Here is a 72,089-nt window from a genome sequence, read left to right as displayed (position 1 = left end):
CTCTGTGAGAACTCTCTCACAACGTTCACTCCACACGACTCTCGCAAACCGCTCTTTTTCCGTTCTGGTCGCTCTGGAGCCTCTTCCTCTTTCTCTGATTCTTCTTCTTCCTCCGATTCCTCTTATTCCGATTTTTCTTCTTCCTCCGTTTCTTCTTCTACCTCCTCTGATTCTTCTTCTTCCTCCAATTCTTCCTCCTCCGATTCTTCTTCCTCCTCCGATTCTTCTTCTTCTTCGGTAAGTGCTTTCTCCTCAGATGTAATTTTTTTTTAAATCTTAAAAGTTATAAACTTACTGTGGTGAATTGAAGGTCGTGACGTGTGATCACATGTTGCACGGCTCGAGCACGGAATAGATAAAGCTGAGGTTCGGCTCGGTCGGGGGGTGATTGTCCCAGGGGCATTGTCGTTTACGGCGGCGGTTCACTTGGTGCTCGTTGAATGGTGAGAATTGAGAGTATATCGGACTCCGGGCTTATACTGATTTATTTTGCGGTGATGAGTTGCACGTGTATACCTTACTGCTTATGTACTCCTTGCTGCGCCTGTATCCCCTGATGTGCCCGTAGAAGCGGCTTCAATCAAATGGAATAAAGCCTACACTCTGAAGGTTCATCTCTCGTTTTCATTTCAATTTATTCCATTTGGTTTTCTCGGCTCTCTCAACCAACGATGGACAAGATCTACAAACCAGAGAGGTTCGACGCAGACCCAAACGCGACTGACTCAGAAATGAAATGGTCGCATTGGTTCCGTTCCTTCTCACACTATCTGACCATCATCGAAGAGGGAGCCGACAAATTGGCCGCCCTCGTGAATCATGTCTCGCCCAGCGTATACAGGCTCTTCTCGGAGTGTGACACCTACGAAGCAGCGATCGACGTGCTGCAGGCGCTCTACGTGAAGCGCAAGAATGAGGTATACATACGACATCTTCTCAACACACGCAAGAAAGCAGCCGGGGAGACAATCGATCAGTTCCTGCAAGCTCTGAAACAGCTGGGAAAAGACGGCAGCTTCCGGGCCGTAAACGCCGAGGAACACCGAAATGAAGCGACCCGGGAGGCATTTATCCAAGGACTCAGATCAGCCCACATACGGCAACGCTTACTAGAGAAAGCGCAACCCACTCTTGAAAAGGTAGTCGATCAGGCTCGAGCGATGGATACGGCTCAGCAGAAATCTGAGTCATTTGGGACACCGGTGCTGCTAATGAACGGGATGGAGAAAAACCCGAGGAGTCGGATACCCAGACCTCGTCAAACTCCTCAGCAACTACTCCAGTTGGTAAATGCTTCTTTTGTGGGTACAAAAGACACCCCGCCACAAATGCCCCGCCAGAGATGCCACATGCATGAATTGTGACAAGAAAGGGCATTATGCCAGGGTATGTAAATCCACTCTAAGGAGAAATAAACCCACTTCTGCGGCTCTCTACTCACAAAAGAAACTAACTGCAGCCTCACCGGGGAATCTATCCAAGGCTATCATCAACGTACGAATTAACGGGCATATGGCTGAGGCTCTGATTGATACCGGTAGCTCTGAAAGTTTCGTCAACAGCTCGCTAGTGAAGGGCAGGAAATGGGAGATCCACCCGACAGACAATACGGTATGCATGGCCGCCACATCACTACAGTCCCGCGTACGAGGGTACTGCAATGTTGAATTGGACGTAAAAGGGTACACGCATCGGGATGTAAGGGTACTGGTGCTTCGTGATTTATGCGCAGACGTAATTCTGGGTCATAATGTCCTCAAGCAGCACACGAGCGTCGAAATACCCTTTGGAGGAAGCAAACCTCGTCTAATTTTAAATGCTTTGACCACCGCAGAGGTAACGTCCCCCCAGCTGTTTGCTAACTTGTCGCCGGTCTGTAAACCGATAGCGATCAAATCGCGGCGATATACCACTGCTGATATGAAATTCATCACTTCAGAGACCAAGCGATTACTGGAAGAAGGAATTATAGAACCGAGCGATTCGCCATGGCGAATCGCCACAGGTGTTGGTCACCGCCAATCAGAATCATAAGAAACGAATGGTTGTCCATTATTCCCAAACGGTCAATCGTTTCACCCAACTCGATGCCTACCCTTTGCCGCACATAGACGAGATGGTCGAACGCGTGGCCAATTATAAGATATTCAGCACCATCGATTTGCGAAGCGCCTATCATCAAATTCCCATCCGAGAGGAAGACAAACCTTACACCGCATTCCAGGCAGGTAGACGCCTCTACCAATTCAGGAGGATTCCGTTCGGTGTCACGAATGGAGTAGCTTGCTTCCAACGGGTTATGGACGACATCATCTCAGATGAAAACCTCAAAGACACTTGTTTACGTGGACAATGTCACAGTGTGCGGTAGGGATCAGGGGGAACATGATATGAATCTGGACAGATTCTTGAGCATTGCTAGAAAATATAATCTGACCCTCAACTACGAGAAATGCGTATTCTCAGCAAGGTCAATTGACCTTCTCGGCTACACGATAGCCGACGGCACGATTAAGCCTGATCCTGAACGATTGTGCCCACTTCGTGAGCTACCCCCACCTCAGGACCTGCAGACAATGCGCCGGGTGATCGGCATGTTCGCTTACTATGCAAGATGGATTTCCCAATACTCCGAGAAAATACATCCCCTAGTGCATTGCAAAAACTTTCCACCAGATGCCGCTGTTGTAAGAGCTTTCCACAACCTCAAAGACGATATCAGTAATTCCGTGGTATTATTGATCGATAGCTCGGTGCCCTTCGTGGTGGAAACAGATGCTTCAGATCACGCGATAGCTGCTACGCTTAATCAGTCTGGGCGGCCTGTCGCGTTCTGCTCGAGAACTCTCTCTGGAAGCGAGCAGAGACACTCGGCAATAGAGAAGGAAGCGTACGCCATCGTTGAAGCCCTGCGTAAATGGAGACATTATTTACTGGGAAACCACTTCACGCTCGTTACGGACCAACGATCCGTGGCATTCATGTTTGATGGGAAAAATAACGGGAAAATTAAGAATGAAAAAATTATGAGATGGCGGATAGACCTAGCCTGCTATAGTTACGACATAGTTTACCGGCCCGGGGAGGAAAACCCTGCTGCAGACACCTTCTCTCGGGTCTACTGTTCGGCGACAATCAGTCAGGCTTTGCAAGACCTCCATGTGTCTCTGTGCCACCCGGGGGTAACCAGAATGGCACATTTCGTGCGCAGACAAAACCTTCCCTATTCTATTGAAGATATTAAACAAATGAATGCTTCATGCCCTGTTTGTGCTGAACTAAAACCCAGATTCTATGGCGCGGCTTCTGGCAGATTGATCAAGGCCACTTCTCCCTTCGAGAGACTAAACATTGACTTCAAAGGGCCCCTGCCGACCGAGACAGACAACAGATACATATTCACCGTTGTTGATGAATATTCAAGGTTCCCTTTCGCATTTCCGTGCTCGGATATGACCTCGGGCACTGTCGTGAAATGTCTGTCTGACCTCTTCGCTATGTTTGGGAAACCTTCGTACATACATTCAGACAGAGGGCCGTGTTTCATGTCGGCCGGGCTAAAACAATTCCTATTAGAGCACGGCATAGCAACTAGTCGAACGACGGGTTACAACCCACAGGGTAATGGGCAGGTGGAACGATATAATGGAGTTATTTGGAAAGCCGTAACTCTGGCGCTGAAATCGAGAGGACTGGGGCCCGAGCGGTGGGAGGTTACCCTTCTCGACGCTCTGAATTCCATACACTCTTTGCTCTGCACGTCCACCAATGCAACTCCTCACGAACGAATGTTTACTCACCAGCGGCGTTATGTTGATGGCCAATCGGTGCCCAACTGGCTAACCCATCCCGGAACAGTGTTCATGAAACGCCCGGTACGACAAAGCAAGTATGAACCCCTGGTGGAGGGGGTCGAACTCATCGATACTAATCCAGAGTATGCTCATGTCAGGCTCCCGGATGGCAGGGAGACCACTGTGTCGGTTCGCCATTTGGCTCCCTCAGGTACTCCTCCCGCAGGTACACCACCATCTGGCACTCCTCCCTCTGACATCCCCTCCCCAGGTGTTCCCCCCCCAGGAACTCCACCCGAGAAGGGTGGCGACGGAGCTGCCGCGTTCCACCCGAGAGCGATCGGGGAGTCATCTCCGGCACGAGTCGAGGCTCACCAAGAGGATCGGAAGCCTCCCTCAAGTGAAACCGCCATCTACTCCCGGAGAGGTCGACGGATAAAACCCCCTCGCCGACTCAATCTGTAAAGGGGATTATCGGCATCCTCGATGCTCATGCTCCTATATGCTCGTTACATAATATATTGATGCTCATTACCATGCTCCTACAACTCAAAATAATCCTCACTGCTTGGCATGTGTGCTTCTGTAGTTTAGATAGTTCGCGTTGCTTGAAATGTATACTCCTGTAGCGCTGAAGTAATCATGGTGCGTTAGTTGGGCCTCGAGTTACATTTTAAAGACGGGGAAAATGTGGTGAATTGAAGGTCGTGACGTGCGATCACATGTTGCACGGCTCGAGCACGGAATAGATAAAGCTGAGGTTCGGCTCGGTCGGGGGTGATTGTCCCAGGGGCATTGTTGTTTACGGCGGCGGCTCACTTGGTGCTCGTTGAATGGTGAGAATTGAGAGTATATCGGACTCCGGCCTTATACTGATTTATTTTGCGGTGATTAGTTGCACGTGTATACATTACTGCTTATGTACTCCTTGCTGCACCTGTATTCCCTGGTGTGCCCGTAGAAGCGGCTTCAATCAAATGGAATAAAGCCTACACTCTGAAGGTTCTTCTCTCGTTTTCATTTCAGTTATAAACTTACAATATAGTAAATAAATCTTATTGTGATAATTTATAAAGTTAATTTTGTACAATTAAATTTTGAAATCACCGTAAATCTATCAGAATAATCACAGAAGAATCTTCCCCACATGAGCTGAGGAAACCCACTCTTCTTCCTCTTCGCTCGTCTGTTCTCCTCAGATCGATCTTTGATTTAATCTTGGAGTTACAAGTTATAATTATATTATAATCTACAAACTTAATTTTGTTTTCTTAAATTGTTAAATCATAGTATATCTGAATTATCAAGGAACAATCTGACGTCCTCTCGATGAGGAAACCTTTCATCAAAAGGCTCTGTTGTGCTGGTAATCTTTTAATCTTTCTTTATTATGAGGTAAATAATCTGTATATTTATACTGAAGGACCAATTTTGTGCTCCTCCTCGCGGTTGCGTCACGTTTTTCTCGGTACTGTGACCTGGACTGAAAGAAACTTCGTACCTGTAAGAGTGCATCGCACATCGTGGCAATAGTCAACCTTCAACTCTGAAGCAGAATAAACACTATTCGTTGAGACGGGGGCGAGGAGTGAAGAGGTGGGGGCGGGGGATGAAGATACGGGGGGCAAGGTAAGCAAATTTTTGGGCGGGGGTAAGCAAATAGAAAGCGGGGAATGGGGTGGGGGTTGGGGTGAATTAAGCAGGGTTGAATGTGAGGGGGTGTACAGGGGGCGGGGGCCTGGGGGCAAGTGAGGCGGGGAATCAAGAGTCCAGTGTGTGTGTGTGCGTGCGCGCGGGGAGTGAAGAGGCGGAGGCGGGGCCGGGGTAATTAAATTTTTGGGCGGGGGTAAGCAAATTGAAGGCGGGGGGGGGTGATGGGGGAAGGGGCGGGGGATGAGTAGGCGGGGGCAAGCATGCCCTGTCCAGTCCATGTCCCTCAAGTGTGGGTGGGCTGGTGAGGGTGGTTGAATGAATGGAATCCGTCTGTGATGGGGTTTCGGCTAGTAATATAATAATGTCACTTGTAACTAAAACCATCGGCATCGTTATATCGTCGAACTTGTATTTCAATTCTCCCACCCCTCAATCCCACACCCCTCACCTTTCTTCGTACGCCAATGGTTCAACCCCCTCACCCCCCCCCACCCTCCTTCGTACGCCAGTGGTTCAACCCCCCCCCCACCCTCCTTCGTATGCCAGTGGTTCAACCCCCCCACCCTCCTTCATACGCCAGTGGTTCAACCCCCCACCCTCCTTCATACGCCAGTGGTTAAACCCCCCCCCCCACCCTCCTTCGTGCGCCAGTGGTTCAACCCCCCCACCCTCCTTCATACGCCAGTGGTTAAACCCCCCCCACCCTCCTTCGTGCGCCAGTGGTTCAACCCTCTCCCCCACCCTCCTTCATACGCCAGTGGTTCAACCCCCCAACCCTCCTTCGTACGCCAGTGGTTCAACCCCCTCCACCCTCCTTCGTACACCAGTGGTTCAACTCCCCCACCCTCCTTCGTACACCTGTGGTTCAACCCCCCCTCACCCTCCTTCGTACACCAGTGGTTCAATCCCCCCCCTCACCCTCCGTCCACCAGTGGTTGAACCACACACCCCTCACCCCCCCTCACCCACCTTCGTACATCAGTGGTTGAACCACACCATCACGATCAGAGAGATTGTTCTAATCCATTACAATCCTCTGATTGAAGAACTTGTTTCTAATGTGCAGTCGTGACGTGTGTGTGTGTGTGTGTGTGTGTGTGTGTGTGTGTGTGTGTGTGTGTGTGTGTGTGTGTGTGTGTGTGTGTGTGTGTGTGTGTGTGTGTGTATGTGTGTATGTGTATGTGTGTGTGTGTGTGTGTGTATGTGTGTGTGTATGTGTGTATGTGTGTATGTGTGTATGTGTGTATGTGTGTATGTGTGTGTGTGTGTGTGTGTGTGTGTGTGTGTGTATATGTGTGTGTGTGTGTGTGTGTGTGTGTGTGTGTGTGTGTGTGTGTGTGTGTGTGTGTGTGTGTGTGTGTGTGTGTGTGCTTGGCGCCTCAGAGGGATTGAGAACTGTATATTCATTGGAATTGTCTGTGTTTTTTCCCCACGCCCGATCCCGCACCATCCCGTCGAATCGCCCCGGATCCCTCTTCTTGCCGAGTCTTGTTATTTCTGCTTAATAGTAAAAACGAATAAACATCATCAACTCAGTGAAAAGTGACTCGTGCCACCTTCCTCGTCCCGTTTGCGGTAGAGCGATTAGAACCGCCATGTTTGGGTTATAAACAAATAAACCGCCTCCATCGTTTCGGCTCATTCTTCGTTGGCGGGACTGTTCAAGTCCCGTGGACGTCACATTGGTGTCAGGGTGTTGGATGTTCGAACCCCTCTGAATTATATACCAGGATTAAAATCTCGCCACGAATTGGAATATAAAATTACTACAGAAGAGCGCGGGAAAATTTTGGCGGGATTTTTCAAATTAAAATTAATTGGCGGCAAACGGGACTTCTGCACCATGGCGGATGTGCAGATGTTTGAGGAGGAAGGCCACGTGTCTGGCAGCGAGTCGGGGGAAGAGGGGAGAGACGGGGGTAGGGTTGGAACCTCCCCCATTCCGAGCGTGGACCGTGCTTCATCGCCCGTAACGGAGCCGGCAGCGCCGGAAACCGGTGCGATGACGATCCAGACAATGTTGGAACGTTTAATAGGGGACATGACGGTACAAATGGCAAATCAATTCGTGACACAGAGGGCAGAAATGACGGCACAGAGGGCAGAAATGACGGCACAAATGGCAAATCAATTCGTGACACAGAGGGCAGAAATGACAGATCAATTGGGGGTAATGGGGGTACAGTTGGGTGCACGGATTGATTTAATGAGGGATGAATTGGGGGAAAAGATGGAGAAAATGAAAACTGAGATGCAGGAGTGTGTGGATGTTAAATTGGGAGAAATACAAAGTAAATTCGAGGATAGATTGGAGGAAACAAAGGCAGAAATTACATTGGAGGGGGAAAATATACGGAAAAAATTGGTAGATAAAATTGATGCAACGAACATTCGGGTTGATAAAGTGGATGAAAGCCTGGAACGTCATCGTGCCTGTGTGGATGCTCGTATGCAGCTGCAAGTTGAAGAGTGGGGAGAGCTGAGGAAGCAAGGGATGAATTTGGCGGAGGAGGTAAAAGGATTGGAGGCTCGTTTGGACGAACAAGATAAAATTATGAGCCAAGATGAAGTCTTGAATAAAGGCCTGGTCGAGCCGTCTTTTGTAAGTAGAGTGTGCGGGTTGGTTGAGGAGCAGCTACAAACTCGTGACAGAGCCTTGGAGGAGGTTGTGCGGGCCCAGAAGATCCTGCGGGAAGAGGTGAATCGGTCCATTCAACGTTTGGAACAGGAGGCAAAATTGACCCATGAGACCCTCACCACAAAACATCTTTGGCCACAGTGGGCTCCGAAATTGGATACGCAGCCACAAGGGTGTTTGATCCCTGGGCTGGATTCGGACAAGGGAGAAACTGAGAAGCGGGCCACCGTAAAAGTGATCCCCCTGGTAAATTTCGACGGGTCAGGGAGCGTTGAAGCTTTTCTGACGCAATTTGAGTGCATTTCCCGACTAAACGGGTGGAATGAGCAGGAACGTACAGGGAATTTGGTGGCAACGTTGCGGGGACCAGCCGCAGATGTGTTAAACGTGATCGCGGAGGGATGTTGACCAGCTCCCACATTTGCGAGGCGTTGAGCCGTCGGTTTGGGTTCGCGGCAAACTGTGATCTGGTGCGGGCCCAGTTCCAGCACCGCAGATTAAAGCCGGGTGAGACAGTGCAGGAGCTGGCACAGGACATTTACCAATCAGTCAGGATCGCGTATCGGGACCTTACAGTGGAGGCATGGGACAGACTGGCACTCGAGAAATTTTTAGCTGCTCTTCCTGACCCTGAGGTCCGAGCGCTAGTGGAGCTACAGGATCCACCCACCGTGCACCGAGCGGCCGAGTGCGCGGCCAGGCTGGCCTCGTGGAGTCGGCCGGGTCGGGTGCCCGAGAGGCCATCGGTGACGATCTGACAGGCGGAGATCCAGGATCAGGGAGGGGGGCTGGGAGAAATTGGCATTACCCAAATGTTTCAGGAAATTTGCCAGAAACTGTCAAGTTTGATAAAGGGTAATCCGGTAGTTAGTGCGCCAAAGCGGCGGGGTCCAGCCCAGCCAATAGAGCAATTCGATTATGGCCGAGGGGGTCCGGAACCGGAAGAGACATTTCACCGATACTCACAGGGGCCTTTTATGGGGAATTGTTTCCGGTGCGGGCGAAGAGGACACGTGCAACGATATTGCCGGTACCCGGCGATGGAGGGACCCTCCAATAGACTTTTAGACTCGGAGAGGGTGAATCCTCCTGCTGAACCGCCAGGTCTATCCGAGATGCCCTTTCATAGGTCGGGTCCAGAAATCACTGTCGGGGGTCGGGGAGACTAGATTGGGCTGAGCGTATAGGGCCATGCTCGGCTGGTGAGATTGTGGTGAAGTGCCCTCCTTTGGTGAAAAAAGTGAATTGTGGAAAAATTGGCATGGGTTTGTAAGTTCTGCTGGGTTTTAGAGTGACAATCGGGACAGTGGGTAATTGGAAACAAAGCGGGCACGAGTGGCTGTCCAATGGCTGGTGCGTGGATCGGGTGAGAAGTGCTGTGTGAGTTGTTTTTAAGTGAAGAAGTGAAATGTATGGTGCACACATTGTTTTTTATTGGGCATGGTGTGGTAACAGGGAAGGTCATGGTCGGTGAAGTGTTAGAAATGCAGGTGTCACATGTAAGGCCGATGGGGTGGGGGAGTCATGTGGGTTTTGTGGGTGGGGATGATGTGCTTGTCCACAGGGATTGCTGAAGTGCTCGGTGAGCGGGAATTGCGACCCCCTTCAAGGAGATTCACCACCTGGTGGCTAATGGTGACAGTGTCTGGAGGCAACTGGGAGAGGGTCTGGTTGGGCGACCAAGGCAGGTAGGACCTTGGCGACCCAGGAAGGCCAGAGGAGCCAGTGAGACCCCTTCCAGAGTGTTGTACGGGATTAGAGCTGATGGCTACCAGGGGGGAGGGAATCAAAGGGAGCGGGGCGGAGAAACGTCCGGGTTGGACTAAAGCTTACCTGTGGGCATGGTTGCACCTGAGATGCCCCCATCATCTTGTGGTAACCCACCCCACGGCCACGACGGGATTCAGCCTGCATGATTAAAATGAGGACCATGACCTAGAAATGTGATGATGACCATGGTATGAGTGTTGTGAAGATGTGTGAGTCCCACTCGATCCCGCACAACTTGACATGTGCAGCAAGGGCATGATGTCCGCATAATTTTGGGGCAAGCAAATTTGAAAATTGGCTCCCCAGGTAACGCTGGGTCTATTAGCATCCACTGGGGGAGGCGGTCAAGTGTAAATATCCTGTGAATAGTGTCGTTAAGGCTTAGAGTAGGAATGTAAAGTATAAGTGTTGTGTTTTTGTGGAACCTTTTGTTTCCCCTCCCCAGATCACTGGAAGAGTGCTGGGCAAGAGCGATGATCTAGAAGATGGAGTGCAACTTCGCTCAGTGCTCTCATGAAATAAAATAAAATAAAATAAAAAAAAAACGAATGATTGTTTAGGCGAGGATAAGGCCATAAGGGGGTAGTACATTAAGCAGGATAGGTAAGTTAGCTGCGACTCGCTGCCCATTGCTCCTCCTACTTTATTTCGTTAGGTTAATTAGGTGTGAGTCAGTAAGTGTTAAGGCTGGTACGGTAGCGCCTGTGATATACCTTGCAGGAGCTGCGGTACTAGAGGAGGGGGCAGTGTTACGTTTGAAGGGGGGGTATGCATTCAAAGGGTAATTAGGATGTTTAATTAGGTATGCCATGCTGTTCAAGTTTACCAGGATCTCGATGTAATAAGTAGCAATTCAGTGGTGATAAGTTGTCTAGTAAATGTTCATTTCTTCAAGGGGGAAATGATAAATGTCACGTAATTAGATAGGGACACGGGATAGGGTAAGTGTGTCTGCGTAAACCCCTTTTGGTATTCTCTGAAGACTGGCCGTGACGTCACAGGACAGTGCAGCGGATGGCTCCGCCCCGTGATCACGATTGGCGGAAGGCGATGGCGGTGGGCCAATAAACGGCTCGATTGGGAGTGACGAGGACGAAGGATAAAAAGGTTCTGTTCGGGGTCGAAAACCAAGAGGAAGAAGATTACAACCAGAACGATCGTGTTTTTTTTGGTGTGGTTCCCTGTGGCGGCAGAGAGAGCGTCCTTGTTGTTGTGCTGAGTCGATCGTGTTCTTGATCGTGTCTTGGAGCCTTGCTGAGCCTCGTGCCTCACCTTGGTTGGCTCTGGGGTTCTGCTGACTCGGAGTACGGGGTCGAACGGCGGGCGGACCTGCCTCCCTCTCCTGCTCGCAACTTGGCGTCAGAACTGGTTCCCTGGCGGCTGTGAGCGGACTTGGGCCAAGACCAGGAGGTCGACAGCACCACGGTTTCTCCTGCCCCCCTGACGAGAGCAAGGCCAGCTCGTCCGACGCCAATCCAGGGACAGCTGCGTCCACACCACGGTCCAGCCTGACCACCAGAAATGGCTACGTTGTGTGTGTGTGTGTGTGTGTGTGTGTGTGTGTGTGTGTGTGTGTGTGTGTGTGTGTGTGTGTGTGTGTGTGTGTGTGTGTGTGTGTGTGTGTGTGTGTGCTTGGCGCCTTAGAGGGATTGAGAACTGTATATTCATTGGAATTGTCTGTGTTTTTTCCCCACGCCCGATCCCACACCATCCCGTCGAATCGCCCCGGATCCCTCTTCTTGCCGAGTCTTGTTATTTCTGCTTAATAGTAAAAACGAATAAACATCATCAACTCAGTGAAAAGTGACTCGTGCCACCTTCCTCGTCCCGTTTGCAGTAGAGCGATTAGAACCGCCATGTTTGGGTTATAAACAAATAAACCGCCTCCATCGTTTCGGCTCATTCTACGTTGGCGGGACTGTTCAAGTCCTGTGGACGTCACAATATTTACTAATCTCAACATCTACAAAAACTCTCCCATACATCATTCCGACCAATCTTTGATTCCCAGTTCTGGGTTTGGAGCGTCAGCAGAACTCTCTGGGCTCTCTGCTGACTTTGTCAAAGTTAAGTTTCCGGTCATTATTTGTCCCGTTTTAACTGTTCATTTTCTCACCTAAATGTTACTGTGTGTTCCTAGTTCGGTTTTGTTTCAAAAATAGTGCTATTTTGTGAGTTTTCGTCGACCTTGTCTTCCCAGGTTCCTTGAGGCCTACCCATCCTTCCCCTCTGGGTGTGCGATTGTGTTTATTTGTATTCTCTCCCTATTACCTTCAATTCCTATTTTCCCCACTTTCCCAACGTCCCCCATCCCTCCCATTCTGAACACTCTGTTTCTTGTCTTAAATCCAAAACAAAACAAACAAACAAAAAAACTCCCTTTCTCCCTGCATACCCACGAGTCCGGATCCTTCTTCTTCTTCCTCCTCCTCCTGCCGGCACACCATCTTTATTCCACTTGAACTGACCCACTCTCGCCATTACCATCACAATTTCTTCCAACAACCTTCCATTCCCGAATCTTACCTATTCTTCAAAAATTAATAATCTTCCTTGTATCCTTTCAACCTATACACCTGCTGAATCCACGTGCCTCTCTCTTCACACTCTTCCTGGTACTTCTTATCGACCCAGCAGCTTCACACTGCGTTTACAGTTCCAAATTCAACATACACCTCCACGATTTTACTTCAACCTTCCCTTTTCCGAATGTTCTGCAATCCTTATTTAAAATAAATAAATTCACTTTTGACTATACACCTCCCATAGCCACGTACTTCTCCCGCAACCACATGATCTGTTTCCACCCCCTGCGTTTATCGATCCAAATTCACCATTCACCTCACTTTTTTCTACAACATTTCCATTCCCTCATCTCATGAAAACTCTCTCGAACAACAATAATAATAATAATAATAATAAAAACAATCTCTTATAATACTTCATCTTCCTCTTTCACACGTGTGGTACTCTTTACTGTATCATAATGCACTACTCTTCTGCTATTTAAACAGACTGCTCTCAATCGACCTTTCCTTCATACTGTTGCGGATCCGGGGTGGCGGGATTCTCACCCGACTCTTGGCGCCACCCTCACCATCGCTGTCTCTGGCGTTTATAACGCCGGCTGGCTCGGCACAGGCCTCGGGTCACGCGTCTTCAATCGCGATACCATCGTAATCCTGGACCTTACCAGTTGGGGAAATAGACCCCGGTTACAGACTGGTTTTGTCAGATGCCGAGCGTTTTCTGCCAGTCTGTACCCATTTTGGTTTTATATACCAATCAATTATCAAGTTTTATTACAGGTTTCAAAGGGGTCCCTACCGAGATATACCTTAAACAACATGCAAACAAGACATAGACAGCATGCAGACAAGACAGAGTACTTGGTGATGTTTCATGGAGGAGAGGAAAGTGTTACGAATGTCGCTCGTAACAAGCCGATGTCCACGGATTCGAGCCCGAGCCTACGGATTCCTGCTTCATTCCTTGTTCTTTTTGTTTCTTATCCCACTGTCTCTCTTGTTCTTCCTTCTCCAATCTCATTGTTTCCCTCAATTGGTTGATCTCCCTTTCCTGCTTCATTCCTTGTTCTTTCACTACTCTTTCTTGTTTCCTCTCCCACTGTCTCTCATGTTCTTCCTTCTCCAATCTCGTTGCTTCTTTCACTTGGTTGATTTCCTTTTCCTGTCTCATTCGTTGTTCCTTCACTATCTCTGCGTACTCCAACCTTGCTTTCTCGTTTAGTTGTTCTTGTCCTCCTTTTTCTTTCCTCTCCCACTGTCTCTCATGTTCCTCCTTCTCCAATCTCGTCGTTTCTTTCAATTGGTTGATCTCCCTTTCCTGTTTCATTCGTTGTTCTTTCACTACTCTTTCCTGTATTTCATTCTTTAATCTTGTCGTTTCCTTCAATTGGTTGATTTCCTTTTCCTGTTTCATTCGTTCTTTCACTATCTCCTCGTACTCCAACCTTGCTTTCTCCTTTAACTGTTTGATCTGCCCAGTGTGGTTCCTTAACGTTTCATTCTCCGTTCTCTTTCTTTCCTCTCTTAACATCCTCAGCTCATTTTGTAATTCCGTCTGTTTGTGTTGGTGTTTCCGTAACTCAGAAGCTTTTTCCCCTAATTTCTTCCTCATCTCCACACCTCTTTCGCATTCTTCCTTCCTCATTTCATCGATTAGTTGGTCAATTTCCGATTCGTGTTCTTTTTGTTTCCTATCCGCTTCTTCCCATAATTCCTCTCTTATCTCCGCACCTCTTTCGCATGCTTCCCTCCTCATTTCGTCCGTTGTCTTGCCGTATTCCTTGCCAATTTTTAGTTGAAGTGCCAGTTCATTTCCCTGCGCTCCGATTTCCAAAGCTGTTCTGACTTTTCCAACAATTCTTCCTTCAGTTGTTTCAATTCCAAATCGTGTTTACATTTTTCCTTTTCTAGCTTTTTTTCCCATTCTTTTTCCAAGTTCTCCCTATCCTGGGAGTTACTAATTTGCTCCTCCTCTATTCTTTTGTTCAGTTCGCTCTTCTCATATTCCAACTGACGGGTAAACAACACGACTTTATTCTTTTCTCCACATAGTTCGTCGACTCTGTTGGCTAAGTCCTCTTTCAGCCACCGAATACGTTCCTGTTCATCGGCCAATTCTTGTAACCCACCGTACACATCCTTTTTCTGAAGCTCGTCTGCGTGCCGTTGTGCCTCGTCCAATTCAATTTGTACCTCCTTTATATAAGTCTCATAAAGGCTCACCTGTTCCAAGGCATCCCCCAATTGTGTCTGAAGCTTGCCAATGTTCGTGTAGTCGTCCTGCCTCGCCCGCCATGGCGCATGCCGTGACCACGTGGTTTGAACCGGTGGCTGGGAGCCTCCGCCTCGTGTTGTGCCGTTCGTTGCGCTATTAATAGCCCACTCCCGCTTCGTGTCGCGCCAAGGTGGAGCCGCGCTGCCATTTTGCAACTCCATTTTCTTTATAATTTCCAAGTTTTTCACCCGATCCGCTCAAAAGAAAATCAAAGCAAATTTTGACCTTTTTTATTATTTTTTTTCCCCTCACGCCTCTCGTAACCAATGTTCAGGGTGCGAAATGCACCACAGGTCCAAATATCACGCTCCTGACTACCAAACTGTTGCGGATCCGGGGACCGGGGTGGCGGGATTCTCACCCGACTCTTGACGCCACCCTCACCACCGCCGTCTCCGGGGTTTATAACGCCGGCTGGCTCGGCACAGGCCTCGGGTCACGCGTCTTCAATCGCGATACCATCGTAATCCTGGACCTTACCAGTTGGGGAAATAGACCCTGGTTACAAACTGGTTTTGTCAGATGCCGAGCGTTTTCTGCCAGTCTGTAATCATTTTGGTTTTATATACCAATCAAACGGATGGTTCCTCGACGCGACACAAATTAATCCAGAGCGGCAACTTCATACGAATCAACCAGATTTATTGGGGAACATCGGGGAACACAACACGAGCAAAACATTCACGACAATGTTTTAATTAATCTATAACCCGTTCTTAACTTGGGAACTACGGATTACGGGTTTCGAAGGGGTCCCTACCGAGATATACCTTTAACAACATGCAAACAAGACATAGACAGCATGCAGACAAAACAGAGTACTTGGTGATGTTTCCTGGACGAGAGGAAAGTGTCAAAAGCACGAATGTTGCTCGTAACAAGCCGATGTCCACGGATTCAAGCCCCAAGCTCGAACACGCCGCGTGGCGAAATGGAGGCGTCGTACTGTTGCTCCCAGCAGCGCCCGCGCACGCAGCCTCGGCGCATTCAAACCCCGCGAGGTCGACTGCACCAGACCGTCAGATCGACGATGGGTTTCAGCTGATTTCTCTCAAGGTCCAGCATACAAGTCCAGGCCTGGCCTGTTCACCAGATAAGGCCAAATCGAAGTGCCGGGCTCCGGCAGGCTGGGTCCATGGGATTTCAAGACGTCGTCGAGCCGTGAGTTGAGTAGGGACAGTCAGAGGCTCCGTCATTAGACGCAGGTTGAACCTGTCTATCACCTCCTCTCGAAGCCGACTCAAGACTCACACAGCAGCCAGGTCCTCTCGAAGCAGAGTGCCGCCTAAACCTCAGGTTTAGTTTTCTCTCCGGGCAGAATCACCACTGCCTTTCCTTCGTTCGCTCACTTCGAAAACCTGACTGCAGTTTTTGTACTTCTCTCGTTTTACTTCCTCTTTTCAGCGCTCCCCTTTACGAAGCCGACAAACGCCTCCCCTTAGTTTCACTTCCTCTTTTTGGTCACTCCCTCTCAGCCGACTGGGCGGGGCCTTGTCCGGAGAGGGGATGGAAGAAGAAGAAGCCCTCGGCACACCACCACTGCACAAACAAATAACAGCCTGTGACACCTCCCGATACACATGTAACGTCCATTTTACCAAACAGCCTGGCTATTCATGCATTTAATGGGGGATCTGAGCTAATCCTATATTTAGTAGCCTACAAAGGGCCATTTCCATAACAATACCTTGCCGAAGAACTCCAACTATTACAGCGTTTCTTCTCTCCATTCTCTGAATTCGCCTTTATTGCATCCATCAAGAAATGTGTTTCATTGCATCTCTGACCTAAAAATCTTTAAAAACCCGAGTTTGCTTTATGTGTTCACTTTCCATCAACCATTCTTTTTTCCCAACTTCAGTGCCAACTCACCCCTCTCACCCCTCTCTCAAAGCAACCATCGCACTCTTCTCCCTCCAAGCCTCCCTCTCACCTCTCTCAAAAACTCCCCCCCTCACCTTTCTCGCTCAACTCTCCCCACTCACCCTTCTCCCACCATTCACCCCCCTCACTCACTCTTCTCAAAGTTGCCCCCCTCACATCCACAAAGCTGCCTCCTTCCCCTGTCCTCTCACCCCCATCTCATCACTCCACCTCCTCAAATCCTCAACTGCCTTCTGCCCCCTCTCTTGCCCCACCCCTCGCCCCCAGCACCGCAGAGCCTTTTCTCCTCCTCGTCCAGCCCGCTCCCATAGCTATTCTGCAATCCCCCACACTCTTTCAACAACCCTCCTTACCTCCTCCCCCCCTCTTCCCTTGTCCTACCCTCCACCTCCTGCACCCAAAGCCTCCTCCCCTCCCTCTTTAACAGTGTGGACTTCAAATATCTGGGGCTTTCAAATAAATAGCTCAAACCTTTCAGATCTTTCCACACAGGTTGCCACTGACAAACCAGACATAATCTGCCCAACAGAAACTTTCCTCACTCAGGACGTCTGACTCCCAAGTATCTCTCCCTGGTTACTCCCTCCACCGGTATGACAGACCTGAGCCTCGTCCTGGTGGAGGGGTTGCTCTCTTCATCAAAGACACTATTCCTCACTCCCCCACACCCCAAGGAATACCTCTGGCTACGGCTTCCCCTCCACTCCCACCTCATGTTTATATGTATTCTGTACCATCCACCAAACAGTGATGACTCCATTTACACCTCACTATCCGAAAATAGGGACCAACTTCTATCTTTTCATCCAAACTCTCTCTTCCTCATATGTCGTGACTTCAATTGTCATCATGCCAGTTGGCTAGGTGTGGGTACCTCTCTCACCTGTCATGGCACTTCAGAAAAAGCTTTCTGCGACTCATTGGGACTGAATCAATCGGTCAATTTCCCAACCCGGATCTCAATCAATGGTACTCTCTCTCTCTTCTGGATCTGATTTAGACAACTTTCCCTGACAATATCTGCTGTTCTTCCTCCGCTCAAATTGGCTCTTCTGACCACATGCTTGTCAAAGTGGACATCTCTCTGGCTGTTATCAGAGAACGACCTCAGCGCCGTCGAATCTGGCATTTCACTCAAGCCGACTGGCAGGGTCTCCAAACAGCCATCAAACTTATAGACTGGTCTCCCATCGCTACTTTCAACAAAAAAAAACTCATCCTGGGAATTCTTTCAAAGAAACTTGCTCTCCCTCAAGCACAGATTTATCCCCTCTCGTCTTTTTTGTCCTACGCTTCCTCCCGCCCATTGTTCACTGAAGCTTGTGGCGAGGCAGTTGTCCTGAAACAACTTGCCTTTGCCTCATGTAAAGCAAACCCAAATGAGGGTAATCTCAGTTCTTCCATAAAACTCGGAACAAGTGTGTATCTACCCTCAGTAGAGCCAGAAAACAACATCTTTCTAAGCTCAAGTCTGAACTTTCAAACCTCTCTCTCCATCCTCCAAATCATGGTGGTGTCTAATCAAATCTGTTTCTGGTGTATGTTCCCCCTCTATCCGCTCCCTTACCTCAAATGTCCGCACTGCTGATACCGCACGTGAAAGGACTGAATGCCGAAACTCGGTGTTTACATCGAAATCTTGTGTCCAAAACCCATCGCTTTCTGTACCCTCCTTAGCCAGTCGCACCCAACTGTCCCTGGACTCTGTATCCTTTTCTCCTGACAAGGTGGAGAGCTTGCTGTCAAACCTTGACTCAGATTCTGCAACCGGTCCAGACGGCATCAGCCCACGTGTCCTCAAAGCCTGCTCTTCTGCTCTTGCTCACCCTCTCTCTGTTCTATTCACCCTCTCATTTGCCCAAGGTCATCTGCCATCTGCTTGGAAATCAGCAAACATTAGTGCCCTGTTTTAAAAGGTGCAAAAATAGATCCCTGCAACTGCAGACCAATCATCCTTCTCCCAATCATGAGCAAGGTTATGGAATCCATCATCGCTTCAGACATTCAATCCTTCCTCTTCTCCAATGGCCTGATTTACGATCATCAATTTGGATTCAGACCAGGTCACTCCACCCTGGATATGCTGCTTCTGCTCTCCCAACAATGGATGGAGGTCATCAATGCCAGACAGGAAATCAGAGCCATATCCCAAGACATATCACGTGCTTTTGACACGGTCTGGCACCCTGCCCTGCTCACAAACTTTCTTCCTATGGTATCCAACGCCATATCCACTCATGGCTCGCAGACTTCCTCTCCTGTCGCAGTCAACGTGTTGCCCTAAATGGAGTTCTTTCATCCCCTCTTCCTGTCCAGGCTGGAGTTCCTCAAGGCAGCGTTCTGGGCCCTGTTCTTTTTCTGGTTTTCATCAATGATCTCTTTGCTGATGACTCCACTCTCTGTCGTACCATCTGTCATCCCTCAGACCGGCATGCCGCAGCTTCTTCGCTCACTGCAGATCTGTGTAAAATCACAAACTGGTCCAACACGTGGAACATGTCTTTCAATCCTGACAAATCTCATACTCTCATTATGTCTCTACGAAAGGACCATTTAGAACCCCCCACCCCATCCACTTTCTCAACAATCCTCTGGAAGAAGTCCTTTTTTTTCAAGCTTCTGGGTCTCATGATCTGCCATGATCCTTCCTGGGAAAGTCACATTTCCAACCTGGCCTCCAAAGCCAGTTTGCCAACTGGGAATCCTCCGTCGTGCAAAGTCCTTCCTCGGCCCACCTGAGCTCCTGACCACTTACAAAGCTTTTGTCTGCAGCCTGATGGAGTACTGCTCTCCCGTTTGGGCTGGTGCTCCTGCCTCCCACCTTTCTCGGCTTCACACTGTGGAAACCAAGGCATTTATGATCATTGGCATCTCCCCTGGTCTGTCTGCAATATGTCCCCACTTAATTTCCGCAGGGTGCTCAAGGTGTGCCAACAAGCCCCTTCTGGGAAAACTACCAAAATCAAGAATCACTGCAAACCATCACTCTTTCATTCCTCTTTTTTCCTGCCTTTGGAATAAACTCCCTGACTCTATTCAATCCCATTCTTTCTCCAGACCTTCAAAACAGCTGTTCACCACCACCTCTTATCATCCCACATCCAAATCCTCGATCTTTTATACCCCCGTTAATCCACCCCAAGCCCACCTCCTTCAAATTCCCTGCTTTCCTTCCTGAAAGTCCCCGTAATGTATTCCCCATGTTCCAGGCCCCATCCACCTCCCTTCCACAGATCTCCTCATGTCTCTGTTCCCCACTGTTTTGTCCTTCCCACTCCCGCCCCTCTTGTCTTATGCCCCCTTTGCTGTGTGTTGTGTGTTAGCTCTGATACGAGCCTCGACAAGATATGAAAAAAAAAATCTCTCTCGCTGCATCCCCACCACCACCTTCACTCGCTGCACCCTCACCACCACCTTCATTCGCTGCACCCTCACCGCCACCTTCTCGCTGCACCCTCACCGCCACCTTCACTGGCTGCACCCTCACCGCCACCTTCACTCGCTGCACTCTCACCACAACCTTCATTCGCTGCACCCTCACCACGACCTTCACTCGCTGCATCCCCACCTCTACCTTCACTCACTGTACCCTCACCGCTACCTTCACTCACTGTACCCTCACTGCAACCTTCACTCACTGCACCCTCAACACTACCTTCACTCACTGCATCCTCACCGCCACCTTCACTCGCTGCACCCTCAACACTACCTTCACTCACTGCACCCTCAACACTACCTTCACTCACTGCATCCTCACCGCCACCTTCACTCGCTGCACCCTCAACACTACCTTCACTCACTGCATCCTCACCGCCACCTTCACTCGCTGCACCCTCAACACTACCTTCACTCACTGCATCCTCACCGCCACCTTCAATTGCTGCACCCTCAACACTACCTTCACTCGCTGCACCCTCAACACTACCTTCACTCACTGCATCCTCACCGCCACCTTCAATTGCTGCACCCTCACCGCAACCTTCACTCACTGCATCCCCACCACCACATTCACTCACTGCACCCTCAATGCCATCTTACTCGCTGCATCCTCACCGCAGTGTGACCACTCCTCATTTTCATAATAAAATGCCAAGGTGAGTCAATGAAAAAAGCGAAGAATTCACAAGGTTTCTGAAAAGCGATGATTATTAATAGAAAACCTCTACAAAACCAAGATGCCAAGGTGAACAACGAATAGCCAAGATCTTGTGAAAAAAGCCAAGGAATGGTCACACTACCTCACCGCCACCTTCACTCGCTGCACCCTCACCACCACCTTCACTCGCTGCACCCTCACCGCCACCTTCACTCGCTGCACCCTCACCGCCACCTTCACTCGCTGCACCCTCACCGCCACCTTCACTCGCTGCACCCTGACCGCCACCTTCACTCGCTGCACCCTGACCGCCAGCTTCACTCGCTGCACCCTCACCGCCACCTTCACTCGCTGCACCCTCACCGCCACCTTCACTCGCTGCACCCTCACCGCCACCTTCACTCGCTGCACCCTCACCGCCACCTTCACTCGCTGCACCCTCACCGCCACCTTCATTCGCTGCACCCTCACCACCACCTTCACTCGCTGCACCCTCACCACCACCTTCACTCGCTGCACCCTCACCACCACCTTCACTCACTGCACCCTCACCACCACCTTCACTCGCTGCACCACTGCCACCAGAACTCGCTGCACCACCGTGGCTGCACCCTCACTATGCCAATATCCTTCGCAACCTCACGCTACAACCGGAATCAACTATTATATTTCCTCACATTCCGACAACAGTAAGAACCCTCTGCTTCCCGTATTGTTGATGTGGCCCACATTGAGCATGTAATCACATTTTATTAACTCCTCCTCCTTTCTCATTCACTCTCCATTTATACCCTTTTCACAACCATATTCCCAAGGCCCCAACTGACTTGAACGCTAAACTTAGCATGAGGCCTCCCCCTGCTTATTTCAATAAAATAACACAAATACCCACTAAAACTGTTATGAACACAACTACAACCTTTATAAATACAATCCTACACCCCTAACACAAATTTCGACAACAAAATACACAACACATACACAAAAAACACTTGTCTTGTTCTGGCCGAGGAGCTTTCACAGTCTCGTGCGAACAACCGGAAGTGAATCCTCACATTTGTTAGTTGGTAGTTGGGGTTTATTGTTATGATTATGATTAATATTATTATTATTATAATTATTATTTCAGGGGAAGGAGTAGATGAGATACCCTACTTCAATTTTTTGAGGAGGAAAAGGACTGAGCTGAGGGTTTAGAAGCAACAACAACTGGAACAACGAAGCGAAAACGAGGCACAAGACTGAGGGCACGTACACTCGACCATCACAGGTAGGCCCAACTGAACTGGAGAGATGAACCAAACGATTCAAGTCAAGTCAAGTCAAGTGAATGTAGGACAGAAGGGCGTATGCCTCGTGTAGTCCGATCGTTGGTAGAACAGCAGCTGGTCTCGACTTCTCTTCAAACTGTCAGTCGTCAATGCTTGGACGGTATCCGAGGAAAGTCCATTCCAGACATAGGCTAGTCGGTGGGTAAAGGAGGCTGCTCTTATCCTACAACACGCAGAGCGCTTTACCAACTTCCAGGAGTGCCTGCGTTGGTGACTCTCTGCACATAGGGCCGGCGGTTCTTCAAATGAAACGTTGAGTTCACCACCCAGAATTCTGTAAAGCGTGATCAAATCACCTCTTGGCCATCTCTATTGTCATGGAAACAGATCCAGATTTGCAAGGCGTTGCTCATAAGAAAAGCGTGCTTGCCCCTGTACCATGCGTGTTGCACAGCGTTGCAATTTCTCCAGCAGGTTGCAATCCCGTTTCAGAAAGGGCCTCCATTGTGGAAGACAATACTCCAGACGCGGTCTTACAAAGATTGCAAAGGTCGTCTGGAAAATTGCAGGAGTAATAGAAACAAAGGAGCGTCGGAAGCAATCCATCACAGAGTGTGCTCTGTTTGTGCAACATTAGTCTGCATTGAGGCTGAGAGTGTGCGCACTGTACGAATTCCAAGGTCGGTGATACTATCACAAGTATAAGGTCCACTCCACCCAAACGGTTTTGCACCGTGGAGGGGACCCGTCTGAGGCGCATAACCCCACAGTTGACCGGGTTCACTTTCATTAGCCACAATTGCGTCCACTCTTAAAGCTTGTGAATGTCGGCCTGCAATGCCGGACTGGTGTTGTGTTCCGTTACGTCACACCAAAGCTTTAGATCGTCCGTGAACAGCAGCGATTGACAGCTGAAAGAATCAACCAAGTCATCGATGTTTATCAGAAACAACACTGGTCCGGGCACAGAGCACTGATTTATACTACATGTTTATAATATGAACAATGTCCAAATTGGACAAATGAACATTTTTTTTTTTTGGCAGTCGGAACTGCTGCTGAGGTCAATTCCACAGTTTAATTTTTGAAATTTGCCTCAGGTTACGAGATTATCGAGTTCATCGCATGTGCGGAAATGCCATAAAGGCTCGAATACTGGTGTCTCTGGGGCTTTATAAGCATCGCGATGTATACAGCAATCCATAGTTATGATGATCAGGCATTCGATAATATGAGTGAGGAAAATGAAAAAGAAAATTGACCACCTTATCTTGAAGAATCCGTTGTGGCCTTTTCCAAATCAAAGCATTTTTGAGCGGGCCAAAAAAACATGGGAAATTAAGATCCCAGCAAGGGAGAGCTGGCTGACAAAGGGGCTGATCAAGGATGAAACCTTGATTAAGGGTAATTAAATAAGGCTGCAAATTATCTTCAAAAGGGGTGTTTAAATTTACCAAAACACCCAGTTTTAACTCGTGCACTACCTTGCAGTTCCTTTAGTATTGTTGCGCTTCTAGGAACCAGCTCTGAAGGCAATTGCACACAACATAAGGTCCCTCAGTTTAGTTATTTCCACAGAATAAGTTCAGAGGAGTCCCTTGCCCTTATGTGTTGGTAAAGGGTGATAGCGGGGGGGGGGGGTTTCCCCCCCCCTTTCACCGGGGGTAATTGAAAATCACCTCCGAAATTTGTGGTGCTCGCTGTGCATACGGGTGCGGACCAATTTGTATATCGTGACAAAAGCTCGTTTGAATTGCACGCCAAGACCAAACTGCCCCCTTCAAACTGTCAACCTCCCCATGATCTTCTTTCATACGACACAATAAGAACACAACCCTTATCGTTTGTTGGTGCACATTTTTATTTAACACGTTAATATACATTGCTTTAAGAAATTATACACGCCATTCATCACCCCAAGACCCGAAAACCTCACAACCCGCTAACCACGACGTCACCTCCACCACACACAAACTACCCACCTTCTCCCATCATCATCATCATCATCATCATCATCATCATCATCATCATCATCATCATCACCTCATCTACATCCCTCCCCCCGGCCACACAGATGCTGCCGTGACTTGGAAGCATGGGGGAGGTAATGCAAGACACAATGGCAGGCGCCTTCATTCTCCAGACTTTATCAAAACTTCAGGACAACAGGCACCAATTAGCCATTAGCGTCCTGTTGCTAATTAAATGCTCCGTTCGCTCCTACAAGCAATTACGAGCTCCCAGAATTCGCCGCCGCGCCTGTAAATCACGAAGGGTCCATCGAGTGCCGTGGTTGAGCGATCAACTGGGCAGGAATCGTAGTGGAGGTCTGGCGTGGGCGGGGCTAAAGCGGTGATGAGCAAATCAGCGGCCGAGATTACCCCAAGAAGCCATTTTTATACACATCTAGGCCCTCGCGAAACGGTTATAAAAAGGCCAGAAGAGCCGCTGCTTGGGCGCCATTTTTATACACATCTAGGCCCTCGCGAAACGGTTATAAAAAGGCCAGAAGAGCCGCTGCTTGGGCGCCATTTTTATACACATCTAGGCCCTCGCGAAACGGTTATAAAAAGGCCAGAAGAGCCGCTGCTTGGGCGCCATTTTTATACACATCTAGGCCCTCGCGAAACGGTTATAAAAAGGCCAGAAGAGCCGCTGCTTGGGCGCCATTTTTATACACATCTAGGCCCTCGCGAAACGGTTATAAAAAGGCCAGAAGAGCCGCTGCTTGGGCGCCATTTTTATACACATCCAGGCCCTCGCGAAACGGTTATAAAAAGGCCAGAAGAGCCGCTGCTTGGAAGCCATTTTTATACACATCTAGGCCCTCGCGAAACGGTTATAAAAAGGCCAGAAGAGCCGCTGCTTGGAAGCCATTTTTATACACATCTAGGCCCTCGCGAAACGGTTATAAAAAGGCCAGAAGAGCCGCTGCTTGGGCGCCATTTTTATACACATCCAGGCCCTCGCGAAACGGTTATAAAAAGGCCAGAAGAGCCGCTGCTTGGAAGCCATTTTTATACACATCTAGGCCCTCGCGAAACGGTTATAAAAAGGCCAGAAGAGCCGCTGCTTGGGCGCCATTTTTATACACATCTAGGCCCTCGCGAAACGGTTATAAAAAGGCCAGAAGAGCCGCTGCTTGGAAGCCATTTTTATACACATCTAGGCCCTCGCGAAACGGTTATAAAAAGGCCAGAAGAGCCGCTGCTTGGAAGCCATTTTTATACACATCTAGGCCCTCGCGAAACGGTTATAAAAAGGCCAGAAGAGCCGCTGCTTGGGCGCCATTTTTATACACATCCAGGCCCTCGCGAAACGGTTATAAAAAGGCCAGAAGAGCCGCTGCTTGGGCGCCATTTTTATACACATCTAGGCCCTCGCGAAACGGTTATAAAAAGGCCAGAAGAGCCGCTGCTTGGGCGCATTGGTTCTCGGCTTTGGTGCTCGTCCTGTGCATGCTTCGTGGGGCTTCGCAAGAGAATGATCGGGGCTCGAATGGTGGTGCTCACCTCACCTCACGTTGGCGGGGTCGGACCTGGGAAGCCGGATGGAAGCGTTGATCGGACGGAGCGAGCGCAATAATTCGGGCCGAAGCCAAGCCACACATACACACTCTTTAGATTCTCACACGGAAGGCAATTTATCTCACACATTCTTTATTTTTTGCTTTCACGATATATCGTTCTACTTGAATGCAGGAGCTCGACGAGGCCTTTGCTGTCACCAACTGTCCTTTTAAGGCCACCACCATTGATACGCACCTTCACAGTTTCCTCTTGTACCACACACACTACGAGCACCCACCGCACCTCTCCGATCAAGCACCTTTGGACACCATCGGTATTCCTCCTTTTGAGCCCTCCCTTTAGCGTTTGGGCCACGGAAGCACGACTGCCCCGTCCGGTGAGCAAAGAGGCCGATAAACCTTATCCTTTCTCTCCTCTTTCTTGTCTTATCTTCTCCTTCCGTGGTTGGACCAGACTAACCAATAGATTTGTGAACATTCGATTTTGCAACAAAAGGACAGACAGGAATGAAAACATAATCTCAGTCCACCTTCGGTGGCAAAGGTTATAATGATGCAACCAGCAGGAATAATTGGTAATGGAATTCCACGTTTAATATGCATTCGAGCAGCTAGACGATCGAATAAAGTTTCATGTCATTGTCCGTTGCTTCCATTCCAAAACTGCGCTCAAAACGAGTTTATTCATTATTAATAGTATATCATCTTGGCACCTGGAATATCTTCAGCAGGTTATCAGGGGACCACCAGCACTTTCACCAACATGCATTCCCTGAATAATAAATAATAAAAACCAATGTCACCCCCCAGGGTGACCAGTATCTTGCCAAAATGTGAACATGAGTGACTTATTTATTCGATTAAAGTTACTCAAAAAATAAGGGTTTCGTCGACCTTGATGCTTGACCTTTTTGTGACCTTGACCTTTGACCTTGACCTTTATATTTTCGTACGGTTAATGGTATCTCTCCAGGACCGTTGTACATGAAATATCAAGAGATTTTGATGAGAACTGAGGAAATAAAATTTTCATGAAAAATCCGTTTTTTCGTCATGACGTCATCAAATGACGTCATAGCGTCAAACTTTTGACAGATCTGGAAAGCACTTATCAAGCGCTTTCATATGAGGTATTACTCGATTATGGTATCTAAGATTTCAAGATTTGACCTTGGGGTCAAAAACTTTCGACCCCCAGCGCTAACCATGAGGGTCAAGGCCGATCGCCACCATAAATCAATCAGCTGAGCGCCAGACCATGAGCTATATTCCCATGAAGTTTGAAGACAATCCGATCAAAATTACTCAAAAAATAAGGGTTTCGTCGACTCCCCTGATTTGCGACAGTGTCCTTGACCTTTGACCTTGACCTTGAAAATTTTATGCGCTGAAAGGGACCTCTATAGGACTCTGATATGCGAAGTTACAAAAATTTCTAATGATAACTGTGCTCTGCAGAGTGATCGATACGTGATTACAGACAAAAAAAAAAATAACATCAAGCTGACTAACATATCTTGCAAAAACTTCGTTTTGGCAAGATAACAATACTAATAATTAATAGGTGAAGGAGGTGGTTCATGAATTCGATGTGAAAGGGATTTAAGGGGTCGAGCAGTTGCAACAATATGATGCAATCTTAAATGTCCACAAGTGAGTGTTAGCAGATGAGACAGACAGCTGAGGCACTCCTCCAGTGATGTTTTTAAATACAGTCCAGGTACAACTTCATCTGTGCAAATCACCAGGACAACAGTTTGCAGTCTGATCTCATTCCGTCAGGAATCATACCCAGACCGTACAAGCTTAACAACCCAGCTTGAGCTGTCCTGAAACTGAGACAATGGAACATACTATATCAGAGGGACAGAGGGAATGTGATCGAGATTCTTCAGACATGGACAACGAGGCAGATGGAACATAAACATTTCGTTGAAAGAAACTACAATTAGGAGTCCATGTGTTCACAGAGCGGGAGGGTTTGTACAAACACAATGGTATCACTGTGCCACTCATTGAACAAGTCAGGTCAGGTTTGGGAGCATGCACCAGAGCAGCGCGTCCACTTTCCGCCGGTACTCCAGGGGCCTCCGTCTGGCCATCCCCCAGGCAGATTCCTGGCCCATCCCCATCTCCTTGAGATGCCGATCAACATGCTGCAACCACGAGGCACATGGTCGGCCCATTGGCCTCCTCCACTCATGAGACTCCATCGCTGAGAGAATCTGGTGAGCAGGATCAGCGTCAGGAAAACGAGCCACATGTCCAAACAGCTGCAGCTGAAACTCACGGACTATGCAGGTAACAAATCTCATTTGAGTTTCTCTCAGCATCCGCTCGTTGGACACAAAGTCCGACCAGCGTTAGCCAAGAATTCTCCAAAGAGATCTGGTACCAAAGGAATTATTTCTCCATCTCAGATCCTTGGTCAGAGTCCAAGTCTCACATCCATAGAGCAAGACTGGAAGCACCAAGGACCTGAAGACTCGGACTTTCGTCCTTCCGCACAGGTACCGTCAGCGCCGCACCTCATTATCCAGTGAATCCATGACTCCCCAGGCCTGACCCAGACATCTATTGACCTCTGACTCACAGCCAGCAGAGACATGAATATCACTGCCAACTGTAAGTGAATCTCTCCATGACCTCAACATCCTCACCACAAACAGGCACAGACAGGACAGCAGCATCCAAGATGTCATTGAAAGTCTGGATCTTAGTTTTGACCCAGGAAACCCATAATCCCAGTGGCTCCGACTCCTCATTCAACATTGAACAATCTCCTATAATCACCTAATTTATAACAATGACACTGCACACATAGAATCCCATGCTTCGCCCATTTCTACCTGATCCTCTCACCTTTAGTCTACCAAAGAAGGTTCCTCTGATGCTGTTCATCACATCTCTCTCAGCTGTCGACCAGATGCTTACCACCTTCTCCCATCAAACCCTGAACATGTCTCACTCCTCCAGTGTAGAGTTACATACCACCAAGCTTACCACCATCTCTCATCAAACCCTGTACACGTCCCACTCCTCCAATGTCGAGGTACATACCATCAAGCTTACCACCTTCTCCCATCAAACCCTGTACATGTCCCACTCATCCAGTGTAGAGTTACATACCGACAAGCTTACCACCTTCTCCCATCAAACCCTGTACATGTCCCACTCCTCCATTGTAGAGTTACATACCGCCAAGCTTACTACAATCTCCCATCAAACCCTGTACATGTCCCACTCCTCCAGTGTAGAGTTACATACCACCAAGCTTACCACCATCTCTCATCAAACCCTGTACACGTCCCACTCCTCCAATGTCGAGGTACATACCATCAAGCTTACCACCTTCTCCCATCAAACCCTGTACATGTCCCACTCATCCAGTGTAGAGTTACATACCGACAAGCTTACCACCTTCTCCCATCAAACCCTGTACATGTCCCACTCCTCCATTGTAGAGTTACATACCGCCAAGCTTACTACAATCTCCCATCAAACCCTGTACATGTCCCACTCCTCCATTGTAGAGTTACATACCGACAAGCTTACCACAATCTCCCATCAAACCCTGTACATGTCCCACTCCTCCATTGTAGAGTTACATACCGCCAAGCTTACTACAATCTCCCATCAAACCCTGTACATGTCCCACTCCTCCATTGTAGAGTTACATACCGACAAGCTTACCACAATCTCCCATCAAACCCTGTACATGTCCCACTCCTCCATTGTAGAGTTACATACCGACAAGATGTCATCCGTTCCACCTCGTATGTCCAGTTATCTGTCCAACCACATATCGATTGACACACTCATGTTCTGTCTGTTTGTAAATCCTCTTTACCCCCCTAGTGGGCATCGAGCCACCCTTACCCCCTTGTGGGCATCGAGCCACCCTTACCCCCTAGTGGGCATCGAGCACACCTTACCCCCCTAGTGGGCATCGAGCCACCCTTACCCCCTTGTGGGCATCGAGCCACCTTTACCCCCTTGTGGGCCTCGAGCACACCTTACCCCACTGTGGGTTTGGAGCCCTGTAGATAAAAGTGGAATATTGGAAACCAGTCCATGCAGGTAACTAAGGATAGGACACAGCCATTGTGCTCATAATAACATTCCCTTTGCCTTCACTCCATTAACCCCACTGCACCATATACAGTATGTATAGTATTACATGAGTATAACTAGAACCTGAAAAAAAGAAATAAAAATGTTTTAAAAACCTTGTTACCAATTGATATGGTCCATGTAATTTTTTTTTTCTCCTCATTTACAATGTTGCTATTGTAACCATCACTAGGATAAGTCGTGAAGTTATTTTGCTGATATCTCTGTCTCTTCAATTTTCTCTATGGACCTTCGTCTTGTCCTGTTGTCTTCGGTTCCGTCATACCCGACGTGACCAACCTTCCATCTTCCTCGGGTGCAGATACGTGTGAACAGGTATGCCAGCTCGGCAGTGTTGAGCAGTAAGCAGATACCGCTCACGGTAAGCATGAACAAAATGAAGATATTTTTCTCTGTGGGTCTTGAGACGAAGCACACAACCGAGTTGGGGCAAGGAAACGATTTACAGCTGACGTAATGGGGGAGCAATAAGTCTCCGTAGGCCTTCTTGAAGAGAACCACGCCACCAGACTCCAACAAGATCTGACGAAGGGATAACAATTGGGAAAGAAAGGTGAAGGGACATGTGAGATGACAAATCAAAATAAAGACAAATTACTGCACTGTAGTCCCAAGAAGAAAGCCAGACACACACACACACACACACACACGCACGCACACTCACACGCACACGCACACATTCATCCATCGGGACCATACTCTGTCCAGAGCGTTGATGCTACCTGAGCAGTCGCATTGGCTATTGCATACAATCCTGGACAGGTCACCACTCCAACACAGGATACCCAGCATGCTGGCACTCATTTTGCCGATCTCAGAAGGATGACAGGCAGAGTCAACCCCACCTGATATTAATTCAACAGCCGAGTGGGATTTCAACTCAGGATCCTAGGATGCCAAGCCCACCACCCTTTTAATTAAACCAACACCAGGCATACATACATACATACATACATACATACATACATACATACATACATATATATTGGGTGGATGCTAGACTACCGTTATTCTCAGGTTTTCCATCTGTCTGTATGGATGTAATGCACAGCTCTGGAGGCCAGAGGATTAAACCGATTTTGATTAAACTTGACAGGTAGGTTCATACGAGGATCTAGTTCTATGCTTTTGAGCACCGTTGCTATGGACACCACCATTGCCAAGCAACGGGACTTTGAAATTTTTGAAAAATCATAAAAAATTTATTTTTTCGAAAATCAAAAATCGGCTTCGAGGCTTTTATGCGTACTATAATCAACCTCTTTGTCAAAAAATTTCAGCCCGATCCGTCAAAAACTGTATGACTAGTATGCAATTATGTAGCGACCACCCATGTCGCCTACCGGCTTGTTGGGTGGTCGCTTTTTCCGTCTTTTGGCTGCTCTTAGAGCACCCTTATTCTGGACATTTCCATCTGTCTGTCTGTCCAAGAAACTTTGGTCAAGCCTAGGGGCTAAACCACTCAACCGATTCCAATGAAATTTGGTAGGTAGGACCAATATTTCTGGGAATCGTGTGCTTTCGAATATGGGACCCCGGGCCCAAGCAACGGCCCTTTAAAGTGGTCAAAAAATCGAAAAAAATCAATCGAAAAATCAAAGCTTAGAGTTCTGTGCGCAATCTATCTACCTCCCTTCATGCCAATTTGCAGCCCTAACAAAAAAATATTTGGAGGAGGAGATAGGTTTTGGGCGAGTACATGTCGAACATTTCAGAAACGGTTAATTGCGAATATCTCTAAGAGAAAGAGTCTGATTTTGATGAAACTTGGGTGAAATGTGTACAATGTGGCAAGCATGTACACATAAAATGAATGGTTGTTATGCACACCTCCGTTGCTTAGCAACAGCTAAAATACTTTATCGTACATCGTACACTTATTGTGGACTGTACAAAAAAATCAATTCCTCCGAAACTGGACCTCCGAGGGACCTGTTTTTTTTATTTTGTGCCCAAGGAGAATGTCTTACAGCATCATATAAAATAATAAAATCTTTAGCGAATAGATAAATGGAATTACCAGGGCTGCCATTTGTAAGAGTCTCTTTGGAAACATGCCTGAAATTTCACAAGGCGGGTTTCTGGGCGCAAACTAAGAGGGCTGTGATAATTGGGTGGTCGATAGAGTACCCTTATTTTCACTTTTTACCTTCGCAAACTTCGTTTGACGAAGGTATTGTATTGACCCCTGTGTATTTATTTATTGGTAAATATGTGTGCGGACAACATTGCGCAAAAACTGCTGGACCGATTTGCATGAAATTTTCAGAGATGATGTGCAGTTACTCAAGGACGCCAGGCGAAGCTTTTGGGAGCGATCGGATCAAAGGTCAAGGTCAAGGTCACAAAAAGGTCAAAATCGGTTTTTTGCGATTAAAGTATCAATTTTGTTCCGATTTACATCAAATTAAGTCCAAAATGTTCAGTATTCAAATCCCGATCCACTGATATAGCGTATGGTATAGTGTTTGCAACCGTAGTTAGTCTGTGGAAGTCAAAGGTCAAGGGGGTCACCAAAATGGAGTTTTTGATTGGGAAGCGTTGTGGACAACATTACACAAAAACCACTTCGCAGATTGTCATGAAATTTTGTGGATGTGTTTGGCATCACGAGGGGACAAATCGATTAGATTTTGGGAGCGATCGGATCAAAGGTTAAGGTCAAGGTCACAAAAAGGTCAAAATCGTTTTTTCACGATTACATTGTCAATTTTGTTTTGATTTACAGCAAATTAACTCCAAAATGTTCAAAATTAAATTCCCCATCCTCTAATATGACACATGGTATAGTACTTTTGTCACCCAAGGCAGCGGTTGAGGGTCAAAGGTCAAGGGGGTCACACAAATTCACATTTATATCGGAAAGCATTGTGGACAACTTAACGCAAAAAAAAAAAAAAACGCAGAGAGGCTTTAATTGTTTTGGATTTGTTTGGCATCATGAAAGGACAAATCCATTAGATTTTGGGAGCGATCGGATCAAAGGTCAAGGTCACAAAAAGGTCAACATCGTTTTTTCATGATGAAAACGGTTAATATGTTTCCGATTTACATCAAATTAACTCCAAATTGTTCAGTGTTCAATTCCCCATCTTCTGAAATGACACAAGGTATAGTACTATTGTCACCCTAGGTAGCGGTTGTGGGTCAAAGGTCATGGGGGTCACGAAATGCATATTTGTATTGAGATGCGTTGTGGACAACTTAATACAAAGGTAACTAGTGGCTGCGGCGAAGGTATGTGCTCTACGAGTGCCCATTCTAGTTTCTGTCTGTTTCGCTAATTTGTACTCTGATCATCGTGCGGTGGCCATTCGATTGTCAAAGAATGAAATTGATTGATGGCATGTACATGAATATCGGCTAGTCGCGTCGGCCAGCTTTCCATCTCGAGCGAGCAGCCATGTAGCCTACCGGCTTGTCTGTATGTTTGTTTGTCTATGTAATGGACAGCTCTGGAGGCCAGAGGAGTCAACCAATTTCGATGAAACTTGGCAGGTAGGTTCATACCAGGATCTAGTTCTATACTTTTGAGCACCGTTGCTATGGAGACCACCGTTGCCTAGCAACGGGACTTTGAAATTTTGAAAAATCATAAAAAAATAACTTTTTTCGAAAATCAAAAATCGGCTTCCAGGCTTTTATGCACACTAGAATCAACCTCTTTGTCAAAAATTTTCAGCCCTATCCGTCAAAAACTGTATGACTAGTATGCAATTATGTCGTGACCACCCATGTCGCCTACCGGCTTGTTTGTATGTTTGTATGTAATGGACAGCTCTGGAGGCCAGAGGAGTCAACCGATTTTGATGAAAATTGACAGGTAGGTTCATACCAGGATCTAGTTCTATGCTTTTGAGCACCGTTGCTATGGACACCACCGTTGCCTAGCAATGGGACTTTGAAATTTTTGAAAAATCCTAAAAAATTAATTTTTTCGAAAATCAAAAATCGGCTTCCAGGCTTTTATGCACACTGGAAACAACCTCTTTGTCAAAAAATTTCAGCCCGATCCGTCAAAAACTGTATGACTAGTATGCAATTATGTAGTGACCACCCATGCCGCTTACCGGCTTGTAATCAAACTCTGTCAAAACATTTCAGCCCGATCCGTCAAAAACTGTATGACTGGTATGCAATTATATAGCGGCCACCCATGTCGCCTACCGGCGTGTGTGTGTGTGTGTGTGTGTGTGTGTGTGTGTGTGTGTGTGTGTGTGTGTGTGTGTGTGTGTGTGTGTGTGTGTGTCTGTGTGTGTGTGTGTCTGTGTGTGTGTGTGTATATATATATATATATATATATATATATATATATATATATATATATATATATATATATATATATATATATATATATATATATATATATATATATATATATGAGGGTGGTCCAAAAAAGTTGAAAAAAAAGGATGTTGCTCCACAAGCTTAAAATTATTCTAATATGATCCATTAAAGCGCATAAATTTTTTTAGCTTGATCGGAGGTGATTTAGACGTCGCTCCATATTGCGACTTTTCGTCTCATGACTTGAATAAATTAGGGTATGGTCAGGTACGATTACGGTACTTCTGGATGTCCGAGGTGGAAATGGAGTGCATTTTCGAACTCTATGGGGTCGATTTACTCTAAGAAATGACTGCACCGACATTGAATTCACTACCATTTCAAAAATATGACCTAAAACAAGATTTATCATTACTGGAGTTGAGTAACTATTCCTACTCATTTCGATATTTTCTAATCAATAATTAATTTGTTGTTCGTCTAAACATTTTAGAGTAAATCGACCCCACTGAGTTCGAAAATGTAGTCCATTTTCACCTAGGAAGTTCAGAAGTGTACAGATTCGCATCTCACCATACCCTAATTTAATATAATAATAGCTAAATAAATAACTCACATATTTTTCGTGAATCATTGAATCTAAAACACTGGATGTTGGGCTGGCCAGAAATAAGTTCAGGCAGGAGTGGAGACAACAATAGAGGCGGAGATGATAGTGGTATTTGGCAAATGAGTCGAAATATTCTAATACAGTAGACTCGGCGTAAGTCATCACCATCTGGGACTGAGAAAAAAGTGACGACTTAGAAATGTGACGACTTACATGTATGCGAACATTCATGATGACTGTGGGGTGAAGGATGAAGTCGCGCGTGGCCTGGACACGTATGTGTGAGAGCCGGCTATTGTACCAAAAGGAAAACACAATCCTCGGGGCATAGGTGGGGGTTCATTGGTGAGTTGGAAAGTGATCAAGCAAAGATGGAATTCATGAATCAGTTTATCAAAAGTAAAGATAATGAACAACTGCAAGACAACTCATATACCATCGGTGATGGTATGGTGACAAATTACATGACACACAGTCATCGTGGTGATGATTACCACTCAATGCCTATGTGTAAGTGAGTGCGGTAATGTACAAAATTAAGCCAATATAAAACCATGATCGGACTTCAACACTAAGCTCGATCGATCCTTTACTCCTTCGTGAAGTAATCCATTATGTTTGACTGCCTCAAACTCTTGGGCATTTGGTGCATGAGAAAGGACTCAAACCGGTCATTGTATTCCATGATGTTGTCTGGGCAATCCTCCACCGAAAGACAGTATCGGCCGAATATTTGGCCGAATCGGCCGAAACCGAATATTTGGCTGAGCTGACATTTGCCGAAACCAGATGATGAGCGCGTCATCGACATCTTCAAAGGACGCACATTTCACGCGTTTCACACTTACCACTGGCCTCGCGATCTTCTCCACTTGTCCAAATATCTTGCCCTTATTTTTCAAGATATCGTTCAATGTCTGCCGTTTGATGTCCAACTTCTCAGCTATGGCTGTTTTCTTCATCAGTGGGTTTGCCTCGCAAAACTGGATAATGTCGTATTTTTCTTGGTAGGTTTTAGTTGTAAGCTAATACGCTTAGTCACCATTGTCCTGCCTGCAGTGCGATCAACGTGTGTACGCAGTTATAAATAGCCTATCACTGGCGATGTAAACCAATGAGCGGGCATCACGATTCCATGAAATCGGGCTTCTCACGAGGCAGCAGTTCTGTGTGACGAGTTAGGAGTGGTAATTTACTTGAGTTTCCATTACGTGGGAACGGACAACATCTGACGACTTAGACGAAGTGACGACTTAGAGATGACGACTTACAGCGGGATGACCCTTTATTCAAAGGGATTTAACATGAGATAAATTCGGAACTTTTTGACGCTGCCGACTTAGGCGAAGTGACGAGTTACACGCTACCGACTTACACCTAGTCTACTGTAGTTTGTAATTCCATTGATTGAAAAATTAGGGTATGGTGAGATGCGAATCAACACACTTCTGAACTTCCTACGTGAAAATGGACTGCGTTTTCCAACTCAGTGGGGTCGATTTACTCCAAGAAATGTTTAGACGGACAACAAATTAATTATAGATTAGAAAATATCGAAATGAGTAGGATTAGTTACTCAACACCAGTAATGATAAATCTTGTTTTAGGCCATATTTTCGAAATGGTAGTGAATTCAATGTCGGTGCAGTCATTTCTTTTAGTAAATCGACCCCATAGAGTTCGAAAATGCACTCCATTTCCACCTCGGACATCCAGACGTACCCATAATCGTACCTGACCATACCCTAATTTAACCAACTCATGAAACTAAAAGTTGTCATATGGAGCGACCTCTAAATCAACTCCGATCAAGCTAAATTTTTTATGCGCGTTATTGAATCATAGTGGAATAATTTAAGGCTTGTGGAGACATCTGAATTTTTTTTTTATACTGTTTTTGGACCACCCTAATATATATGTATATATATGTATATGCTGTTAGGGTTAGGGTTAGGGTAACGACCTAACCCTAACCCTAACCCTAACAAATATATATGTACATATAGTGTTGCGGAAATGGTGCTTAGTGTGTTATTAATTATAGGATTAGCCCAGATCCCCCATTAAATGCATGTTTAGCCAGGTTGTTCGGTAAATGGACGTTACATGTGTGTCGTGAGATGTAGGAGGCATGTTCATTGTTCGTACAGTGGTGGTGCACCGAGAGGTTCTTCTTCTTCGTTCCTCTCTCTGAACGAGTCTCCGCCCAGTGCTCTGGGAGGAGCAGTCAGCTTCGAGAGAAGCGAGTGCCGGGAAGGCGAAGGTGGGACTGAGAGCGCCGAGTTGGGCGGTCGGCTGTACAGGGGACGGCTGTGTTGTTTTGCGATCGGCTTTTGTGAGGAGCGAGCCGAAAGAAAGGCAGGGAAGGGACTGCATGAGGTCTGTCTGCCATCTGCTGAGGGAGTAACTGAACCTGAGGGTCGAGTCTGCCATCTGCCGAGGGAGTAACTGAGCCTGAGTGTCGAGTGAGGATTCTGCTGTATAGAAACGACTAGTGGGAGGCTGCAATCTGCGTCGAGAGGAACTGGCTGCTGTGTGAGTCAGCGATGGACTTTATGAGGAGGTCATCGACAGGTTCAACCTGTGTCTAACCACGGAGCCTCTGTCCTTATTCACGGCACGGCCCGACACGTCTCGACATGTCTTGTGGTCCCATCGTTCCGCCTGCGGAGCCCAACACCCCGATTTGTCCTAACCTGGTGAACAGGCCAGGCCCGGACTTGTATACTGGACCTTGTCAAAAGCCAGCTGGAGCATACCATAGATCTTTCGTCTTGGGCCGTCGACCTCGTGGGGTCTGGACGCGCAGAGGCTGCGTTTGCGGGCGGTGCCGGGAGAAGACAAAGGACTACGCCGTCATCTTTCCACGCGGCGTGCTTGAGCCGGGTGCTCTAATCCGTTGACATCGGCTTGTCACGAGCCGCATTCGGGCCTTTGACACTTTTCCTCTCATCCATGAAGCATCACCAAGTACTCTGTGTCTTGTCTGCATGCTGTCCGTGTCTTGTCTGCATGTTGTCTAAGGTTTTTCTCGCTAGGGCTCCCTATCTCGCTAGGATGGTGGAAATAGGCGAGGGTGGCGAGATAAGTCAAAACAAATAGGATGAACAAATTAATCTCCCCATTTACCACCATCCGTCAGAATGACTGGGACAAACATCTCCTGTATTTGTTGATGGCCTACCGAACTAGCCAGCATGGAGCCACCGCATATCGCCCAGCGTTGCTCATGTATGGGTGGGAGTTATGGGCTCCCGCTGACCTGGAGGCTTTATCGTGCATGCGGGAGTAGCGGAGCGGGTGAAGGGAAATGTTTTGGTAAATTTGGTTGGGGAACGAGGAATAGAGGAGGGCAAGAGCTGGTGTTGAGGAATGGGATGGCCATAGCGGGTTCATTCTTTCAAAAGTGGGAAAGCCACAAGATTATTCCACACTCATTAAGGCCCAGTCACACCTTGACGTTATAGCCAGCAATGGCAACGTATTAAAATGTATGTAAAACGCTGGCTTACGCTGAACTTTTGATGTTTTTTTAAAGATTCGGACGTATTCATAACGACTTGGTCTTATCCATAACGTATTAGAAACGGACACAGAACGTTTCGTTGTGTTATAGATAACTTATACCAACGAATGCTGAACCTGTTGTCGGCCTCCCAACCTATGCCCAACGATAGTTTAACTTAGGCATAGCGTGCTGCACGCATCGCCGACTATGACGTGGCGTAGGTTATGAAAAGGCTGACGCACAACGATTCAAATCGTAACCGCCGGAGAAATGGAAGTGTCAACATCGCAGTCACACCTTGGCAATCTTGCCAGCATATGCCGACCTCTGAAAAATGCGTCTAAAACGTTGGCGCACGTCGAATACGGTATGGGTAAGTTTGGTATACGAGAATAGAACGCTAAAGTACGCTATCATACGTCGTATTAAATGGAGTACGTCTTGTAATTTTAAACATGTTGAAAATTTTACGACTTACTTGCCGTATGACACACGCTCCGCATGCGATGGGAATAAGTTGTACGCACGATATGCGATCGTTGACACACATCGACACACGTTACTTGAAAAGTACTCATAAGTCGAAACACGTCAAGGTAATGGTTAGCGTCAGTGTTCCAGACTCCCGGTTTTTGTTTTTTTTTCTTCGGTATGACGGTGTTCAGTGTACAGTGCGGTTATGATTTAAATCGTTGAGCGGAAGCCTATTAATTATATTGTATTATAACCGCGCTAGAAATCGAAGTGTCAAAATCATCATCATACCGAAGGAAGGAAGAAAAAAATAAAAATAAAAATAAAACCAGGAATCTGGAACACTGACGCTAAACATTACCTCGACGTGTTTCGACTTATGAGCACCTTACAAGTAACGTGTGTCGTCGTGTGTCATCGATCGCGTAACGTGAGTACAACACGTTACTCATAGGTTAGAAATAAGTTTCGGGTACGCTAAGCATTACCTCGACGTGTTTCAACTTATGAGTAACTTACAAGTAACGTGTGTCGACATGTGTCAACAATCGCGTGACGTGCCTACAACTTATGGCCAGCGTTATGCGGAACGTGTGAGTCATACGCTGGCATAAGTCTTAAAATTTCAAGCATGGGAAATTTGAGGACAAGCGAAAAGAACAACGGTTAAAGCCAGCGTACAACGACGTATGGCAGTGTTTTTCAGCGTGCTCTCAATGTTATCAAAACTTACCCATAACGTATTCGACGTGTACCAGCGTTTTAGACAAATTTTCCAAAAATCGGCATAAGCTGGCTAAAACGCCAAGGTGTGACTGGGCCTTTAGGAGTGGACATCATAGAACAGAACTGAATTTTGTGGTGGTAAGGAAGCAGATACAAATAATTTTATTGCCATATGTAGCACACATGAATATCACAGTAGGGACATTGGAATTATTTGAGTGTGAGTGCTCTCAAAAATAAAAAAAAGTATATGTATATTATTTGACATGTAAAAATCCAGATTCATGGTTTAAAAGTTGAACCACACTAGAATAAAACTATTGTTGAAATGGTTGGTGGATGTTTTCATACTGTGATACCGACGGCCAGAACGTAGTGGTTCAAACATGTGAAACACAGGATGACGAGAATCTTTAACAATATTTCAGGCTTTGGCAAAACATCTAGATGTGTAGATAACTTTGAGTGCAGGTCGATCTACACCACTGATCCTCTGCACAACACGAACAATGCTATCCAACAACTTGAGGTCATGTGCAGTGATGTTGCCAAACCAAACAATAATCGATATCGTTAAAATACTTTCAATAACACTGTGGTAAAAGTTCACTAAAATGACATGATGCATACCAAATTTTTCAACCATCTGAGGAAGTACAGGTGCTGCTGAGCCTTTTGGACTGGAATAAGACTATCCTGAATTTTGATATGAAAAATTATGTTCAAATGTCTTGTGATTTTTTTTTTGCAATAGTCAACATTTTTCTCAAATTAGCAAATATGTAACCTTTACAGAAATTACATTCAACATAAATTCCTGACACATTTATTATCCTCACCAGAGGAAGAGGGTATTGCATTTGGGTCCGCACAGAACGTGAGTATGGTTTTTCTCCGCAAGCGCCTGTCCGAAAACTAAATTTTCACCATAGGAGCGACTACTCATGTAGAATGTCTTATGATAATTATGACATCGTAGGTCATGTGGTGTGGCAGCCATGTTGGAAAAAAGGAAAAACTTTGGACCTCAGTCTCTCCGAAAACGCACCAAGGAAAAAATTGAAACTTGACACTTGACACATGGAAATACGTGTGATTTTTTCTGCTGTCATTGGTGCCCTCATTATGGTCATAATTGCATACGTAGAACACTACATCCAATCAGTATGAAAAATTTTGAGGATCAAGGGATAAATTGGTCAACAGAAAAAAATTGATGACGTCATTCGTCACGTGGTTCGGCAGCCATATATCTTGTTGCGGTTGTGGTGGAATTTCAACCAGCCATATATCAACCAGCCAGATGGAGGAATTTCATAGCAAAGTTAGGATTGTATCGAGTTGTTTGGTCCGTAGACATGCTGGAGACATCTCGATGTAAATTAAGTTGGGAAACTGTGAGCTGAAGTATTACTTGTCACCACACGGAGGGGTGGTGCTGTGTTAATTAGGTAGGGATTAAGACCAAATTCCCCCCAGTATGTAGTTGCTCCCTGTGACTATTTCCTGTTTTGTATTTACAAGCCAGCCACGAAAGAAGTGCTTTTTTATATCAACAACAACCATAGCCACAATCAAACAAAATGTGCTGAGCAGGCAAAAGCCCTGCCTTCCCACCTTTCGTGCCAGCAAGCCACGTCCATAGGTGATGATTGATGGGCGTGACGTCAGAAGGAAGATGTTTTGGTTTGGTTGGGATGAGTGCGGGTGTAAGAGATGCACGCAGTCGAGAGAGGAGGGAGCTAGGAGATGGCGTGTAAGATCAGGGCGTCATGGCTGGCTTTCCTTTGATGCATGAAGAAGACGGCACAATTCTCGTATTCATGCTGAGGCGAATTGACTCGCGTGGTGGAGCAAGACGCTGGCCATTGACTCTTGGCTGGGTCGTGAGAGACGGACCTTGAAGGTTTGTGTATATCACCGAAGAGAGAGGCGCCATTCTGCAGAGAGCAGCTGTGTCGGCAAGCGTGATCGACGAAGAAGCCGCACGGCGGTTGGTGAGCCCTGGCGTTGAATACCCCCTCACAAATTACCTCACATACGTTTCCCACCCAGAGAGCGGCTTGGTGCCATTTTTGGGCACATATTTCCACGTGGGACGAAGCGGCTCAATCGCAAAGTTCAACAGAGACCATCTCTGGATCAAGCTAAGTGCCAGAATAAAGGGAAGATTTGCTTTTCCTTTGTTTTCCCCTTGTCTGTATCAAAGTCCGTGTGTAGAGGCGCCTCGACTTTAGACCTTAATTTACTTCACATATTATTACATTTTGAATTATATCCTTGTAAATATTTCTTCTATTTTCATTAAATCCCCATTTATTTTAAGTTGCTTTGTTCGTGTATCTGTCGTGGGGTTCGAGTACAAACCCCTTGTGCTGTGTCACTCCACCAGTGCCGCCCTGCCCCTCCCGCATGCGCTATCATCTGAGGATCACGTGTCCACCGCCTAAGGAAAACCGCTCGGCGATCCGGGCTGGTCGGTGTTAACTGCCCGTCCCCCACAATTGGATCGGGGGGGGGGGATTTAAACGAACCAGGCAGACCCGCAACAATTTATATTTTAAACCTTCAAAACTCTTCTCTAAAACGGCTGAACAGATTGAGGCGAAACTTTACAGGTACGACCGCCTTTCCATGCGGAACAAAACATTCCCACCTATGATGTCATATGTCACGTGGTTTGGTAGCCATGTTGGATTTACCCTAAAATCTCTAAAAACATTTTCCAGAACGGCTGAACAGATTGAGAGGAAATGTCACACACATGTTCTCCAAGCCTTAGGGATACCAGGGTGTTCACGAATAATTGATAGATCACATTGGATTGAACGAAAAACAAAAATTACAGCCTCGACTGCAAACCACACTCGTGCAGGTACAATCCTCGACTCAAAACCACACTTGTGCAGGTACTAGCCTTGACTGTAAACCACATAACATGAAACAGTACCTGTGCAGGTACTCCACTAAACCTGTTGTCAAACCTGTAGGTACCTTATCAGTGTACAGAGTGAAAATGTACGAAGTAATAAGATAAGTTGTCACATATCCAAGAACATTGTGAATCATAAAAAAGGAAACAGAGAGAAAGTTCCAGAATCAAATCCAAACCTTGGCAATGACAGAGAGGGTGTAGGTCCACAAGAGGCCACCTTCCAGCTTGATCTCCCTGCCAGATGGGAACTTTTGTCGAGTGACACGCATCCTGCGTGATGCCACGTGCATCAGGACCAACAGTGTGGGTGTTGTCACAAGCAGCAGCTGTTGTGAGAAGAGGATATTTTGATGAGGGAGGAGTGAAGAAAGGCATGTTTATGGAAGGATAAAGTGAGAGGAAGATCGAGGGAGAGGTTGGAGTTTCAGCACGTGGACTGGATAGGGCTAGAGTGCCCAGCCCCCAAGACTTTACTTGGTTAGTATATTTTTGTTCTTTGGGATGTCCTGAGTGAGAAAAAATGTGAACATGAAATATCTTGAGATGGAATTGTACTTTAGACACCTTGTTGACAGGTACCCACAATCGCGTGAAGCGAGTTTGGTACTCTGACATTTTGTGGGTATGATTGCTTGTCAGCCTCCCATCTCATTTTGAATAAACTATTTGGTGAATGTTGTATATCATTTGAAAGGGTATTTAAATGCCTGTTCAATAGTCTATCAAATGTGTATTTGATTGATATTCATCCAAACAGTCATGCAATCGCAATGATAAATAAACAAAACAAACACTTCATCCAATTTCTCATTCGAATCAACAGGACTTATTCTGATTTTTTTTTTTTACTGTAGATGCTCTCGACGAGTGGAAGACCTATAACACAGGAAAAAAAAATCTCACCCATGTTCGAAGGAAGCAGTTCAATTTGGCATTTTAATATGAAAGAGGCAAAGCCAAGAAACAAATGAAACCCTTCATAATTACCCTTTATAATTACCATTAGAATCATCCTTTAGAATTAACCTTTAGAATTACCATTTAGAATCGCCCTTTAGAATCACCCTTGAGAATTACCCTTGAGAATCACCCTTAAGAATAACCCTTCATAACTACCCTTTATAATTACCATTAGAATTACCCTTTAGAATCACCCTTTATAATAACCTTTCATAACTACCCTTTATAATTACCCTTTAGAATTACCCTTTAGAATCACCCTTGAGAATTACCCTTGAGAATCACCCTTAAGAATCACCCTTTATAATAACCCTTTATAATAACCCTTCATAACTACCCTTTATAATTACCCTTTAGAATTACCCTTTAGAATCACCCTTGAGAATTACCCTTGAGAATCACCCTTAAGAATCACCCTTTATAATAACCCTTCATAACTACCCTTTATAATTACCATTAGAATTACCCTTTAGAATCACCCTTAAGAATCACCCTTTATAATAACCTTTCATTACTACCCTTTATAATTACCCTTAGAATTACCCTTTATAATAACCTTTCATAACTACCCTTTATAATTACCCTTTAGAATTACCCTTTAGAATCACCCTTGAGAATCACCCTTTATAATAACCTTTCATAACTACCCTTTATAATTACCCTTTAGAATTACCCTTTATAATAACCTTTCATAACTACCCTTTATAATTACCCTTTAGAATTACCCTTTAGAATCACCCTTGAGAATCACCCTTTATAATAACCTTTCATAACTACCCTTTATAATTACCCTTTAGAATTACCCTTTAGAATCACCCTTTATAATAACCTTTCATAACTACCCTTTATAATTACCCTTTAGAATTACCCTTTAGAATCACCCTTGAGAATTACCCTTTAGAATCACCCTTAAGAATCACCCTTTATAATAACCCTTCATAACTACCCTTTATAATTACCATTAGAATTACCCTTTAGAATCACCCTTTCTTATAACCTTTCATAACTACCCTTTATAATTACCCTTTAGAATTACCCTTTAGAATCACCCTTTAGAATTACCCTTTATAATTACCCTTTAGAATTACCCTTTAGAATCACCCTTGAGAATTACCCTTTAGAATCACCCTTTATAATAACCCTTCATAACTACCCTTTATAATTACCATTAGAATTACCCTTTAGAATCACCCTTTCTTATAACCTTTCATAACTACCCTTTATAATTATACTTTAGAATTACCCTTTAGAATTACCCTTTAGAATCACCCTTGAGAATTACCCTTGAGAATCACCCTTAAGAATCACCCTTTATAATAACCCTTTATAATAACCCTTCATAACTACCCTTTATAATTACCCTTTAGAATTACCCTTTAGAATCACCCTTGAGAATTACCCTTGAGAATCACCCTTAAGAATCACCCTTTATAATAACCCTTCATAACTACCCTTTATAATTACCATTAGAATTACCCTTTAGAATCACCCTTAAGAATCACCCTTTATAATAACCTTTCATTACTACCCTTTATAATTACCCTTAGAATTACCCTTTAGAATCACCCTTGAGAATTACCCTTTATAATAACCTTTCATAACTACCCTTTATAATTACCCTTTAGAATTACCCTTTAGAATCACCCTTGAGAATCACCCTTTATAATAACCTTTCATAACTACCCTTTATAATTACCCTTTAGAATTACCCTTTAGAATCACCCTTGAGAATTACCCTTTAGAATCACCCTTAAGAATCACCCTTTATAATAACCCTTCATAACTACCCTTTATAATTACCATTAGAATTACCCTTTAGAATCACCCTTTCTTATAACCTTTCATAACTACCCTTTATAATTATACTTTAGAATTACCCTTTAGAATTACCCTTTAGAATTACCCTTTAGAATTACCCTTTAGAATCACCCTTGAGAATTACCCTTGAGAATCACCCTTAAGAATCACCCTTTATAATAACCCTTCATAACTACCCTTTATAATTACCATTAGAATTACCCTTTAGAATCACCCTTAAGAATCACCCTTTATAATAACCTTTCATTACTACCCTTTATAATTACCATTAGAATTAACCTGAGAATTACCCTTTAGAATTACCCTTTAGAATAAACCTTGAGAATTACCCTTTAGATTTAACCTTTTAGAATTACCCTTTAGAATCACCCTTTGGAATAGGCCTGGTGTTGGCTTCATGGTTTGGGTGGCGGCTTGGGATCCTAGGGTCCTGAGTTCAAGCCCCGTTGACTGCTGAATTAATACACCAGGGGGTTGACTCAGCCTGTCATCCTTCTGAGGTCGGCAAAATGAGTACCAGTGTGTATTGGTAGAGGGACACTGCATCAGGGACACAGTCGCGCTTCGAAGAAATGATAGCTACCCCGGCAGCTAAGCTTCCATACGCAAGAAGAAGAAGTAAAGACCCTTTGGAATGAATCTTTAGAATTACCCATTATAATTGCTGGAAGGCCCATAGGTCCATTGGACCAAATTTTCATTGGTCCTCAAGGCCTCGTTGCCTAACTGCTTACTGTACTGTTTGTGTAATTAGTTTGCCTTTCACCAAGCCCAGATTGTACATGAGTTATTTTTATTATTGCCAAATGACACTACTATTATTGTTGTTAATATTGTTAGTATTAATTAATATATGATTTGTTACAATATTATCATAATTCTTGTTATTTATTTTGTAAACAGAATGGCATGCCGGGGAAGGACAAATTAATCTCACGTATACACCTGAACATGGCATGCATTTAAAACATGGGAATTCTTCCTGGTTCTTTGTAGTTAATTAGCCTAATCCACTCAAGAGATCATGACGATCATTTTGGTGTGTCACATTCCACATCAGAACACTGCAGTAGAACTCCACAAAAAACATACCTCACACAAACACACACCTCATATATTTATCGTGGAGTGTTAAAGGGTCTTTTGGGTCCTCAGGGGCTTTTGGATCATATTGGTCTTTTGTATCCTTGGGGTCTTTGAGGTCATATTGGTCCTTGGTAACTTTTAGATCATCTGGTTCAAAGGTCAAAGGGGTCTCAGTAGACTAAAGTGTCAAAAGGGTCAATTTTTTGTAGAAACAACTTGTTAGAAAGGTTCTCCTTCTTCATTTTTGATGGATGGAAATAGTGAAATATTGAAGCAGCTTCACCCTAACCCTCACAGCTTAAAATCAGAACACAACACAACAAAGGGAACAGCAGGAGAAAGGGGAAACAGGAACAGCAGGGCGAAGAGAGAAAGACGAAGAGGAACAAACAAGGTATACAGTGAGCAACGAGGGATAAAGGAGAATGCAAAGGGTGGACAATATGGATGCATAAGAAAATTTTTGGGAGGATTGGGTGGAACGGCCTGCATTTCATGAATTGTGAATGCTCCAGGCAGTTTAACCAACACTTGCAGAGGTTTAAATTACATTTTCTTTACTTTAAAACACTCTTCGTGCGTCGTAAAAAAAACCATGCTTTTTCAATTACATTCACACGTCCCACCAGATCAGGGGATGAGTCGCTCTCGCTCACTGTACCAGAGATGGCGTGACACATGGACAGAGCATAAATATGCATGAGGAAAGATGTAGGACATGGACATGTAGGACTTTGTCCATGGACATGTAGGAGACATCTCAATGTAAATTAAGTCGGGAAACTGAGAGCTTAAGTGTTACGTATCACCACATGGGGGGTGGTGCGGTGTGAAGTAGATAGTAATTAAGACCAAGTTCCCCCAGTTTGTGATTGTCCCCAGTGACCTATTCTTACGTTTTTGCATTTACAAGCCAACCATGAAGGAGTTGCGTTTTCACACCAACAACAACCATAACCACAAATAAGCAGGGCGTGCCGAGCAGGCAGAGACCCTGCCTTCCCGGGTTTCGTGCCAGGAAGCCACGCCCCGGAGGTGGACGGTTGTTCGGTGTGAAGTGGAAGAGAGATCGGGAGCAAAAGCACGAGTTTGGTGTGAGGGATGTGGCAGTTGTAGTCGTGAGAGGAACGTGGCTAGGATGGAGGATCTCGCTTTGCTCTCCTCTCAGCATGATGAAATGGCATTCCTTAAGGTTTAAACGCATGAAGAAGACTGCGCAATTCTCGTATTCATGCTGAGGCAAATTGGCTCGCCTGGTGGAGCAAGATGCTGCCCATTTACTCTTGGCTGATTGTGAGGGACGGATCTCAAAGCCTCGTGTCTATCACCGAAGAGACGAGCCATTCTGCAAAGCAGTGGATTGGTAAGCTCGATCGACGAAGAAGCTGCACGGCAGTTGGTGAGCCCTGGTGTTGAATATCGCCTCACAAATTGTCTGACGTACGTTTCCCGCTGTGAGAGCGGCTCGGCACTATTTTTGGGCACGTCCACACATGCAGGATGAAGCACCTCGATTGCAAGTTCCATGAGGACCATCTCTGGACCAAGCTAAGTGCCAGAATAAAAGGAGGATTTGCTCTTCTTTTATTTAATTTCCCCCTTGTCTGTATTAGAGTCTGTGTGCAGAGGTGCCTCGACTTTAGACATTATTTACTTCACATCATTATTATTACATTTTGAATTAACCTTCTAAATATTTATATTGTCATTAAATCCCCGCATTTATTTTAAGTTGCTGTGTCTGTGTATTTGTCATGGGGTTCGAGTATAAACTCCTTGTGCTGTGCTTCCATGTTCCTCCGTCGCTCCGCCAGTGCCTCGTCCTACCCCTCCCACACACGTTATAATCTCTGAGGATCAACGTGTCCACCTCCTAAGGAAAACCGCTCGGCTATTCGGGTTGGCTGGTGTTAACCACCGTCCACCACAATTAGGTACGGGCGATCAGCTTAACCGCCAGACCCGCAACAATATATTATATGGGCGAGAAGCCTTTATTTGCGAACTTAAATCAATCGTTAGGCTTAATTGGGCCACAGCCAAACATGAAGCTAATATTTTAAAATAAATTTTCAACTGCAATACAAGGCGTTTTAAAAATCGATGAACTATTTGAGCAGCCTGATATTCTGTCGTTTGTAATGCAAGTTATTCTCTCTTGCAAGTTATGGTGGTGGTGGTATACCATTTCAAACAAGTAGTCAGTAGGACCCAACATCAACTATGGCATTCACAGTGGAACAAAAAGTGGAAATCATGACTTTGTGGTTTGAGACAAAAATCCTACGTTGCGGTGTACCAACGATACTGTCAGTATTACAATGTTCATACCTGTAATGGCCCATCCAATGGGAGCATTCAGCGGTTTGTGGAGCACTTCCAAGCACAAGGAAGTGTGAAAAATCAAAATAGAGGCAACAGTGGCCACCCACCAAGTGTTACTAAGGACCAAGGGAACATTGATCTTGTGAAAGATTCTGCCATCAAAGTCCCAAGAAATCCCACTGTCGGTGTTCCTGAGAACTGGCGATCTCAGCCTCACCTGTGTGGTGCATTCTCACTTCTGAACTCAAGGTCCACCAATACATCATATCTGTGAGGCATAAACTAACTGAATGACATGGCAAGCCAAGAAACAATGTGTGATTGCTTCAGTGAACAAATGGAAAAGTACCCAAATTGGATCAACTCCTTACGGTTCAGTGATGAAACACTTCCATTTGAATGGGCTATCAACAATCACAACAACATCTTCTGGGGTGTGCCTCCTGAGGAGGTGTCTGAGATGTATTTCAAGGACCCCAAGTGCACTTGCTTCTGTGCATTGAATGACAGATGGGGCATGCTGGGGCCGTATTGCTTCAAGGACGCCAATGGTAATATGGTGACAGTGAACGGCGAGCGGTAGTACGAGGTCTTATGCCGATTCCGCGCTGATCTCGCTCAACTACTGGCTCCAAACCAACTCAGACTTGCATGGTTCATGCAGGACGGTGTCCCACCGCACAATTCAGGTGAAACCATCGAGTTGCTCAACCAGCTGTTTGGAAATCCTGTCATCAGCCTGGGTACAGCACGTGAGTGGGCATCCCACAGCCCAGATTTGAATCCATTGGATTTTTTTTTTTTTGGGGTGCTGCCAAAGGTCAAGTTTACACCGACAAACCTTGAACCCTGGCTGTCCTGAAGCAAGACGTGGAGGATTATTGTCAGGCTACCACACCAGCCACTTGCAGACAAATTGTGGAGAATTTTGGAGACAGGATCAAAGTCTGCTTGAACAGAGGTGGAACATACATTGAAAATGTCAACTACAAGCAGTATAATGAGCGATTTGAAAATGGCATGGTGTATGCTTTCCAGAAATACATCACTGAACTTGCTACCTTTTGTAATTTTTCTGCAATAAAACGTTCAAATAGTCCACTTTTTTTGAAACACCCTGAATATTAGAAACGAGGTGGTTACGAAGTGATATGATGGAGATGTTTAAGATAATGAAGGGTGTAGACAAAATAAGTGCAGAATAATTATTCATCACGGTAGACATTGATAGGATCAGGGGCCATAGCCTGAGAGTGAAGAAGAGGAGAGTAAAAGGTCCACAGATTCTGATATTTTTTTCTTTTTGATTATATCGATTTTTAAGTAATAAACAAAAACTGGAATGTGGTTTTTAATTGGAATAATTTTTTGAGGTGCTGCAGTTAAAAAAAGGTGAACCCGGCGGGTACTGTTCCAAAAAATTCCAGAAAACAGCCATCACGTCATCACGTCATCTGCATGACGTAATCGAGGGAAAGATTGTTCAGCATCAGCACGCAATGGATAATGGCTGCACAACTCGCTTCCGACTCGTCAAAGTGGATTTGATGAATAATCTTCTGATCAAGAATCTTCAGATTAGGTTGGAGACTGAAGTTGATTTAGGCTGGAATTTGTAATTCGTTCAGGATGTCCACGACAACTCGCCTACTCCGCAAAAGACACCGTAGGATTGCTGGAAGACGAGACATCTGTCTTAAGAAATATTTGTGCAAATGTATTGAGGGATATTTGAAATTTTCCAAGGGTTGAGATACTCTGTGATGCCTCCGAAGCACCAATCTGAAAATTTATCGTTGGGTCGAGAATCCCATCCAGATATCACAGCTTAAAGCTCAATACGCCATTACCTCTGCACCATCCCATCAGACCTTACGTGTGACATAGACAAAATACTAAATAAGTGTGGAAAAATTATTTAGCAGCGTAGACAGTGACAGGACTAGGGGTGTAAAGAAGAGGAGAGTTAAGACGGTAGCAAGGCAGGGGTCTTTTACTCAGAGAGTAGTTGATGCATGGAATGGTCTCCCTGGAAATGTAGTGGCAGTAGAATCAGTCAATAAGTTTAAATTAGAATTAGATAGGTACTTGCAAGTTATGGAGCTAGAGGGGTATAGGGATGTTGACAGGATTTTTAGGTAGCTTGAGCATTAATAGGTGATTGCATCTGTGCGAAGTGTTGTCTGTGGGGCGGGGGGGTGTCTTGTTAAGGGGTGGTGTGTGGTTGTATTTGTTGGGAGATCAATTATAAATCAACACGCATGGCATTGTGGTTGATGTGTGTTTCTCACCCAAGAACCGCCTTCGCCCACTCCCCCTTCCGGGGGAAAGAAAAAAGTACAAAATAAAAAATCTACCGAAAGATGCATTTTGCATTTTTCCTTTTTATATGAATTGGTCTGTTGTTGATGTGACGCAGGCATGATGGGCCTCATGGCCTCATCCTGCATCTAAATTCCTTATGTATCCAAGTAGTTAGGCCTCAGACACACTCACACACTGCTGACAAAAGATTGCAACATTGGGGTTCACCAGTTCAAACGAAGTCAAGATGAAACAGTCGTAATGGCAGCAAAATGTCTGGCTCTGTGATCCATCCTCGTTGCTCAAGGAGGAGGGGGAGCCTATTCTGGTCGGAGGGGGCATGATGTTGGCAGGGCAAGGTAGAGCTTGACTTGCCACGAGCACCTGGAACACGAACTGCGGCAAAGGGCGTACGAAGCTTCCCGTGCATCCCTCTCGAGCGACTCCTCTGGGCATCTCCTGCCTTCCACCCCCCTCCCTCCCCATAGTGAATGCCTTTATTCCCTGTTCTTTGACCCCTCTTTATCTTTCTCTCTGTCTCTCTCACATCCAAGACACTGACAAAACACTTTACCCGACATAATTCCTACAAAACCAATGACTCCACAGCACAGCAAAGAACACAAGTATGTGCCAGGAGAAAACAGCGATGCCATTAGAAAAAAAATCCACGACGTAATCAGCAACATCACTCAAAGAAAGCATCGACACGCTACCAAGTCAATTTCCGATCAAAGGAACGATGCCAGGGATTTCCGAGCCGACCAATAGGAGCCAACGGATCACAGGAGACAGGCAATGAGAGCTGCTGGATGATGGAGCGTGCAGATGTTGTTGTCGACAGGCTACACACCTAAAAAGGCCGATGCAGAGATTCAAGCCAGGTGTGGTCGCGTCTGGGAGCAACGAGGACATCAGAGGAGCCTGGAGTGAAAACTGGAGCTTGAAGTGGAAACCGGAGCCTGGAGCCGAGAGAGGGGCAACCCAAGGCAGAGCGAGGGACGGACAAAGAAAGAGCTCCTGGACACATTCTCCTAATCCATATCTCCCTTGTTCCCTTTGAATGCCAGAGCAATCAACAGAAGTGACAATGGTCCTTTTTAGGACCCACCTTACATGTCCCACGTCACACTCTTTTGCACTTCACACACACACACCAATATCGCCCACCTAGTTCGGTAAAACGTGAGCCAGCCGGTTCACTTGCGGAAAAGAGCAGGATCGACAACATACCCCATCGCTCTCACTCTCTATCAGTCTTGCTAATCTTCTTTTCTTGGAATAAAAGTAGTGCCTCAGTTATTCATACTAAGTGATTGTCAAAGGGGGCTTTTGTGCTTAGATAACGCTTTTACACGTGACTTTTGTTTGACCTGTAAATACATGCCGTGTGAATAATAAGCCTTCCAAACTGTCCAGCTGTTTGTTTCCATTGGTTAAATGTAGTGTGTTGCAATCAGGGAGTTCACCCTCATCGATTTATTACAAGTAGTCAGAAGCCAACACTTAAACCTACGGTAACGCTCGGCCTTATCCTACAACTACTTACACGTTGGGGAGCACAGTTCCCTACCTGGGGGGTTTAATTTGCCGGAAAGGTAAAGTGGGATATGGACGCTGGATCCTATATAAATTAAGTGTCTCAGACAGCGTCTGGGGTTGGTTAACAACCCATCACACAGCACAGTTATCTGCAGAGGCAGCGGCTTCAGGATCGCCATTAGGGAAGTGGATTCGAGAACTCCCCTCGTAATCCACCCCGAGGGAAATCTGTAACAATATATCGGCTCTGGTAGCTAAACAGTTGCATCGGCTCTGCCTATTAGAAATAAGCTTAGCAGAGCTACAGCTCTCTACATCTCCCTTGGATTGCACTGCACCCCAGTACCAGGAAGAGAATGGAATTCTCAATTTTATAGACCAGTCCAACCCAGAGAGAGAGAGAGCATCTCAGGCCCTCGTAAGCATGGAGCAGAAACTCCTTCCTGGGGTGAACTGGTCAAACCCGCCAAGACATCAAGTCGAGATCAGACCCCATCAATGGAGGACATCTCCGTAGAATTTTACTGCAGCCAATAGCGGGAAAATAATTAATTAAATGTCAATTTCATAGACCAGTCCACCCCGAAGAGGGGACCACTCAAGTTGCTGTAAATACATTAAAATCTCCGACATTGTATCAATGATCTCTTTACATGAGTCACACAAAGTGGATATATCCTGAGGTCCTGTTCTGCAGGTGTTATATGGACTGTAAAAAAATCCTCCATGAGCCGGCGACACTATTAAAGAATGTCAGTTTTAACCCATTATAAATTGTTCAACTCATTCATGCATCCCGTCCTTAGATTTTTAAACCCAGCTTCCAACATATGAAGTGATACAAATGTCAATGTTCGTGAAGATGTTCAGCAAAGTGATAGTTGAACAGGTTCTGTTAGTGTGATGTGATTGTAGCCTAGTTATGTTGTTTAGGTTGGTGATTCATAAGACCTGCAGTGCCCAGAAGCGGACGTGTGATAATGGGAAGAAATAGTTGTAGCAAATGGATTCGCATCCAGGCTGATCCGTGTTGCACTCAAACTCGTTCTGCTCATCTGACCACACCTGTACAAGCAACACAGCAACGAGAATGCATCATTACGAATCTCCTCATGAATTCACAAAGAAGAGCAAGACGTTGACATCTCCAATGTCTTCATGGAATGTCTTTAACCCCATACTCTGCGTCTCTGGAAAAAACCATCAAGAACCCTTTCATCATATTCCGTGTTTAACCTTACCATCAACTATGGTCACATCTCATCATTCATTTCTGGAGACAAGCTGCATGTGTTTCTTGATGAGGTGGGAAGCAAAGCCATGCCATGACACGCATGCTCTGGATCTGCTGCTTGCCTACTTTCTCTTGGCTTTGGTGAGTCCAAACACAACTACTGTCCATTATTCATTCATCTGGACTGCTTTCAATCTGAATACGACTCTGCTAATCCTCTCAAAATCAATGTCCACATATCTATTTAGTATGTCTTTTCCTCCTTCACTCATTCCATGTCACCAATTTAGTTTGATAATGATCTGGTGTTTGAAACCCATAAGTGTGGCACCAGAACAGATGAACCGTGGAAAACACTGGATCTGGTGTAGATCACATTCTCCAATTGATAACGGTATGACATGTATCATGAGAGTGAAATTAATCATTCCATGAACAGTCTAAAGCCAGTCTGCATGACGGGACCGACATCATAAATGTGAACAAGGTGTGTGATCCTTGCACTGTATGTACACGATACCTTCTCCGCAGATACAATCAGTACCATCAGCCGGAAGAGGAAAAGCACAGAGAGCCAAATACGTCCTGCAGGTGTGGAGTAATGATTTACATCCTTCATCAGGCTCTCAAGCATTCCCCAACTCATCTTGATTGTGATTCGACCTCAGCTGCAGCGATACAGGGATATTTTATAACATATTACGATGAAGCACCAAACCATGCAAAGTCAACTGATTGATGTGTCATCATGAAGTGAACTTCGTGTTAATACTGGAGTGGAGTGTTGTAGACTGTAAGGACTTCAGAAAGAATGTAATCGCCAATCTTAACACAAAATCCGCGATCTGCGAGGGTGGCGAGATAAGTTAAAACAATAGGAAATTTAATACTTTCATGGTGATTGGTCTGCCATGCAGTGGAGAGAAGCTCACGTTTCGGACATTAGCCTTCGTGCTCTTTTGCTCTGATGAAGGGTAAGGCTCGAAACGTGAGTTACTCTTCTCTCCACGGTGGATCAATCACCATCAAAGGCGTTTTATTTCCTTCTAGCAAATACCACCGGTCGCTTCGCTGACGGGAATACTGAGGAGGGTTGAGCGAAAAGAAAGTGGATGGAGAGAGAAAAAGAGGAGGGAGAGAAGCAAGGAGGGGTGGGGGGAAGGGAATGTAGCATGAGGGGAGGAGAAAGAAGTGCGAGGGGAGGGTTCGTCCGGGCATAACCACCATCCAGACACATCTGGAAATAACCACTGTCCAGACATAACTACTGTCTGGATACTTCTAGAGAGAGAGAAAAAGAGAGAAGCAGAGAGAGAGAGAGAGAGACTGATGGACAGAAAGACAGAGAGAGGGAGAGAGAGAGAGAGAGAGAGAGAGAGAGAGAGAGAGAGAGAGAGAGAGAGAGAGAGAGAGAGAGAGAGAGAGAGAGAGAGAGAGAGAGAGAGACTGATGGACAGAAAGACAGAGAGAGGGAGAGAGAGAGAGAAGGGTGCTCCACTGTATTAGGACAGGGTGGAGTGAGAATGGGACAAAGAGAAGGAGAGAGGGGTGGGGTAGGGGACTTAGCAGAGAGAATATATTATGCTTTATGAACAACACACACACACACACACACACACACACACACACACACACACACACACACACACACACACACACACACACACACACACACACACACACACACACACACACACACACACACACACACACACGACAGCAGCTTGGAAGTAATGGGGAGGTAATGCTAGGGTGACCATATTTTAACTTTGAAAGAGGACATTCCTGAGAGGGACTCTCCAAAAAAAAAAAAACAGAGAATGCTCCTCTGGAGAGGGACATTGGGGGAGTGCGGAGCTTCTTTGTCGGACACCCTAAGGCCAAAGTAACAAAAAAACAAGGAGACGATACCAGGCCAAGGGGGTCTGGTTCTCGAGGACAACGTCACAGAGAAGTTTGCTAAGAGCACCGGCGACAGGAATACGAGCACCCTTGATTACTTTACGCACCTTTGGGAGTCCCCTAAGATTATTACAACATCTCAATAAGGAGGTGCAAAAGTCCATTGGTTGGGCCGGGATAGCTGGGGGTGGGGGGCTTTGGTGCAATCCCAAGGCAGGCAGGGCATGACCAATTGGACATGAGCATCGCCGCATGATGCCCAGACAATTTAACACATGAATCGTGGTAATAATTACATAACCAGCACTGAATGGAACGCTTCTTCATGTCGGTGAGCTTAGGCCCAGTCACACCCTGACGTTTTCGCCAGCTTATGCCGATTTTTGAAAAATTTGTCTAAAACGCTGGCACACGTCGAATACGTTATGGGTAAGTTTTGGAAACAATGAGAGCACGCTGAAAAACACTGCCATACGTCGTAGTACGCTGGCTTTCATCGTTGTACTTTGCGGTTGTCCTCAAATTTTAGCATGCTTGAAATTTTACGACTTGTGCCAGCGTATGACTCACAAGTTCCGCTACGCTGGCCATAAGTTTTAGGTACGTTACACGATCGTTGACACACGTCAACACACGTTACTTGAAAGTTACACATTCGTCAAAACACGTCGAGGTAATGTTTAGCGTCAGTGTTCCAGACTCCCTGGTTTTTTTTTTTTGATTTTTTTTCTTCGGTATGACGGTGATGTTGACACTTCGATTTCTCGTGCGGTTATAATATAATATAATTAATAGGCTACCGCTCAATGATCTAAATCATAACTGCACTAGAAATCGAAGTGTCAACATCACTGTCATGCAGAAGAAGAAGAAAAAAAACAAAAAAACAGGGAGTCTGGAACACTGATGGGTTCCTCCTGTGTGAACCCCATTTTTAGGTCATCTCTACATCTCAGTAGAGATGACCTAATAAAGCCAGTCTCGAAGTCTGTCCGCCCGACGGAACGTCCGTACGTCCATCTGTCCGTCCACAATCAAACCGAGTGGAGACAAATAACAAATAGTGGAATGGATAGATGTCGATGAGACATGCACAACGATATAACTTTCAAAGGGCGGAGGAGCTCCTTGTGAGCCAACGGCCATCCATATCTAGTGCCCAACTGTGTCTGCGGACGTCCTCCTGCAGTTGGGTCACTTCTTATTAGGAGGTTGGTGGCAGGATTTGCACTCCGGCCACCGTAAAACCCTTCATTCCGCAAAACGCAAAAACGCAAAAAAATCTGAAAACCCACTCCGGTGGAGTACCTCCTGCACAGCTTCCCTTCGCAGGGCAGCTCACCGGATGACGGGATTGGGGCAAAGCCTTCGGGACCCCCAATCTTTGATGATAGGAGGGAAACCACAGGGTAACATCCCTGGGTCAGATTGCGGGAGAGTGTGTCGGAGTGGTGCTGAGGTGTCGTCCACCAGACGGCGGTCTCCTTGGGTAAACCTGAGGTGGTCCCTTCGGGTGGGTGACTGGAATGTCCTATCCCTACGAGAGGATGATCACCTGTCTCTGTTATCATCTGAGCTCAAGAGTTTGGACATCGGGAATGCAGCTCTCTCTGAGGTTCGGAGACCGGATTGCGGCGAGATAATGGTGGGTGGTTACACCTGCTATTGGTCTGGTCGCTCTGATGGTTACCATACCCAAGGAGTTGCTGTAGCTGTGTCCAATAAGCTGACCCCAATGATAATTGAGGTAACACCGGTCAACGAGCGTATTATGAGATTAAGGATTCGCCACTCCTTAGGTGTCATTTCCCTGGTCTCTGTTTATGCTCCGACTGAGGCGAGTGATCTCACCGTGAAGGATGCATTCTACGCCACACTCGAGTCTGTGGTTGATCAGTGCCCCAGACAAGATACACTTCTAGTCTTGGGGGATTTCAATGCATCGACTGGAACTGATAGGGATGGTTATGAGGTGTGTGTTGGTCCCCATGGGTCAGGAACTATGAACCAGAATGGCACTAAGTTCCTTGCCTTTGCAAGAAGTCATGGACTTAGGGTGGCTGGTTCATGGTTTCAGCGCCCACAAGCTCATCGCTGGACTTGGTATTCCAATGATGGCGGTGTGGCAAAGGAGATTGACCATGTCCTCATTGACGGTCGTTGGAGGATGATCCAGAACTACAGGGTCTACCGGAGTGCTCAGTTCCTCAATACTGACCACAGGCTTGTTGAAGCAACTCTAAAGCTGCACCTTAAATCCTGGAGAATGGTAACATCCCAGCCTAGGCTGGATGTTGCCAAGCTCAGGGATGAGAGAGTAGCTGAGGAGTTTGCGAACAGGCTGAGTGGACACTTGGGGGGTCTGGGTGCTTTGAGGGGTCCTGAATAGTTGTGGAGCGCCTTCAAGACCACCGTCCTTGATGTTGCCGGTGGATGCCTTGGAGTTCACCGCAGGGCAAAGAAGAATTTTGTCTCTCAAGGGACACTGGATACCATTGACCAGAGTCGCAGGGCCAGGCTGAATGGCAGAGCTGAGCTGTTCAGGGAGCTGAGGCGTAAAACTGTACGTGCACTGAGGGTGGACAAGGAGGCCTATGTGCGAGGAATCTGTGAGGGGGTAGAGCATCACCTGTGGACAGGTGATTCTCGTCCCGCTTACAGGGGAATTCACGCATTACGTTCATCCAAGCCCATCCCTCGGAGCACTACAGTTCGAGCAGAGAGTGGTAGGCTCTTGACAGAGGAGTCTGAAGTGAAGGCCCGCTGGGCCGGTTACTTTGAGCGGTTGTACCAGGCTGATTCCCCAGCTGTCGAGTTGGACGTCAAGGGTGTTACAATCCCTGTTGCTGACCCTCGAATCAACTGTGGTCCACCTTCGCTTGTGGAAACACGGGCTGCGGTGAACCAGTTGAAACGGGGCAAAGCTCCAGGGATCTGTGGCATCCATGCTGAACTTCTCAAGGCTGGTGGAAATGCTGCACTCGTGTCGTTGCATGCAGTTTTGTGCTCTGCCTGGAACACAGGCATCATCCCAACTGACTGGAAGAGGGGCCTTGGTGTCCCTCTCTGGAAAGGGAAGGGTGATCGCCAAGACTGCAACAACTACCGAGGAGTGACGCTGCTCTCAGTGCCGGGCAAGGTCTTTGCTCGGATAATTCTCGATAGGGTTCGCCACCATCTGCTTGAGCACCAGCGTCCAGATTAGTCAGGCTTTACACCAAAGAGGTCAACGATTGACCGTATCCTTGCACTTCGTGTCCTCACCGAACGCAGACGAGAGTTTCGGCAGGGGCTGCTTGCAGCCCATGTTGATCTCTGTAAAGCGTTCGATTCAGTGAATCGGGATGTCCTCTGGAGGATTCTTGGTCTTCGTGGGGTGCCACCAAAACTGATCGATCTGATGTCTGAACTCTACTCTGGTACTGAGAGTGCTGTGAAGTGTGGTGGTACCATCTCTGACTTATTTCCAGTTGTTACTGGAGTTCGTCAGGGATGTGTACTTGCCCCCACACTTTTCAGCACTTGTATGGACTGGATTTTAGGGAGGATGTCGGAGAGATCAAGTTGCGGTGCATCGTTTGGGAATGTCAAGATCTCGGACCTTGATTTTGCAGATGATGCAGTCATCTTTGCCAAGACTTTGGACATCCTCTTGGGAGCCCTCGAGGTGCTGAATGAGGAGTCGGAGCCATTGGGATTACGGGTTTCTTGGGTCAAAACTAAGATCCAGGCTTTTGGTGACATCTTGGATGCTGCTGTCCTGTCTGTGTCTGTTTGTGGTGAGTATGTTGAGGTCGTGGAGAGATTCACTTACCTTGGCAGTGATATTCATGTCTCTGCTGGCTGCGAGTCAGAGGTCAATAGACGTCTGGATCTGGCCTGGGGAGTCATGGATTCACTGGATCATGGGGTGTGGCGCTGCTGGTACCTGTGCGGGAGGACGAAAGTCCGAGTCTTCAGGTCCTTGGTATTGCTCTATGGGTGTGAGACTTCAGTCTTGCTCTATGGGTGTGAGACTTGGACTCTGACCAAGGATCTGAGATGGAGACTTAATTCCTTTGGTACCAGGTCTTTTCGGAAAATCCTTGGCTATCGCTGGTCGGATTTTGTGTCCAACGAGCGGTTGCTGAGAGACTCGGATGAGATTTGTTGCCTGCATAGTCCGTGAGCGTCAGTTGCGGCTGTATGGACATGTGGCTCGTTTTCCTGACGCTGATCCTGCTCACCAGATTCTCTCAGCGAGGGAGTCTCATGAGTGGAGGAGGCCAGTGGGCCGACCACGTGCCTCATGGTTTCAGCAGGTTGACCATCATCTCAAGGAGATGGGGATGGGCCTGGCATCTGCCTGGGGGATGGCCAGACGGAGGCCCCTGGAGTACCGGCGGAAAGTGGACGCAGCGACGCGCTGTTCTGGCACATGCTCCCATACCTGACCTGATAACTTTCAAGGTCGTCCAAGGTCGAGGTCAAGGTCATGAGGCTGTCAAAGTTGCGAAAATCGTCGATTTCAAATCGTATCTCCTCCCTCATTTATCAAGAGAGATCAAATGTTATTAGTGATTCAGATACTATGGACTATTATCTAGAACAACACGAGCCATTTTTTTGAAATTTGCTCTCGTTCCGATTTTATAGTTTTTATCCGCCTTGTGGTGCGCCGGAGACCTCAACACGGTCTCCCATACTGATTTTAACTTCAAATTCAATTATGCTTCCACCTTTTGCATTGCATAAGGTTGATCGACACTTAAATAAAGCGAATTCGACCTGAAATTCACCTTTAATGAGGGAAATGCATCAAATGCGTTAGGTGGGTGGGTGTGGGTGCCGAGATGCCGCGGATTCTGGCAGGCACGGGATGAAGCCTAGAATTGTCTCCTCGAGGGAATGCTTACTGTTGGGGTCTGTGAGGTTAATGTTTACATTTTTGAGGGTTTTAGAACACGCTTTACATGTCTCTGTAAAAATTCCGGTGCAAAAGAGACGTTTTATGATTGTATAAAAAATATTTCGTCCGCTGCGTCACGGCTCGTCATGTGACACCACGCGTGAGACCAGACGCGTCGTGGAGTCACGTAAATGTTTTGCGTGTGCGCGCTGACGTCATCGCACTCCTCTACTCTGTGGCCGAGATACGACTTGATCGACACTGAAATAAAGCGAATTCGACCTGAAATTCACCTTTCGATTATAGATGCCCCTAATTTGATTTTGCTTCTGTCGACCTCTGGCAGAGATGACCGGCACTTCAGCTCGGGGATAATTTTATATACCAATTCCCCTAAACGCTGCCAATACGCCATTATATGGGAGTTGTAAGTTAGAAACACGTTCATTTAGTTATTTGGTCGTCCGGAAGACGTCAATCAAATACGTCTACATACGTCAATGTGCGTTGAAAATATGTCAGGAATTGGTTCAAACCACGTTACTCATAAGTTAGAAATAACTTTCGGGTACGCTAGACATTAGCTCGACGTATTTCGACTTATGAGTAGCTTACAAGTAGCTTTTGTCGACGTGTGCCAACGTTCGCATATCGTGCGTACAACTTATTCCCATCGCTTGAGGAACGTGTGTCATACGGCAAGTACGTCGTAAAATGTTTAACACGTTTATAATTACAAGACGTACTCCACTAAATACGACAGATGATAGCATACTTTAGCGTTTTATTCACGCATACCAAACTTACCCATAACGTATTCGACGTGCGTCAGCGTTTTAGACGCATTTTTCAGAGGTCGGCATACGCTGGCAAGATCGCCAAGGTGTGACTGTGATGTTGACACTTCCATTTCTCCGGCGGTTATGATTTGAATCATTGTGCGGCAGCCTTTTAATAGGCTACGCCACGTGATCGTCGGCGGTACGTGCAGCGCGCTATGCATAAGTTAGACCATCGTTGGGCATAGGTTGTGAACGCCGAGAACAGGCTAAGCATTCGTTGGTATAAGTTATCTATAAGACAAAGTAACGTTCTGTGTCCATTACTAATATGTTATGCATACGACCAACCCGTTATGAATACGTCCGAATCTTAAAAAAAAACCATCAAAGTTCAACGTAAGCCAGCGTTTTGCATACATTTTGATACGTTGCCATTGCTGGCTAAAACGTCAAGGTGTGACTCGGCCTTTACATTTCGAGCATAAAGGAGTAATAGCCGAGACGGCTGTCCCGGTGGCCACCAAACACACGTCACTGTTATCGCCGAAAAAAGTGCACCGCCAGTGGCCACCGATCCCCTGCCCATCCCACACGACCATCGGAGGGAACAGAGTTTCTGCAGCCACATTAAAGTTTGGTATTGCTGCATCCCAGGGGTGTGCAGACCTTTCTCACAACATTAGCAACCCTGATAAAACTGTCTGACAGCCACTCTTCCTACAAGCCTGCACATGAGATTGTAAATCAATAACACCTTAATTTACCACAGAGACGTGTACCTACTAGCTCTACATACCAAGCATTCAGGTTCCCATTATCCTGGACAACTTCAAAAACACGGGATTTTTGTCTTTAAATTTACACCTTCGTTTTGCATTGTAAAGAGGTCTTGAAGAAAATCAAACAAGAGTGTGTCCAGTTCGGAACCAGAAAAGACACTGTATCGCAGACTGAGCATCCCCGTGGACGTCCATTATGTACATTTTGAACACGTCCATGACGCCATGACTGAGTAGCACGGACTTGTACCAAAATGTCCTGGTCCAAATATTACATAACCGCATTTCATCACCGAAAGAAAAGGTACAACTAGCCGGGAGGCGACGATGGTTCGCGGGAATTATTAAACAATGCCACGATAGGTACAATTGAGTTAGTGGAAGCTTTTGAGGAAGTCCTACCGTAAAAACCTATCTCTTCCATCAAAATTGACCAAATCAAATCGGATTTTTTATATGTTGTACTTATGGACATTACGCACAGCTTGTAGGAAATGAAATTGCGAGAAAAAAATAAAAAGAAATATAAAAGTTCAAGGGGGCGTGGCTCCACCCACAAGGGGCGTGGGATGCCCCTCATACAAAAAGACACAACTAGACCATGATATCTAACTTGTGTCCAAGTTTCATCAAGATCGCATCAAACGTCATGGAGCTATGCTCTGGAGAGAGTCACAGACACACGGACAGACACAACGATAATCCGGTAGGCGGATATGGGTAGTCGACTACCCAATAGAACCTGACGCAATGGGCCCGTTCGATGGGGAATGACCTGAGGATTAAGCACAAGAAAATTCATGATTATAGCTTCAAGGGTTAATGCTGCAGATTGTTTTTTCGTTAAAATACCCCCACATTTAGAGGTTTTTTGGCCATTGCTGGCAATGGAGGAGTTCATAGCAACGGTTCTCTCACTCACACATAACTAGGACATACCATGAACCTACCATACCAGTTTCATGTATATCGGACTCATAGTCTCTGAGATATAACGAACTTCGTTTTTTTTAATTGTTTTCGACCAGGGTTCATTCAAAGTCTATCTTCTCCGACAGTTTTCATTGGATCTAGCTGGAAATTTTTGACAATATGGCTGAATGTACTGCCCACAGTCGTTCGTGGCCCGATTTTTCAAAAAAAAATTTTTTTTATGATTTTTCAAAAATTTCAAAGTCCCGTTGCTAGACAACGGTAGTGTCCATAGCAACGGTTCTCATTTGCACACAACTAGGTCATGGTATGAACCTACCTACCAAGTTTCATCAAAATCGCCATTGTATTAACTGAAATCGCCATTTTAAATACTGATAATAAGGGTAGAACAAATCTCAAAAAAACAAAATTGGATTTTTTTTTTTTCGACTGGATCGATTACCCAAAAATAGTGGTCGCTGCTGGCGCCCGAGAACCAAAAAATAGTGGTCACTGCTGGTGCCCGTGAACCAAAAATGATTTAACCATTTAAACACGATCCTACCCCAGACCGGTAAAAAGTATCCCAAACCTTAAAATTTATCCTTTTGAAAATGCAAAAGCAAAAAAAAATGGCAAAATCCCGGACATTTCTCGATATTTAAAAACACCCAACCAGACGGAGATTTAAGAACTGAAAAGGAGAACATGTCCGAAGAATACCGAATGTATGGTAGCCCTAGGTAACGCAGGACACAATGGCAGCCATTCTCCGGACTTTATCAAAACTTCAGGCCAACAGGCATTGATTGGCCATTAGCGTCCTGTGCTTGCTTCATAGGGCTTCGCAAGAGAACGATTATGGGTTGAATGGTGGTGCTCACATTGGCCAGTCGGACCTGGGAGTCAGAGTGTTGGGCAGGCAGAGGGAGCACAGTCATTTTGCCGATGCCAAACCACGCAGACACACTCTTTAGATTCTCACACGGAAGGCAATTTATCTCACACATTCTTTTCTTTTCTTTCATGATATATCATTCCACTTGAACACATGAGCTCAACGAGGCCTTTGCTGTCACCAACTGTCCGTTTTAAGAGCATAACCTTTCAAAAGCACACCCAATTCATCTAAAATAACCAATTGCTTTAGAAACAGGCACAAGGACAAAGGAGGATGCTGCCGAGGTTATAAGATGAAACCTCCACCATGGCACCACGCACGATGGAAACACGAACCATAGGCTAGGGTGTGAGTTTGGTCCGGAAATCCCATGCACCACACGCACGTAACCAAACATGCATGCGCGCGCGCGCACACACACACACACACACACACACACACACACACACACACACACACACACACACACACACACACACACACACCTGGGAAAAGTCCCTTTACAAATCCAAAGCTACCCATTTATGCAACGTACGTGTGTGCTGTCTACATATCCCTTTGTGCTTCGAGAAAATTGACCTCCTGATACAAACTATGTGATATCTACTGTGATTGCCACATTGCTTAAGCACTCAAGCAAGCACTCCAACAAAACAGTTGATAAGGAATGGCTGACTTGGCAAGCGATAGCAAGACAACTTGTAATGGGACGTACCCGCAAAAACCAAATAAACCGCCAATTTCTAAACCTTTTCAGATTTCACTCCAGATTTAGACACTTATTTAGTCCACTTTATCCGATTCTCAAAACAGCAATAGTATTTTGATGATATACTTTAATTAGTCCGTGAGAGTAGCTCGTGGAAAATCGCATCATGTAATCCATGAAATCACTCCAAGCTACTAATTTGAGAACTACAGCACTTATAGAAGTGATGTATACAGCGATTCATAGGTATGTAAATGAGGCATTCAATTATATGAGTGAGGAAAGCTTTATCATTAAGAAACCATTGTCGCCTGTTCCAAGTCAAGGCTGTTTCGACTTGTTTGGCAGGCAAGGAGAAATGGTGAATTAAGACCCCAGCAAGGGAACGCAGGCCGACCGAGGATGTGCCTGATTGATGAAGGATATAATTAAATAAGGCCGCTAATTATCTTCAAAAGGGGTGTTTTAATTAACCCAAACACTCAATTTTCAGCCATGCACTTCCTTGGAGTTTTCTTAGGATGCATGCAAAGTTTCAGGCTGCTATATGGAGGACACACACACACTAATATAGCTTTGTAAAGACTTCAGCTTGCATAGAGGAAAAAGGAATGGCTTTAAAAAGTCTTCAAGGGTTAACCATAAAAGTTATGCCTTGGTCTCAAACAAGAAGCTCATATTTAGTACATAACCACAACCAGAATGGATGTTGAATCAAGAGCCGTTCATGACTATGGCAAACAGACATATTGATAATAAATCCACCATTTGTCCTGCACGCTTGTTCATGGCATCTTGGCACTCAGCTCATGGCCATGATGTTTGTAACCGAGGTTTAAATATCATCGACTGTGTCGATTTGTCCATGCCTCCTAATGTCTTTGGTAATTACATTGAAGTGAACAGTGAACAGTAGTGTCCCCGTCCTGTAGGCGAGAAATGTACCACATTCCATGACACTTGGTCCTTGGATACTGTCGAGAAAACAATTGGAACTCAGGCACAACTTGTCCCAACAACCCAGGGAAACCTTCTGGTTTGAATGAAACCATGGTGAATGTAACATGATTTGTTTATCCTATAACAAGGCTTGAGGCATGAACAAGGAACAAAGTTAACAAACTTTGCATGTGTTTGTTTGAACACAAACTTTGCATAAACGATGAACAAACTAACGGTGGTAAGTTCCCACATACTCCCAGTTCATGAAACCTTGTAATTACAATCGCTCTCTCAGCTCGGGATGTTTCTGGTCTGCGGTGCTTGAATTCGTCGTCTTACACCCAAAACCCTGCCATAACCCAAACCGTCGGTCCTATCTCCCAAACCTTCGTGGGAAGTCCCACCATCCTACCCTATGTGGACCCGTGGTCCGATAACCCACACTCGTGTGAAAACCCACGATCCTACCCCAGACCGGAATTCCAAGGCCAGACGGGCAGTCCTCACCTGTACAGAAAGCAAACAAGTCAAAGCAGGAGCAGTTCCTGGGAACTGGAATGGGATGGCACGAAGGGTGTGAAAACTGGTTTGGGAGGATATCAGCTGGTTACAAAAAAACAAATCAAGGGTGTGTGACAAATATCAGAAGGCTCATATGACAGTGTCATTAGAAACTATGCACAAGCTCAAATTCACAACCACACTCATCACAGATTGGGAGAAGTCTCCATGGGAGAGTTTGATAGCCATCTCAGCCATGAGGCAAAGGAGAAACTGTGGGATTTTAGTATTCACGTGAACAGTCATGCAAGGTCCACATTGGGTCTATGACATGTGACCTACCATACATAAGCCGCTATATTTACTAATTTTGTCTTAAAGAACATGTGGGACGTGGGTGGGGGGGGGGGGGACGAGGTGACAGGGGAGGATGCTAAATGGATATCAGGACTAGCCTTGTGATGGTGAACTCGAAAACGAATGTTCTCAGGGTGGAATTGATGGACGACATTGAAACCCAACCAAAGAAGTTTACATAGTAATCATGTGAACGTGCTTTAATGATCACATAGGCTGAGTTAAAATAAACCACAAAGTTAGGAGTTTACAGATCAAGTGGGTTTGTACAAACACAATGGTATCACTGTGAACAATCTCCTTACATCACCTGATTTATAACAATAATATGAAGCATATAGAATCGCATGCTTGGTCCGCTTCCATCGATTTGTCTCACCTTTCGTCCACCATAGAATGGGTCTTGGAAGTCCCCACAAGGTAATGAACAACGACATTGTCGATCTGAACACTCACCTCGACTCAAAACGGCACCTGTGCAGGTACTTAACCTCAACTTCGAGCGGTACCTGTGCAAGGATACGCGCCTCGACTTGAAATGGCACCTGTGGAGGTAGACACATCAACATCAACCACACAAGTTGAGGTACTCGCCTCAAATCTCAATGGCACCGGTGCAGATAATTATCGACTTGACACTAAACCACACAGGTGGAGGTACTCACCTCGGCTCAAAACAGCACCTGTGCAGGTACTCATCTCGACATGAAACAGAACCTTTGCAGTTACTCAACTCGACTTGCTCTGGTACCTGTGCAAGTACCTTGTTAGTCATTCAAATGAGTCAGTGCACAGAGTGGAAACACACGAAGTAATAAGATGAGTTGTCACATATCCCAGAACATTATGAATCATGAAAAAAATGAAACAGAGAGAACGTTCCACAATCGAATCTAAAACTTGGCAAGGGGGAAGGAAACAAGAATGAAGCAACGCACAAAAATAAACGATGCAGCCAACAATAAAATAACCCCTTAACCCCAACCGATTCGCGCCCATGATGTCAACGAACATACGAGATTCCTTAATTATTTATCTTCATGGCCTTTCAGACAAGTCACAGAGATAGTCATCGGGAACTTCACAAGACAATGAAGTTTGTCAGCAAACCCGGAGGCAGAGCCTGGCAAGACGTCCCAGTCCTGGCAAGGGGCTGATGCACGTGCCATGTGAGGGTCGTGCAGAAAGGCATGGCCAGAGTGGGAGTGGCAGCTGCAGGTGGGAGGCTCATGGAGGTACCACAGGTTCCATGTGAATTCTGTGCAGGCTCAGTGTGAGTGCAGCAGGAGGTCGTGACATGAGTGAAGTGGTGTGTCAGGTTACGCACGCACAGTTTGCAGCATGGGTGTTGGGTTTCCCAGCATACGGGCTTGAGCACCAAGGCTGGAGTCTGGGTCTGTGGGGGAACCACATGACCCAGAGGGCACACATTTAATTTAGACGGCAATTACAAGCTGTTATTAAAAAAATTAGAAAGGTTTCTCAAAAGCTCCTTCCACACCTTTCCCCCTCCAATCTCCCCTCTCACCCTTCCCTCTCCAATCTCCCCCCTCACCCTTCTCCCTCCAATCTCCCCCATCACAAAGTTGCCCCCCTCACATCCACTAAGCTGCCTCCTTCCCCTGCCCTCTCACTTCCAACTCATTCCTCCACCTCCTCCAATATTCTACTTCCCTCTGCCCCCTCTCTTATTCCCTCCGCCACCGAAGGTGAAGGAGGTTATGTTTTCACCCTTTCTGTCTGTTTGTTTGCTAATTGCCAGAATCCTTCGGATTTCGCAATTATGTTGGTCGGTTGTGTGTGCCATTCTGTGTGTCTGTCTGTCTGTCTATCTGTTTGTTAATTGCCGGAATCCTTTGGATTTTGGTGTGCCGGAATCCAACATGTGGCAGCCATGTTGGAAAAAAACGGAAGAACTTTGGCCTCTGTATCTCTGAAACTGCACCAAGGAAAAAATTGAATCTTAGCACACGGCAAGTACTCCTCATGGGGAATGTGATTTTTTGATGACATCAAAGGTGCCTTCGTTATGACATCATAATTGCCTATGTGGAACGCCACATCTGATCAGTATGAAAAATGTTGAGGGTCATCTGGGGATAAAATGCGACTATGTAATGGGTACGAGTTGGCCGAGCAAGCCAACGCTACATATCACACTCTGTTGTCTATCGTGTCAATTATTCTGTTGGACCAATTGTCCCAGGAGCGCTGTCCCAAATCAAACCAGAGCAGGATTAGTCAAGACACAAAATCAACTCTTTCATTAATTTATTATACAGAAGTAATAGAGTGGGGAAATTCAGAAAAGGACAAAGCAAACCATATTCAAGAATTCAGAGCACGCATACCTTCCTTATTATCCTCTATGCGATAAAACTTTCCTCAGATGCCTCATAACAATGACAGCACTTATACAGTAAATGGATCCATACACCCGAAGGAAGAAAGGAGTGCATGGGAAGACAGAAGAGGGGTGAGCACTTGTGGTGAGAAAGAAAAGTGTGGAGTCGACTACACGCCCTGACGCACCTTTTGCAACCCCGGTTGAAGCTGCAATCGCCCATGGCTCGGCGGTTCAGGCGTTTCTCCCGCACACTCCCTCTTTGTCCACTTCCTCCACTCCAACAGTGCCTCGGGCATGTGGGGGTTGCTGGATGGTCTTTGGCCGAATGCAATGTTCTCTGTAGCTGCGCGTATCCCATGCCATGATGAGAGGGAAGGCGGTGGTCCTGTAGCAGCGTGGAGACAACCGGGGTTCGTGGAAAGTGCGCCGGGCCCATAAGTGTGCGTCAGCATGTGTAAAAGCTGCGGAAAGTTCAAAATAAAAGAAATGAAAGGGTCAGAATGAAAGATTGTCGAAAAGGTGAAGAAGAAGCGTGTGAAAGAGGCACTGTTAAAGGAAAATTGTGGTGAAAACCCCGAAGTCCGCTAAGCTCTGCTAAGCTCGGTGTCCCCGTGTAAAAAGCCCTGTATAAAAGATGTTCACCTCTCTTCGTTCCCTCCTTTTATTTCCCCAACCACCCCCTCGTCTCATCCCCTAATATGGCCTGTCTTGCCTTTAAAACCATTTCGTGAACCAATTAAGACTAATATCCGTTGTGTCGTGTATATGTATTCCATCAGATTACACCGGACACACACCTGCTACAAGTCAAAAGTCCATCGTTAGTTTACATCAACCATTCTCAAATTGCGTCATCAATGAACGTTGTGACATCATCAAGAGCCTGGGAATCTGAGCACAACCAAAAGCCGTGTCTACGCCTGCCGCCATGACCACGTGTGTGTAACAGGTGAGATAAAGGGGACAATAATCACTGTACAAAGAGATGAGAGAGCATCGGTGAACATCTCAACTGCACGAGCTTCTCAGCATACAACTTCTGGTTTACAGATAAATAAATAACTCATCAGAACAACTTCAGTAAAAAAAAATCCCCACAAAACATGGGTTATCTCTACTGACAACTACGTTTACTCATCTGACACCGAGCATATACTACACTGAGAGCTTCAGCGTACAACTTCCGGTTTCTGGCTTCACTGAGAGCTTCAGCGTACAACTTCCGGTTTCTGGCTTCACTGAGAGCTTCAGCGTACAACTTCCAGTTTCTGGCTTCACTGAGAGCTTCAGCGTACAACTTCCAGTTTCTGGCTTCACTGAGAGCTTCAGCGTTCAACTTCCGGTTTCTGGCTTCACTGAGAGCTTCAGCGTACAACTTCCAGTTTCTGGCTTCACTGAGAGCTTCAGCGTTCAACTTCCGGTTTCTGGCTTCACTGAGAGCTTCAGTGTACAACTTCTGATTTCTGGCTTCACTGAGAGCTTCAGCGTACAACTACCGGTTTCTGGCTTCACTGAGAGCTTCAGCGTACAACTTCCAGTTTCTGGCTTCACTGAGAGCTTCAGCACACAACTTCTGGTTTCTGGATTCACTGAGAGGTTCAGCGTACAACTTCCAGTTTCTGAAGCAACTCCTCACTGGCTACATATATACGGTATCTTACGGTTGTCAGTAAAACTAGGTCCCCATTGGAATGACATCTGGAAATAGCTTTCATGGGTCTGAATCAGGTCAGAGCAGGTCAGGTAAGGGAGCATGCGCCGGAGCAGCGCGTCATCGCGTCCGCTTTCCGCCGGTACTCCAAGGGCCTCCGTCTGGCCATTCCCAGGCAGATTCTTGGCCCATCCCCATCTTGAGGTGCCGAAGCCATTGTCAAAATGGCGTCCAACGTGGAAAGTATATCCTGACTGCTCCATGTTCAGGTTCATAACTTTGATCAATTTTTCCACAACCACTATGAGGTCATTTTCACCCACACCTACACATTTTGTGCTTTTCCATCTCCACTGGTTCATCCCTGAGAAGCTCATACTGTCAACGCAGGTTGTGGACATATCTGTGTTTAGATCTACAATCTCTGTTTCCTTGGCGAGGATGTTGCTAACTAGTTTGTCCACCATCGCTGTGTCCGCTTTGAGAGTGATGAGGTTCAATTCGACCTTGTCGAGACCCTCAGCCTTCAGTAAATGACTTCATATATTCTGAGCAAGTTTCTTCCATGCATTTATCCTCCAGGATAGCTTTGTTTGCTTTAATTCGACAATCGTTCAAGCAGTACCAAGGAAACAGGTAGGCGGGTGCTTGTTACGTACCATACGATACTCCTGCTGTGTGATAGTCACACATTTAATGCAGGTCCATTGATCACACTCTCCGATCTGGTCCGCGATGTTGGCATTACATGGCGATCTGGTACACCATTTCCATTAACGATTTCTTTCATCAATATCATCAGAAAAAGTATCCACACATACATCTGAGTATGGGGTTTGCTGTTGCCCTTCTTCAATATCTGCCTGCACCTCTGGGTCATCTAGTCATGTCCAGATCGGTTAACACCGACGCTGGACGGATGAGTCGAATTGGCCTTTTACTCCTTGAGACGACATTCAGAATTACGGCGGACAACGCGTGTGTGGGTCGTGAGGAGAGACACGAGAAACTTAGCTCTTGTAAAATCAATGGGTTTGTTTCCCGTACTACTCACAAACAACAACTCAGGGATGGTGGAATCGCAAGGAGGCGTACTCAGGCCATGTCGCCTGATCCACCTGATGTAATGTAACGCCTGATCCACGAGAACATATCGGGCCAAATACATGTCGGGAAATTTCATTCGAAATATCCTTTTTGGCCCGATCTCTCAAGGGTGAAGAATCACTTCAAAAATTAAATAATTCTCGTATCCAGATCCGGATTCGGATCTTCATCAAAATTGAATCAATTCGTCCTTGTCACATACCGAACCTGTCCACCAAGTTTCATCCGGATCCGTCCACAACTTTTTGAGATATCCTGTACACAGACAAACAAACATACAGAGAGGGGGTGAAAACATAACCTCCATCACCTTCGGTGGCGGAGGTAATAATTGTATACAGTGAGAATAATAAAACACATAGGGGCAATACCCCTGGGTGCTCACCTGGTAGTGGATGGATAGGATAACCAGGGAACCACTAGTAGGCATGGATGACCCACAAAATATGTCATGGAGAAGAAAGTAAATACCGATGGATTATATTTTTAAAATGCCGTGAAGAAACTTTGGTACATCACGGGTGATAAAGATTATGGTCAAGTTTCATCAGAGTTGTGTGTGTGGTTTCAGAGAAAAAGCAAATACCTCTTTTGGGGGGAAACCGCCACATAGAATCCCTCAGACGCCAATTTTTAAAATGCCATAAACAAACTTTGGTACACCACGGGTGATGAAGGTATTTGGCACATCATGGGTGATGAAGGTATTTGGTACATCATGGGTGATGAAGGTATTTGGTACATCATGGGTGATGAAGGTATTTGACATGTCAAGGGTGATGAAGGTATTTGGTACATCATGGGTGATGAAGGTATTTGGTACATCATGGGTGATGAAGGTATTTGGTACCTCAAGGGTGATGAAGGTATTTGGTACATCAAGGGTGATGAAGGTATTTGGTACTTCATGGGTGATGAAGGTATTTG

General features: G+C 46.0%; 1 protein-coding gene across 2 annotated transcripts; it reads right to left on the bottom strand.

Annotated features, from left to right (window-relative positions):
- Window positions 1-26,010: 26,010 nt before the first annotated feature.
- LOC147011301 (gap junction beta-2 protein-like) lies at window positions 26,011-65,859 on the bottom strand. Of its 2 annotated transcripts, XR_015051989.1 has the most exons (6): window positions 65,707-65,859; window positions 53,902-54,049; window positions 53,099-53,212; window positions 42,289-42,438; window positions 29,454-30,094; window positions 26,011-29,368 (listed from the first exon to the last, which is right to left on the bottom strand). XR_015051989.1 is itself a non-coding variant. In XM_085858264.1 (5 exons), exons 2-5 carry the CDS (start codon window positions 54,025-54,027, stop codon window positions 29,759-29,761), a joined length of 726 nt encoding a protein of 241 aa, XP_085714390.1. In that variant the 5' UTR covers window positions 54,028-54,049; window positions 65,707-65,859; the 3' UTR covers window positions 29,375-29,758. The 2 variants fall into 2 exon arrangements, 1 of the variants encoding a protein (XP_085714390.1); XM_085858264.1 differs by lacking the exon at window positions 26,011-29,368 and having other exon boundaries at window positions 29,375-30,094.
- Window positions 65,860-72,089: the final 6,230 nt, after the last annotated feature.

The sequence above is a fragment of the Eptatretus burgeri genome, chromosome 15 (genome assembly GCF_056783735.1).
Source record: "Eptatretus burgeri isolate ZD-2024b chromosome 15, Ebu_testis_v1, whole genome shotgun sequence".
Classification (NCBI taxonomy): Eukaryota; Metazoa; Chordata; class Myxini; order Myxiniformes; family Myxinidae; genus Eptatretus; species Eptatretus burgeri.
This window is presented reverse-complemented; position numbering and strand designations above follow the sequence as displayed.

Coding starts and splice junctions, on each gene's coding strand:
- LOC147011301 (XM_085858264.1), bottom strand. CDS start 54,027: ATGAGTTGGGGAATGCTTGAGAGCCTGATGAAGGATGTAAATCATTAC. Junction 42,439..53,098: donor TCCGCTTCTGGGCACTGCAG/GTCTTATGAATC, acceptor TTCTCACAACAG/CTGCTGCTTGTGACAACACC. Junction 30,095..42,288: donor CCCTCTCTGTCATTGCCAAG/GTTTGGATTTGA, acceptor TCCCTTCGTCAG/ATCTTGTTGGAGTCTGGTGG.